Source organism: Nothobranchius furzeri, chromosome 13, assembly GCF_043380555.1.
Source record: "Nothobranchius furzeri strain GRZ-AD chromosome 13, NfurGRZ-RIMD1, whole genome shotgun sequence".
NCBI classification, from domain to species: domain Eukaryota; kingdom Metazoa; phylum Chordata; class Actinopteri; order Cyprinodontiformes; family Nothobranchiidae; genus Nothobranchius; species Nothobranchius furzeri.
In genome coordinates this window covers 46,407,579-46,472,002 of record NC_091753.1, presented here as the reverse complement: position 1 = coordinate 46,472,002, position 64,424 = coordinate 46,407,579, and the positions used below count along the sequence as shown (strand labels likewise).

At 42.0% G+C, this 64,424-nt stretch overlaps 4 protein-coding genes across 4 annotated transcripts in view; 3 read left to right on the top strand and 1 right to left on the bottom strand.

Annotated features, from left to right (window-relative positions):
- The first annotated feature begins 3,803 nt into the window (after positions 1 to 3,803).
- bcl9l (bcl9 like) lies at positions 3,804 to 32,860 on the top strand. Its single transcript, XM_015951274.3, has 9 exons — positions 3,804 to 4,032; positions 22,840 to 22,902; positions 22,989 to 23,349; positions 27,526 to 27,645; positions 27,963 to 28,107; positions 28,186 to 28,270; positions 28,458 to 30,846; positions 30,916 to 31,170; positions 31,264 to 32,860. Exons 3-9 carry the CDS (start codon positions 23,058 to 23,060, stop codon positions 32,412 to 32,414), a joined length of 4,437 nt encoding a protein of 1,478 aa, XP_015806760.1. The 5' UTR covers positions 3,804 to 4,032; positions 22,840 to 22,902; positions 22,989 to 23,057; the 3' UTR covers positions 32,415 to 32,860.
- Positions 32,861 to 33,343: 483 nt separating this feature from the next.
- On the bottom strand, positions 33,344 to 36,265 carry LOC107380169 (C-X-C chemokine receptor type 5). The gene is made up of 2 exons (XM_015951275.3): positions 36,150 to 36,265; positions 33,344 to 34,851 (listed from the first exon to the last, which is right to left on the bottom strand). The coding sequence occupies exons 1-2, from the start codon at positions 36,168 to 36,170 to the stop codon at positions 33,808 to 33,810; spliced, it is 1,065 nt and encodes a 354-aa protein (XP_015806761.1). The 5' UTR covers positions 36,171 to 36,265; the 3' UTR covers positions 33,344 to 33,807.
- A 5,343-nt stretch (positions 36,266 to 41,608) lies between these two features.
- Positions 41,609 to 54,304, top strand: ddx6 (DEAD (Asp-Glu-Ala-Asp) box helicase 6). Its single transcript, XM_054742609.2, has 14 exons — positions 41,609 to 41,748; positions 42,426 to 42,968; positions 43,055 to 43,118; positions 43,281 to 43,385; positions 44,665 to 44,794; positions 47,941 to 48,087; positions 48,167 to 48,261; positions 48,356 to 48,478; positions 48,562 to 48,690; positions 48,779 to 48,895; positions 49,037 to 49,100; positions 50,762 to 50,863; positions 50,947 to 51,126; positions 51,601 to 54,304. Exons 2-13 carry the CDS (start codon positions 42,775 to 42,777, stop codon positions 51,120 to 51,122), a joined length of 1,446 nt encoding a protein of 481 aa, XP_054598584.1. The 5' UTR covers positions 41,609 to 41,748; positions 42,426 to 42,774; the 3' UTR covers positions 51,123 to 51,126; positions 51,601 to 54,304.
- Positions 53,512 to 64,424, top strand: part of treh (trehalase (brush-border membrane glycoprotein)) — a 16,219-nt gene continuing 5,306 nt past the window's right edge. The window contains 15 exon segments of the mRNA XM_070543246.1: positions 53,512 to 53,527; positions 53,624 to 53,721; positions 53,883 to 54,008; positions 54,398 to 54,479; positions 55,736 to 55,823; positions 55,825 to 55,878; positions 55,952 to 56,039; positions 56,118 to 56,212; positions 56,277 to 56,369; positions 56,503 to 56,619; positions 58,182 to 58,304; positions 58,384 to 58,433; positions 59,853 to 60,053; positions 60,143 to 60,360; positions 63,988 to 64,099. Of these exon segments, the coding sequence (XP_070399347.1) occupies positions 53,512 to 53,527; positions 53,624 to 53,721; positions 53,883 to 54,008; positions 54,398 to 54,479; positions 55,736 to 55,823; positions 55,825 to 55,878; positions 55,952 to 56,039; positions 56,118 to 56,212; positions 56,277 to 56,369; positions 56,503 to 56,619; positions 58,182 to 58,304; positions 58,384 to 58,433; positions 59,853 to 60,053; positions 60,143 to 60,360; positions 63,988 to 64,099 (1,561 nt within the window).

Below are 64,424 nucleotides of genomic sequence, written 5' to 3'. Positions count from 1 at the left end.
ATTTAAATCCTCTTGTTTCACAAGCTCCTGTTATTTCTGAGCCACTTGTGTAGAATTCTGTCTTTATCTGTGCAAACATTTCTCCCTTTAAAGCCTAAACTGTAAAATGATTATAAAATCATCTAATTTTAGAACAATTTTGACTAATTAATATAACCAATCATGGCTTTTATTTTATATAGTTATGTTACAGTTAAATGAAATAAAATTGGCCCTTGCCACCTGTTGATCCAGCACTATAGGGCAGTATGTATTTAACTGAACATGGTAGTTTTTGATTGGTCAGAAATAGTTTAATAAGAATTAGTGCAAATCCTCCAGGAGTTACATTGTTAATGTGTCAGAAACAAGCTGCTTGATTAGTTTGTTTCACGCGAAATGAAGAATGACCCTTAACCCTCCCACTGTCCTAATGGGTGTGACCCCGCATCACCTAACCCCTGCCACGTGGACCTCAAGGGATAAACCATGCTCAATGGTCAACTTTCCTCACGGGGTCACCCACAAAGACAGTGGGAAGTTTAAAGGTGCATTATGTAGAAATAAAGTAAAAATGGCGCTCTGTGGTAAAAATTAGTTACTGCAACCACTTTAAACAACTCTGGAACTTTTTGCCGGCCGTCATCAAATTACAATTGTTGGCGCTGGATTATTAGGTCGCAGGAGACACGGCAACCCCACACTCACTGATGGTAAACAGTTGTTACGTCCCTCTTTCCTTTATTTTGAAAGGAGAAAAACTGACAATTCCCACAATCAGCTGGATATGAAATATGTTTCAGTATAACCTTCCTTCCAAAATGACTGACACATTAGACCCATTTGGGATTTTCCTCAGTGCAAAATTCTCACTATAGTCTTAGATACTCAAATCAAATCAAATCAAATCAACATTTATTTATAAAGCACCTTGCAGGCATGAAACATAATAGATACTGCACCTTTAAAATGACAATCTAGTTTTACCTTTAATCTGTGGAAATATCCATCAAAACTTTGTTGAAAATAAATAAAATGGTGTCCAGCTGGTGAAAAATATTGGCGGCTTTGTAACATACAACCACAAAAATCTGGTCTAAACTAGGGGCTGCATGACTTCATCTTTTTAAAGTCGACAGTCAAGTAATGAAAATCTAGTCGACTTTGATTAGTCGTTGATGACGTCATACACCTGAAGCAGGTTAGTTTGGTGGAGTTTTTGACAATTAAAATTGCACCCACATTTTCTAAGTTAAACACATCTCTTTAACAACGGTAGTTTCTGCATCTTTACTGTTCTCCTGCTTCAGCCCTCTCCCCCCTCCCCCTGCCGCAAACTCACTGATGCGCCTGCAGCCTCTCAGAGTTCCTGCTGCTCTAAACATTAAAATAATTATTTCATTTTCTGTTCCTCACTTCTGATTACCTTCAATGGTGTCTGTTTGTTGCAACCACCAGGTACAAAAACTAACTTGTTTTTATTTGACTATTTTTCTGTCCTGTCTCTATTTATTATCTTCCTGCATCTCCTCTCAATCCTAAAGAAAAACTGCTACCTGGGTTCATATATATTCATCTTATGAGTTACCTTTGAACTGCAGTTCTAAAAGATCTACCGACCACAAAAACAGCGGAGTGCGCGCTGCGCGCCAGCCGCACCAGTGAGGTGAAGTCACCGGAGGACAAAACAGGTGATGTGCTCCGCTCCACAGCAGCAAAACACATCAGGCACAAATAAAAGACAGAAAACATAAAAGGAAAAGAGCCGACATGAATGATCGCATGTTAAATTAGTTTTTGAGGTGGCGACACCTAATTTGATAATGTTACTGTGGCCGTGCTCAGGACGCAGATGTATGGAGCGCATCAACGATCAGAGCTTTGCATGCGCAAGCTGGTTAAGGTTAGGATGGGGGTGAGGGGAAGGTTAAATTGCAAGAGGGTAAAGGTCACAATTCGGTCAAATGTCCGTTTTACTGCGAGCGTCAGATACCAACGCTCTGGCACAGCGCCTCCCGACGCGCAGGGGCTCGTCACCTGCTGTCTTTTCAGAGGACTCCATCTTTTCGGTCATTTTTATGTGACAGCGACTAGTCTATGAAAGGCATAAAAAGTCAGTACAGAGCAGTGAAGTTGACTAGTTGATACAACCCCTAGTCTAAAGTACACAGGGCTAGCGTTTTTGGGGGATGCCTTATTAGATGGTATGTTTCCTTCTGGAAGGCTTGGGATTCTGCGCCTGTCAATGACGTCACTAGATGATTGGCTGTAAATAAGACTTTACAACGTTACCACATTCAAAAACATTTAGGTAGTAAGAAACATTAATTAAATAACAAAACTGCTAAATTATTTCCAAAACTTGCGTGAAAGAACGGAATCAAAAAAGAGATGCTAAATATTTTGGCCGAATGATGACGGGGTGACTTGCTCTTTAATAGACGACTCCTCCAACTTTGTGAAGATCTTGAAAGCCCTTTAGAAATCCTGAAGAACTATGGATCAAAACTACTTTGAAGGATTACAACAAGTTGCTTGGAAGTAAAACATAAAGACATTAGAGGCAACTTGAGAGTTTTTTTTAACTTAAGCTTAATACTGATATAACAGAAAAAGGTTTACAAATGTAACTGGTTCAGACAAGAAAACTGCCTAATATTTACAAATATAAGAAGTTACCACTTGAATCAACAAGAGACACGTCTTATCATAGACATACTGTGAGTGTTTTAACTTGTATAGACAATGCAAAAATGCATAATGCTGATGTGTTTTGTTTCCTGTTCAAAGAAAAGAAAATACTGTTTCCTTCTGCAAGCAATGCCTCGGAAGTTCCCTTGAGACGAATGTCCTGCCCCAACCACCAGAGGGAGCAGTCCTTTGAGAAAAGGAGCATGGTAATTAATAACTATGTAATTAAGCTGTAAAGTATCTAAAAGGTGTTTTGTGGATTGCCTAAATCAGTAATCATTGCAGCAACGTGATGGTAAGACAAAAACATCTAATATGAATGAAAAATTGTGAAAGAAAAACAATGAATAAAATTAAGTGAATCACCAAGATTAGAAAGAATGACAATAATCTAAAGCAATTTCGTCAGTTTGCTTATTTTTATCTGACTTATTTTTCTATAGTATTTATTTAACAAATAATATTTTAACTGTGTTTTAAATCTGAAATGTGTACTTGACAAACAAATGAATGCAAATATTCTATTACAGGGGAACCTTTTTATAATTTTATCATAATATTATTGTCACTTCACACAGTGAAGGGCTTTGTATGGAGTGAGCACTAGAAAAAATTAGGTTGCTGATGGGCAAGTATGCTATCAACAATCGAAGAGATTAATTTTTATTACGTAGTTATTTGATTATTTGTGAAATTTGGTTAGACAAATGTGTAATTCTTAAAACGTGTAGACTTATACTTCTTTAAAATCATTCAGGAATGCTATTTATCTTCATGTATCTCTAGATTTAAAATGTATCTCTAGGGTATCGGATGGCAGAGCTACTTCCGGGTTAGCAGTTAACTGGTGGAATTAAGATGTTTGAAAAAGAAAAATTTTTTGAAGTAAAGTTGCAAAATTAAATGAAAAATAGTTGAAAATTTGATTTCTAATCAAATCTAGGTTTTGGGTGTGTACTAACTTTAAAGATATTAGTTGAGAATATTATAATGATCCAGGACAGAAGTCCAGTGACATACGGGTGCCCGGTGAGGACACACTAATTATTGTGATATGGGCTCGCAGTGAAAAGCAACGTCCTGCCCTTCTTCATCTTTCATAGTGGGAGTCATGAACCGCTGCAAGGTGACGCGTCCTCTGATTTGAAGCGAAACTTCAACGCAGACATGCCGATGTTATTAATCACCATCTGAGCCTCCGTCAAACGGAACCGGATCATTTTCCTTATCAAACAACACGATCGGGACCATCTTGCGCAGTGAGACGGGAGCGGAGCGACAGTGGCGGCCACTCCAGGGAATGACTGGCCGTCAGTCCACAACACACTGGCCTCTTCTGACTCCAGACAGCCGCCGAAAGGGGTAGAGTACGCCGCATTTCCAAACACTGTCACCACCCAAGCCTGACATCGTTCCGCACATTTCACAACTGTATTTTTTTGACGTTTTGACCAGCGTAACTTTCCTCTTTATTCTGTGTAAAGGAAGCCAGCGCGTCACTAGCAAGCCAATAACAAAGTTGAAACCTCATTAGCTAGCTGTTGTTCGCCTGCAGATGTGTGCGAGTGTACAGCAACGTCAGCTTAAAGCGAGGAGCCTGCTGCTGGGGAACGTGAATTAGCATGCTAAGTTTAGTTAGCTTCTGCCTCGGAGCGCTGAACACCCTCGTGGGGGTGGGGGGGTTCACGTCAGGGCCATGTGTCCTCAAATTCTCCCTTACGAGGGAGGAAAATAAAACACCGTGTTTGCTCAACTTCGTGTGTCACCGTTCCCAATCTGTCTCAATCCAGATGTGTAAACGTCTAATGTTAGCTCGTCAGCTAGCTAATCTGGCAGACTCAAGCTAAACCGCGCTGAGTGGGTGACAGCCTGCAAACTGATACCTGTCAGTTAAAACAGACTCATACGAGCTGTTCACTACATTTCTAACTCTGTTTATTACAGTTATGTGTGACGTATTTGTTTTTTTTTTTGCAGATCTGAACCGTTCAGATGAGGTTAAACACAGCTAATGTGATCAATACACCAAATCTGCTACATGCCTACTTACTTCCTGTTTCTCTCAACATATTCACACATTATATCCGAGTGAACCTTTTAAAACCCATGATCAGCTTGTTGAATGTGTTGCACACTGAGCTTTTATTTTTCCTGGTGCACAACCTGTGTGCGCGCGCGCATGTGTGTGTCTACCGTATCCTGATGAACTATATATAGCGCCTAACAGAGTTTGCAACTTGATCCAAATTGTCTTTCAGGGCTACAGTGTGCTGTGTTTCTTTCTTTCTCCTGGAGGTGAAATGTCTCTGTTTCTAAGCTTTGCACGTCCTTTGATTTTGACTTTTAAAAAGTCTACTTAGCTGCCTACCTTTTGGCATATTAAAGAGTTTATTTTGATGCATTTGAATGATCTCTGTGCTCTAGTTGCCATGTAAATAAGACTTAAGTGGACCATGATGGAACATTTGCCCCAAGACAACAATCTAGTACATCAGGACTTTTGCACGTCCGCACAACTAATTTTCCTTCAGTATTAAAAATGGCTAAAGTGATGCAATGCTCCGTTGACACGCTCATCAATGAGAAGTCTTGTTTCTGCATCATTTTTTTTATTTTTTCTTTATGGTGATCTGAATGAATAAACATATGGCAGCCGCTGCAGAGCCACACAAACTTCTCCTTTGCAAGCTGACACAGATTTGGTGAGCTGCTGACAAAGTGTTTCTTATCTGCTTAGGTGATCTGAGAACTTTGGGGTGAGTTACAGGGAGTGCCGCTAAGGTTAGCTATGAAAGAATAATGTGATATTGAGAACGTTTCCTGACAGCAGAATATACCAACACACTCTGGTACCGGCTTAATGAAATAAAAAGTCAAGTATTGTGATAATCTCTTAACATAAAGCATATCCATGACACCTGTGTTTGGTTTTTGCCATGTCATCTCAGGGCTGTCGAGCTTATCTTTTGCATGTTTTTGCATAGAGAGCCATCAGCTGAAAGGAGGCTGTCAGCTGGTCCTTAAAATCAGTGGATCTTTTTCTTTATGGGGCAGCAGTAGCTCAACAGGTTGAGCGGGTTGTCCAGTAATCAGAAGGTTGCAGGTTGGATCTCGGCTCCGGACAGAGAATTCTGCTGTTGTGTCCTTGGGCAAGACATTTAACCCACCTTGTCTGCTGGTGGTGGTCGGAGGGACCGGTGGCGCCTGTGCTCTGCAGCCTCGCCTCTGTCAGTGCACCCCAGGGCAGCTGTAGCTACATTGTAGCTCATCACCATCAGTGTGTGTGAATGGATGAATGATGCACTGTAGTGTAAAGTGCTTTGGAGTCCTTACTCTGAGAGGTGCTATACAAGTGCGAGTCATTTATCATTTATTATTTTCACAACCAGGCGGAATGAAAATGCATAGATGGCTCTTTGACTTCATTTTGTTGGGTCAGGTGAGAACAATGCCATTTGACCTCCACACTAGAGAACCAGAATAATGACACAGGTCCATGAAAACTAAAAAAATGCAGCTAGCTAGAAATGGTGGTGTCATTTCTACCAGCTGCAGAAGCAGCTCTTTGATTCAGCAGATGTGAACATCAGGTGTTCACATCTGTTTGCTTTTAGCTGCAGTGCTCCTGCTCAGGAAGCATCTTGTAACAAATTAAGCCTCAGCTGATGTGTATATTAAGAGATTTCCTTGTGTGAGTATAGAAGGCCTACAGCATGGCTTTTTTCTGTTCATTAAATTCACAACTGAAGTTGTACCAGCTCATAGTTGGGAATTTTCCAAAAGTAGCATCAAACCTACAAACTTTAACTAACTGCAAAACATGCACATATAAGGTGAGCTAGATCAATCTGAAGTTATAAACTGGGAGCCCTTATCCTAGTTTACATTTACGTTAGAAAACCAAACTCTCAAATAAAATAAATTCCATTCCAGTAGAGTATGTGGCGACATGTGCCCTTTTGTGTTGGCTTTCTTTTGGTTAGCTTATAGAAACACGGATAGTTAACAAATGCTGGTGGGAGTGAAGCAGACAGAGTTAAAACAGGATATGGACAATGGCAGAAGGAATGGACAACAACACTGCAGCACAGCCTTTTTGGTATGTACTGCACTGTTTAACGGTGTTGCACCGCTTCCCCCGTCTTGTCAGTTCCGGAAGTTTCTGGTATTAGCTCGACTGAGCCGTTTACGTGCAAATGAAATAGGGTTCCTGCTGCATTATCTGGATGCTTCCTTCAGCGAGTGTAACGCGTTAACATGCATTTTACAAAAGCGTCAGTCTATTTAGGGCAATACTTCGGTTTTCTGTTGTGCATGTAAATGCACTGATTGATTCCAAATGATTGATGCATGTGCATGTTGAACATTTCTTTAACCATTATGACCTGCATTAGCCGCAGAAAGGATATGGACTGGAAAACCAGAGAGTCAGAAAAAGCCAGTCTTTTCTACATCACAACATCACAGGGAAAACTAGTATTCAAGGCCTCGCCCTTAGCTAGTAGAAGCTAACCATTAGCAACTCAACAGCATGGGAACATGTTCAGGCTTGTGTTATTAGTGGTGATAAAACATCAATGTTGTACTTTTATTCCCAAGAAAGAAGAGCGAATGGAGGCAGCGAGGAGTCATGTTGCTGGCCAATCAGAGTTGATACATTTGCATTTCATGAATATTAATGATTAGGACTCAAAATCCTGTTACATTCTCTTCCAGCCGCTCCTCCGATAATCTTTAACGTCGTAAAACAGGAGCACCAAAGCCTTTTTCCAACAAAATGACTCGCTAGACATTCATTCGTTCTGGAGACCACACCAACTTTATTGAAAAAATAGTGAGACCTTTAGGAACTTTATTGCATATTAGAGTTTAAATATTTATTCAACCCAAGCACACAGCAAATTTTTTGTTTAGTTTTCAGTTGAGTTCATATTCGTTCCCTTTTTTTGTCACCATTAAGGGAGCATGGGGCAGGATGAAGAAACGAAAGTCACAAGCGATGTACAGCATTGCGAGTAATTGCAGCCTGGCATGGGAGGGTGCGCAGGGGCTGCGGAGGTTCCAGTGGAGCGTTCCTAGACCAAACTTTGCAAAGCAAGATTTTGGTCTAGTTCACTAGGCTATGTGAGGGCCACATTTTGTAAAAACCCCAAGATTGAGAAAGTGTAAGATTTGAATTGATTTAAAAACGACAAGATCAAGCCCCAACAAACGCTTAAAGCCCATATGTCATTCCTGTTTCTGAGGCTGGTCGTTGTCCTCTAAACTAACAGGCAGATGTTTTCGTCTCGACTCCGAATGACTTCTGCCCATCAGTCTTGGTTTTCAGCTGCTTCTGTGCCATAATGCCTGCCTTCAGTCCATAATGAAGCTGCAGTTTAGCTGGTTTCCTCATTCCAGTTGGACCTCCTCCCAGACTGTGTTGGAAAGGATACAACCCTTGACCCTGTGTACAAAAATAAGATGGGTCTATCCTATTCCTGACCTGAACTGAGATAAAAACATGAATGCAAATATCATATGATTCCCAACCTACTGAGAAGGTTTCTGCCACACTTAAAAATGTAAAATGAATTTTGTAGAAACCTTTCCCTCACACCAACAGCCTTGACTCATTTTCCTTAACTCACCCCCATTTTGAATGTTTCACGCTTCTTCGCCCTGGTGGAAACAAAAAGTGCATCTCAGATTATGTTTGCTGCTGTTACTGTTCACTGAAGCCTGTTATGTCAAAAGACAGCAAGGCTGATAATTATATAAATGTCACGGTCAGGACTGTCCACCAGAACAGATTTAAATATTTTAAAAGGATCTCTAAACCCTTCTTCTTTTCTTAGTTTCATCTTTAAGCGTTTGAATAAAAGGATCTGTAAAGAGGTGTTTTTCTGAAAGTAGATGCACTTTTTCATTTTCTTCCCTCTGCTGCAGGTATTTCTTCCGTGTTAGTATTTACTCAACCCTCTTACGTGTTTTGTTGTCATAGCAACCTGCATTTTTTATTAAATATGTCAAAAGGCACTTGACTTGGAAATATGGAGTCATGGAATCACTGTCTTACAGAGGAACGAGACTTCTGATAGTTTCTTACTTTAAATCTTATTTCTTATAGTTCTTGTAGTTAGTTTTAATGGTTTATAATGGTTTTATAGTGATTTTAGTGGTGAACAGCACTACTGTCATTCTGTAAATGATTATATGTAAAGTGCTTTTGAAATAAAGATGATTGATTGATAGTTACTCCTTGGATTAACTGCTTACCTGGCCCTTGTTCATTGTCACTTGAAGCAGGTTTTTAAAATATGACCGTATTCAATAGAACACCCGTTCAAGAATCCGGTTGGACAGCTGTTGTCTCTGATTCTTTTATGTAAACAGACTTGTTTTTGTTCTAGTTCAAATCTCTCTCAAATGCTCTCTAATAGAGTTGGACGGTGTCCAGTGTTTTAATACCATCTTGCCCCAGGCCTAGAGAGGCGTGTGACGCCTCATTACTGCATGCAATTGAAGAATTTTTAATATTTTTCTTTACATAATGAAAAACAACCGATGAGTGTTATTTAGTCATTGCTGTACATTGTCCTGGCTTTAGTACTAAGGGAGATGGGAAAACTAAACCTTTGGCTTTTATGAAATTTAATTGAGATTGTTGTTGAGCAACATTTTCTGGCAAATGAGACTTTGCAGAAGTGGGGATGTTTGACCTGAAATAGTCAGAGAGCATTTACATGAGTCAGAGTTTATCAGTATGCATACAAGCACGTCAGTTTTGTCAGAACTGGGACGCTGTATTAGAGGGAGGTACATCCTGATCGGGGATGAGAAGACGATCATACATGTAGGTGCGGTGCATGGTGTCCTCAAATTTAATTTCTCAATAAAATCATCATTGAGCACGGTAAAATTCAAATCAAATGCAATGGTGGAGCAACTTGTGTCTTTCTATAGAGAAGTGGTTCTCAATAGGCGGCCCGCGGGCCATGTGCGGCCCACGAACCCCGTGCGCAAGTTTGAGTTAAGATGCCCTGTGCTAAATGCTGTGCCTTGTCTTAACAGTAGGTGTTGCAGTAGAGTAGTGTTGTCAAAAAAATCGATACCTAGATATAAATCGATACTAAACGTGGTATCTAAATTAGATATTCCATCCCTGTGGTATTGATATTATGGACTATTATACACAGCCTTCTTCAAGTACACCGACACGCACGACAGCCAGATGCCGTAAAGCAGCCTCCGCCTCCCAGACGAACAGAAGAAGAAGACGCCGCATGGCTGCATTGTAATTTCCCATGCGAGTTGTCTCCGATCCAAGTTTTGTCTGCCAAATAAATAAACAAAAACATAAACAGCGAATTTGGGAGGCGCTTCACAGCCCAACTTAATTAGCATACCAAGTCTGACACGTAGTTGTATATTCACGCTTATGTGCTTAAAGGAAACTCCCGTTTATTGCAAACCGGACTTAATTTCTAGCATGCAGTACGTTTGTTTACTCACACTGACAACTTTGGTGCTACTTGGATTACCCAGGGTATTTAGATCCATCGGCGAATCGCCATCAGTGTATATCCATATAACGGGTGCAGACGGGCACCCATGGTGCAGCCTCGAAATAAGACATTATCTACACCAAAACATCTCAATGTCGAAAGGTTTTGTTAGGAATCATTAACATGATTCCCCTGTTCGTTTGGAGCGGGTCTGGGATTTCTAGGCATGAACAGACTAGCTGCGGCTAATCTAACTGGAGCTTTTAATGACGTCACTGCCGTGCGCCAATCTGTTTTTATTAAGATTACCTTTGTCCTACTGTGGAGAAATTCGTTTTCTCCCTTTATTGACCGACAGAGTTGTTCAAAAGTACAGAACAAAACATACGGCATTACATCTTATGACAAAAATGCACCTTAAGCAGAGTTTAAGCGGCAAAACATCACTCTGTAAATAGTGTATATATAGTGAGACAATTCATGATTTAAAGTGTTAACTTTCGCCAGTTTTTGTACGCACGTTTTAAAAAATGCTGATACTTGAAAGGTTTAAGCGCTTTATACACTTAATTCTTAACATTTAATTTTTGCAATATAAATTGAGGAATGTTATTTTGTGAATAAATTTGTTCAATAAATTGGTGTTTTTAAATAGTATCGAAATCGAGTTTGAAATTTTAGTATCGTGACAACCCTAGTAAGAGCTGTGTTTCATCACTCTGTCAGTAAATAAATCCTCAGTATACCTTTTTATCAGTTGGAATTTTTTCCGGACATGACGTAAATTCAGTCACTCGGGAGAATAAGGCCTAGTCCACACTTAACCGTTTAAAAAAAAAAAAAAAAAGAATATCCGCCCCTCCAAAAACTTGCATCCACACCACCTCTTTAAAAAAAAAAACTCTGTCCACACGTACCCGGATTAATACGTTGTTAAGGAGTAGTGTTGTCCAAAAAATCGATACCTAGATATAAATCGATACTAAACGTGGTATCTAAATTAGATATTCCATCCCTGTGGTATCGATATTATGGACTATTATACACAGCCTTCTTCAAGTACACCGACACGCACGACAGCCAGATGCCGTAAAGCAGCCTCCGCCTCCCAGACGAACAGAAGAAGTCGCCGCATGGCTACATTGTAATTTCCCACGCGAGTTGTCTCTGATCCAAGTTTTGTTTGCCAAATAAATAAACAAAAACATAAACAGCGAATTTGGGAGGCGCTTCACAGCCCAACTTAATTAGCATACCAAGTCCGACACGTAGTTGTATATTCACGTTTATGTGCTTATCATTATCTGCACCAAAACATCTTCATGTCGAAAGGTTTTGAGGAATCATTAACATGATTCCCCTGTTCGTTTGGAGCGGGTCTGGTCTGGGATTTCTAGGCGTAAACAGACTAGCTGCGGCTAATCTAACCGGCGCTTTTAATGACGTCACTGCCGTGCGCCAGTCTGTTTTTATTAAGATTAGATGTACCTTTGTCCTACTGTGGAGAAATTCGTTTTCTCCCTTTATTGACCAACAGAGTTGTTCAAAAGTACAGAACAAAACATATGACATTACATCTTATGACAAAAATGCACCTTAAACAGAGGTTAAGCAGCAAAACATCACTCTGTAAATAGTGTATATATAGTGAGACAATTCATGATTTAAAGTGTTAACTTTCGCCAGTTTTTGTACGCACGTTTTAAAAAATGCTGATACTTGAAAGGTTTAAGCACTTTATACACTTAATTCTTAACATTTAATTTTTGCAATATAAATTGAGGAATGTTATTTTTTTAATAAACTTGTTCAATAAATTGGTGTTTTTAAATAGTATCGAAATCGAGCATCGAGTTTTTTTTCCAGTATCGAATCGAGTTTGAAATTTTAGTATCGTGACAACCCTATTAAGGACATGCCAGACCTGTAGGCGGCAGTACTTCCCCCGTTCTTAACCTCGTCCTTCGTCTGTGGTCTTCTGCAAGGAGCAGTAATTCTGCTTGCAAAAACAAACAAGCAAAAAGCGCTTGGACAATTGATAAAGCGAGCGCAGCTCTGAGGGCATCCATGCTGTCGGCTAGTGTAAACACAGGTCGCACACGTGATGTCAGCATTTTTTTGTCGCGGAAAGTGACGTTGCGGACCTTAAAACTCCGGTTTTGTCTGTCCACACGCAGACACCCAAAACGGAGAAAACGCAGATCTTCACTTTGGCTGGAGTTTTTAAAAAGATCCGTTTTCGTGTGGATGACAGGCCAAAACGTAGAAAAATATCTACGTTTTGGCAGATCCCCGGCTACGTGTGGACAGGGCCTAAGAGGCCTTTTTGATGAGGTGTGGAAACATGGTGATGTAGCGAATGGATGAGGGTTGGTCTGGCCAAACTGGAAACTCTCATGGTTAAATCTCAACAATATGTCAGGAAATAGTTTCTTAACCAAATCTAGAAGTAGATATTTTCCAAATGTTACCAGAGAGGGAAATGTAAACATTTTATCTAAAACAACCAAACCAAAATAAGCTTTTGTGTAGCCAGAGATTAATTATTAAACCGCTTCAAGGGTGACCTCATATCAGATAAATGGTTTTTCTTGGCCTTGATCAGAACTCTGAATTTTTCTTCTCTGAGGATAAAAAGAATACATTTAGATAAGGGGTCTCCAGCCCTAGTACTCAGGGGCTACCTGCTGGTTTTACAGGGTTCCTGCTTCAGCACACCTGAATCAGATTATTTAATCACCGCATTATTGTGCTGAGTCCTGCAGAAGCTTGTTAACTGCTCATTTGGTTAAATCCGGTGTGTTGGAGCAAGTTAACGTCAGCCCTTGAGGACTGGAGCTGGTGACCCCTGGTTTACAGAAATTTGGTAATTTTAGTCACATGTTCCATTTTAGCTACGGCCCTTTCTTTTTCTAAGTCATCTGTCACATTGGTGCGGTTTTCTATCTCTGAGGCGACTTTCTGACTGGTGCCATGTGCAAATGCAGTTTGGTAACGATCTGATGTCACGAGCGTCTCAGTTTTGTGTTCGTGAAACTAAATGAGCTCCTGCGTCACATTATTAATTATTCATTTATCAATGCTGTTAAACACTTTGGCCTCGGTGTTTTCTGGTGTTCATCCGTGTAGCAGCAGCACCGTGGCTTCTGGGTTTCAGACTCCTATTTAGTTTTATCCAGCAGCCCAGACTTTGACTCCTTGAGTCTATTAATAACGTGTGTGTGTGTGTGTGTGTGTGTGTGTGTGTGTGTGTGTGTGTGTGTGTGTGTGTGTGTGTGTGTGTGTGTGTGTGTGTGTGTGTGTGTGTGTGTGTGTGTGTGTGTGTGTGTGTGTCCTCATGGGTCTAAACACATCCACCCTCCTTACAGATTCACACCAATTACATCGTCTATAGGCGCTTTGTTGTTAAATCCTCGCAGCAGAACTTTATCTCTGCACAAGTCGCCAAAATAAAAGCATCACTATAACATCATCTTCTCCCTTCTTAAAATCATTTAATTTAGTGACTTAATTGGATTGTTTTTAATCGTATGTTTAGTTGTGTCTACCTGCTTTATGTGAACTTTCTCATCATAGCTGTCTCCATACACGAAGATCATGTGAGTGGAATCTTAAAACTAATTGAGTTATTTCCACTTATTTGGTTAGAGGAGTGACTCTGCCCATCAGGATGAGATCCCATTTTTAAATTAAGTTTGTTTTGTACAAATGTCAGGATGGAAATGAGGGGAATTGTTGTAAGAGCTCACCTTTTCAACCAAAGTCTGCTTCAAGAACTGCAATGAGTTCAGTTTTAATGAAAATAAACAAGTCGGCTTGTTTTATGTACATCTTTACATTGATTGATCCAAAGGACATATAAAATTTTCTTAACTGCAAATCATGTGAAATTTCTCATTATAAGTTGTTTTTTTTTTAAAGATAATTGACTGAAATGTGATTAGTCGAGTACGTGCGTATTGCTACTTCAAAACAGCGGCTCTGAAAGTCAACGTACTCCAAGATTTAAATGCTCAATTCTAAAAAGATAATCAAAAATATAAAGAATTGGAGTTCTAAATTTCAACCCAGGACCGACCCAAGTAAACCCGAAGGGTCAGGTTTGTTTGGACTGACTGAGCGGGGTCGAGTCAGACATGGACAACAGGGAGAGAAAGATGGACATTTAGCCTAGCTGGCTGCACATAGAGGGGAAGTCAGCTCATCAGACCACACACAGTGGTTATATTAATATTACTCCTTGGTGTGTTATAAAAAAGCTCTAAATTAGAAAAACTCTGCTTCCGTAGGCCTCGGATCGAGTGTTGTATGTGATTATGTCAGTTTAGTCGGTTTCAGACTTTGAATCAGTTTTGTCATTTTGTGATTAGCATAACACAAAACTGCTCAGGCCAATGGTGTACCTGCTGAGGCTCCCATGGAGCGTGACTAGACCAGCATGCAGAGCAAAACCATTTATCTTCAGCCACTGTCTGTCTGGATCTCAAGGCTAGGGCATGGTGCCACTGAGACCCAGACCTTGGGGCACATTTGTAGAGATTTTGTTCATGTTTATTTCACTGACTCAACAAGAAGATTAAATCTGAAATGTCCAATTAAAGAAGAAAATATGTGCACTGGTTCTGCAATCGACAAGATAGAGTTCTCATCAGATCACCTGCAAGACTTCAGATGGAGATCAGATGGTTTTAATCACACTACGGAACGTTAGAAAAAGGATGTCCCGATACAACTTTGTCACTTCTGATACGATAGCGACATTGCAACCTTCAGTACTGACCGATACCGATATGAATCCGATACAAAATCAGCACAAATCATACATACTTTTGCCCATTTCGTAGTGTGGAATGTATGAAAGGCTGACGAAGTTATTTTACTCAATCGGACAACAAGAGCCAATAACAGTAAGTATGAAAAAATGACAATTATTTTCTTAACCATTTGGTTGCAAAAATGTGAACCTTAATGGACTGCTTATATCGGAGATTTTTGATGCCGTCCGATATAATCCGATGGACTGTTTTTGGGCCGATACCGATATTAAAACGGGACATCCCTAGTAGGGATGTGAACCTTGGAGCTACTCACGATTTGATTCGATTCCAATTCTCGGGGTGCCGATTCGATTCAGAATCGATTCTGGTTTTAAATCGATTCACAATCAATATTAACAAAGAGTGTCAGTTCCAGGATTAACTACTTTGTTGTACAAGTTAGTTAAAACTATGGGACCTTTTTATTTTTACTTTAAACTGGTCATGCTCAAAGAAAGCTAATATACAAGGTAAAATATAGTGATTCTAAAACTGTAAACAGAAACAATCTTTTGACCAAAGGGCAACATTTATTTTTGCTTATCTTGTAAAATATAACAAATCTTTAGTTACCTAACAGTAGCATTGAAAGTAATACGGTCAAAAGTATGTGTAGAAACAAGTTTAACATTTGAGTCCTCAACCTGTTTAAAAAAGTCCCTCAGATTTGTTACAAAGGAAAATGTGTTCTCTTATTTATCAATAACTAAAAATAAATACATGAGTAATCCTGAGTACTCCCTTATCAACTTAGAAAATAAATATGAGAATATCTCAAATTTCTGAGTATGGAAAAAAATTACAGTCAAGTGCCCGTTTATCAGCAGCAGATTGAAAAATAAATCATCTCAACATGGGACCACAAAACCAAACAGAGTACTGACTCTCCTAACAAAGATCAAAAAACAAACAAAAGTGCATCTCAAACCTGTACCATGCCAAACATTTGAGTTCTTGGACCTTTGTGAATCGATTCTGAATCTTTATAAATAAGAATCCCGATTCAGACTTGAATCGATTTTTCTTTTTCTTCAGCACCTCTAATCCCTAGTTAGAAGTCATGTCATGTTTATTAGAATAAACAGTCTAGTCCAGAAGAATGTTACATGGAGTGTAGCAGCCTTGTTGCCTGAGGAAGGAAGCTGTTAAATGCTCTGGTTGTTTGTAATTTTGATGAAGTGGTATATTGTTGCATGGGTCAGCAGACACGAGAAGGTTTTCCTTAAAAAAAAAAAACGATCCACGGAGAAGGGTGATGCTCATTTGAATGGCAGCATTTGGATTATGCTCACTAAACATCTTGTTCACTCATTAACTTGATTTTGTGCTCATAGTGAGCTTGGAGGTAAACAACTGTGTGGTGCAAAGTCTCTGTTAATGACACACACACACACACACACACTGCTTTGTTTTATGCTAATTGTTGCATCCACAGATCTCTCCCCATGTGCGATGTTTGCATTCCTACAAACTGGAACTCCAGTTGGAGGTTTGTTTTAGATTTGCTGCAGCTTGATGCCTTTGACTGTAGAAAAAAAGTGTGTTACAGTTTTTTAACAAAGAATTAATTAGCAAAAACGGAAAACTCTTTTGTAGATTTTCAAAAATAAAATGCATAATTTTATACATTTACTTCAGAAGAAGTTGGTCCAAATAAAGTGCAGTGATTTAGATCAAAGACGGTTTTTATCTGTTTTTGTAAATGAAGCTCTCGAAATGTTGCAAAAACACTGACTATTTTAAAATATGCAGATTATGTGGAGTTTGTTTAAACAGACTATCCATACATCTCTGGAATGTTTGTGGCGTTCATCAGGGAATTTCCCAAAGACTCTTGAAGTTGTAGAGGTTCTTAATCGTGAGTCGCAGGGTCTTGCTCTCGTGTTGCTGTACTTTTGTCAGAACAGTCTCCGTTGATGCTAGATGAAAACTGGACACATTTAAAAGAGATTGGTGGCCAGAACACGTCTTCTTCTAACTTTCATTTAAATAAATGTAATTCTTAGTTTCTTAAAAATAAAAGAGATTGGTGGCCAAATAGACTTTAGTTTTGACTGATTGGAGAGAAAAATAAAAAATAAAATCAGATATTCAAAGCTAAATTAAAAAAGTGTGTATATGTGGCTTTAATATAGCAATTTATTTGCAATTTATGCAAATACAATTCTATTTAAATTCATATCGGTTTATTTAACACCAGTTCACAAGTCATCTCCAGGCACTTTAGAAAGCAAACATTCCAATTGAAACTACTTATCGGTGCATTGTGTTCAGTTCATTATGCCAATTGGTTCAAAGCTTTTTGTCAAAGTAAACCCAACAGACTGCATCAAGTCACTGACTAGTGTCAGTGTCAGTGACTGACAGCAATCCTCATACTAAGCAAGCATGTAGCGAAAGTGAAAATTCCCCTTTAACGGGTAGAAACCTCCAGCAGAACCCGGGTCAGTGTGAGCAGCCATCGGCCACGACGGACTGGGGCTTTGAGAAGATGCACAAATGCAGAAGTTTCGCCGTAGGAAGCCTCACCCCCAAATTCCACTACCTCCGCTCCGCTCCGACACGAACGCCGGAGCAAAATCGGTCCCGTTCTAGTCAATCAGAGCAATTCCACTACTGCGGCCGTGCTCCAGCAGTGCGGCGCCGTGCGCCGCCCTCTGTTCCGGCGTCCGGCAAAAATAGAATCGATCCTATTTTCGCCGGACGCCGGAGCACCTCCGCAGTAAATGGACAGAAATCACAACCGCCCAACAGGAAAAGTAGCAAGCACAATTTCCGTTTTTCACAATAAATCGATAAACAAAAGGCGTTTTTTGTTTCATATGCACAGGTTTAACAACTTTTAACAACTATCAATGGCGGCTGAAGTTTAAATGCACAAAGGTAAGCCATAAATACAGTTTCCACTATCAAAGTAGTCACACTTTGTTGATCCAAACACTGCTGATCTCTCTACACAAATGATGGGCAGATTAAACAGCTCATGCCGATGCTTCTCCCACACAACGGGTGTTTGGATCTAACTTCCGCGTTTATTGCTCGGACTGTATCGCAAGATCTCGAAAATCCCGCGCATGCTTGTTTGCGCACCTCAGGTCTCCGCACCGGAGCGGAGCCGTTGTAGAGCGGGTACCAGTAAAAATTGAGTTCGGAAGCGAGCGGCTGCGGAAGGCGGGGGCGGACCGGAGCAGAGCGGAGGTAGTGGAATTTAGGGGTAAGTCTCCTCCCTTTCCGGATGGCTCATGGGTCCCTGGAAGAACGAAAATATTAATGCAAGTCAACGGGGCAAAAAGAGTTAATTTCTAATCCGCTTTGCTTTATGCCCTGGATCTCACGTATGTTGTACTGCAATTTAAATGAAAAGTAATGATGGGTGTTTCGACCTCGCCAGTCGCATGCTTTTGAGATTTATCTACCTGTAAAGGTTTGTAATTGGCATGACTACAAATCAGACATCGGTACGTTGCATATATGACGTCACCACAGAATCTCCTCTCCCCTAGCGTAGCTGCTACTTACCACATGGCCAGATTTATGGTGGTTCTTTCCTCCTGAAGGAAGGATTTGACATTTGCTGAACTTCCAGCCCTTTTCCTTCTGTTTTTCTCCGTGTCTGGTTTGGTGACATCACTTTCATGATGCGCTTTTGTAGTCCAGAACTTATTTTCACACAAAACCTAAAATAACGTTTTCCACCATTTGAAAATAAGCACTTTCTTGGTATCAAAATGCATCTTTAAAATTCACGGATATCATATGTGAAATCCATGGCACATAATTAGTGGAATTAGAATTCTTCCGGGGACCCATGGTCCAGAAGTAAATGGCTCCCTATACTTTTAATGATTCCTAATAAAAATAATTTTTTTAAATGAATTTTATGTTTATAGCTAGATGCTAAAGTGAGATTAGTGCTCAATACTAATAAGGTTGATAAAATATTAAAGCCAGCTGAACTCCATAATTCACTGAAGTATTTTAAAATAAAGACATTTATTTAGAATGAGTGAATAATAAATGGCTCCCTATTAAAGCGATTTTCTTGTAAATGGCCAACTGACACTTTGTATGAGTGAGGCTGATTCAGAATGATTTTTTTTTACTTTCCAAATTTGTCTCCATGTTCTTTTGCATAGCTAGATTTGGATTTTAATAAACTTTTTGTTTTTTTTTTACTAACAAATGCTTGTTTTGGTGGAAAGTTATTTGAAAGCATCTTTTAAACAATGTTTGTACTTAAATTTGTAGTTTTTTCTAATTATCAAAGCTCTTAGATGGAAACGACCTTCTAAACATACAAGAATTACCACGAGGAAAGCTAGTTTCTTTTGCAAATACTTAAAAGTACCAGGAGGTAAAAATGACTGCAGTCTGTGATGGAGCATCATCAAAGAAAAACTAGAAGGAGAAGGTTCAAACCAGCTTTGGTAGGAGACTAGCTTATAAATAAAGCTTTGATTGATTGATTGAGACTAGATGAGAAGGAAAAGAGGAACGGATCCCCAGAAGGGACATTAGCTTTGATTTTACAGCCTTAATGTTGTAAATAATCTGGAGATGAGCCCAGCTAACTGGATTTATTGCATCGTGGAAATGCCAGTATAACTGGCTACTAATTAATTTTTGATCTTGGCTTTTAAATTCCATTTGTGTGTTTTAAGGTCAGAATGTAATGGGTGCCGATGGAACCAGTTAGATTTAATATCGGAGCTTCAGCTGTCTGATGTGTTTATGCATTTTAAGTAGGAAAATACATGCAAAACACCTTTATCATTAGTTGTTTGTGTTTTTGTTTTAGCATAATCAGACAGAAAAGAAACCTTATTTTGCAGTAGGTTAGAGCAGTGTTTCCCAACCCTGGTCCCCAGGGCACACTGACCTGCATGTTTTCATGTCTCTGCATCAGCACACCTGATTTACATTTCCTCCTCAGGAGGACAAGTGCTGCAGATGTCTGTTAATCACTCATTCATTTTAGTCAGATGTGTGGCAGCAGGGAAACACGGGGTTAGAGTCACTTCAACTTCCTCCACCAACGTCCATCCATTCATCCATTCTCTTCTGCTTATCTGGGGTTGGGTCATGGGGGCAGCAGCCCAAGCAAAGTTACCCAGACATCCCTCTCCCCAGCCACTTGGGCCAGCTCCTCCAGGGGAATCCCCAGGCGTTCCCTGGCCAATCAAGAGACAGTCCCTCCTATGTGTCCTGGGCCATACCCTTTAGGTCTCCTTCCAATTGGACTTCCTCGGAAAACCTCACCAGGGAGGCGTCCAGGAGGCATCCTAACCAGATGCCCGAGCCACCTCAACTGACTCCTCTCGATGTGGAGGAGCAGCAGATCTACTTGCCACTTGTATCCTCGATCTTGTTCTTTTGGTCACTACCCAAAGCTTGTGACCATAAGTAAGGGTTGGAACGTAGATCGACAGATAGATCGAGAGCTTCATCTTCCAGCTCAGCTCCGTCTTCACCACGACAGACCCTTACAACACCCACATCTCTGTGGACGCAGCACAAATCCGCCTATCGATCTCCCGCTCCATCTTTCCCTCAATCCTAGATGGGTGGGGAAGATACTGTATTTAACAGAAACCCAGCTGCATGTGCACACAGCCTTAAGCTCAAATTCTATCTCGAGTTTCATCCTTTTTCGTGTTTGCTTTTTTTTTTTTATTCACCTGTGCAGCAGCTCATCAAGCTCTCCAGAAGCATGTTAATCACCTGCTGACTTATATCAGGTGTGTTGAAGCAGGGAAACACTAACACAAGTGGGATAGCGGACCTTGGGGACCGGAGTTTGATACCTGTGGATTATGCCGTCCGCCATAAAACCAAAAAGAAGTAGAAGGAAATAACTTTTGATGTCATGTATAATGTTCCGCTCCACTGCCAGGATAAAAGACCTGAAGTTACACCACTGCACGTCTCGAAAGGTGCTGGGAGTAAATAAGCCATTAGGTCACATGTATTGATGTAATCTAAATAGATATGAAATCGCATCCCTGCAATAGTCTTATTTTGAAAATTACCACACGTTTTACACTGAAACCGTGCGTCATTTTGTGTTTAGCCCTATTTTAACTTGTCCCAGAAGCGGCGCAGCATGCTGCTTCTGGAACGCGCCTGAAAATGTCCGTGCCGTGGGCGGCTGGTTTGCATCGACCCACAGACCATAATGGATTCCGTTTGAAGCGGTGACGTTCCGCGCCCGTTCTGTGCCGCTGATGTCTCCAGTGTGAAGCGGGCTTTACGGTCTTTGCCCGACATCATCTTGGACACTTTTCTATTATAAAAACAAAGATCTTTTTTGGGTATTTGAAATCTTTAAAATTGCTCGAATTTTCTTGAAAAGCCTGATTCATTTAAACAGAAATGAGACTTTTCAGTGTCTGACTTGGCATTAATGTCCAAGCTGAAATCTTCTAGATGATGATCAAGAACCTAAAGTCCTTTTAAAAACTTGGATCACGTTTTAAAAGATTAGAGTTCATTATTATTGAGATCTTTAGTGAAGACCACTAAAGAATGCAGCACAGCGTGGGCTCAAGGCTAAAGTAAAACAATATGAACTCCAGTGACACCTCAGGTTGTTTTCATGCTTCAAGTAAATTCCCTCTGCTTTCTCCTTTTTCTTCTCCTTGGTTTATTTTTGTTATGGCGTCAGCTGACTGTGAACCTGCTTGATGTTTTCTAGACTGGCATTCGTGTTGGATACTCCTATCTGTTCATGGGCATCCACTCGAAGGTCAGCGTTAGACCGTCTGATTAGTCCGCCTCCCTCTTTGTCACAAAGCAAGTGAGTCACACTTTGTCAACAGGAGCAACATCTGATTGTCCCCCTTTGGAGTTAATGAGTGATGAAGTCCTCCTCTGAAGAGCAAGTCACCTCTCTGTGTTGGTTAATGACTAATTACAGCTTGATGTTTACCGATGCACATCAAGGTAGGGCAGCTGTACAGATGTTTGGTTGTTTTTATCTGAAGGGAGAACCGCTGACGAGGCAGGGCAGCGGTGGGATTGTGTCACCCATCAAAAATGGAAGCCGGTGGAAATGTTTACACCAGCTCTGGATTATGTCATCCCAGCGTCTTGAGCTGGATGTTTGATCGTCTTGTTGTTCATGAGAAACAGGCGTGGGGGGGTCCTGTTGAGACCTGCAGAGAGAGAGAGAGGAAGAGCTGATTCACGCTCCTGTTCTCAGGCAGCTACGGTTCTGTTGGATCATGGAGGCCCGCCTCAGTGGCAGAAGGTTAAAAGCAGAAGCTCTGAGGTTACAGACGCGGGCAGGTGGCTTGTGTCGCAGCAGAGCGGAGAAAGGTCTTCGGTTTTTCGTGTTCATCGTAAATTCTGTTCACTTTAGGCTGATGTAATTGCACCTTTTCCTGGAGTGATTGAGAGCTGGGGGGAGGGGGTCCTTGTGAGGGTTCTTAAGTCAGACGAAAATAGATTAAAAGCAAACAGATAAAGCTGCATATGTGTTTGGGTTCAGCCGGGAGGCGGCTGCAGCCAGAATGAAGGGGAAAGTTTTTGTTTTTGTAGAGAGAGAGAGAGAGAGAGAGAGAGAGAGAGAGCACGCATGTGTGCTGGAGTTTTTGTGGTTTTCAAAGTGTGTGTGTGGGGAACTGCTGAGATAGACTTGTGAGCTTCAGGTCACCCCCCCCCCCCACCCCCACCCCCCCCAGCCCAGACTCATGTCTGATTCCCTTAAAGGACCAGCTACCTCCCTCTTGCCCTCTTCTCTCGCCTCTGGATGCTTCGGCCTTTGTGTTTCTACGTTTAAACATAGATGTTGACACACTCAGCTGTCAGCTGTGGAGCTAACTGTCTGACTCCACTGACAACATCACTCTCCTTCTGTTCTCCAGGTGTTTGTGTGGTCAGTGAAGCATCCTGGAGAGCAACATGACTGAACACCTGGGCGATTTGAGGTGAGTGGCCTCTTCAGGTGGAAGTTTGAGTGCAAAACAGAATCTGATCATCATTTTGAGGTTTGTGCCTTTTCTAATTATTTTAGTGTTGCCTGAAAGTGATGCGAGCTCCGTCACAGCTCTCCATACCAGACCTCTAGTCACCAGCCGTTCAAATGCACACTGAAAATAAAGCGGCCAATCATGGCAAGCAGGTCAGCAGCGACTGCCGATCCGGTGGGAACCCGCAGGCTCCGCAGCAAGGCGCCGCGACGCACCTGGGTTCAAAGGGTCCTGGGAGCCATGGCGTCAAAACCAGCCTCAGCAGTCCAGGAATGAAGGCCGCCGGCCAGTCAGTGAGCAGCGTCGGAGGGATGCCGAGGACCAAATCCAAGCGGAGCGTCCCCGTCGACTCTGGAGAACCCAGAAACGCCGCTCCTCCGGCTCTGGAGGCGGACACCAAAGGCGGTGAGTTGTAGGAAGATCATTTGCATCAACATCTGAGAACACGCAGAAGCCATGTCTCTGTTCTAAATATTCACTTCCTTTCACTCCCTATCAGATACATCTTTACCAGAAACGGCATATTGCGTACACTCACTTCCTCCACAGCAGGAAGTGAGTGTAAAGATGGACAGCTTTGTTTTCTTTTTGTCTGAAAATCCCTGACCTTTCACTGAAGCACCAAATTTCCCCGTGACTTTTGATCCTTTTGTTGTTATGTCTGCACAGCAGTGATGCGTCTCAAGAAAAAAACTGCATCAAGGCTTTCCGACGGGTCACGGGGTTGTGTCAGAGTTAAAAATATGGACATGTTAATATTAGAACAGGAGCTGATGGCTTTCTGTTGGTGTTTATGCAAACGTTTATGTGACTGTGGTTCAGTAAAATGTGTTGGATTTGCATCTGCTTGCTGCTGTTTATTCTAGTGTTCATGTGAGCGTTTGACTTTAGGTGACATTACGGAGTTTTGTGTGTACATGACTGAGACGAACACTCCCACACCGTCATGTTTTTGACTCTTTAAGAGGACTTTAGCGTTATTTATTTGATTTGTTCGTGCAGGCCTGCTGTATAAAATTGTCATTATGTTAATTTCTGGTGAGTTGTTTTTGACAAGTCAGCACCAAGTGTGACTTTCAAAACAGATTTGAGTGCTCGATGCAAATTGACACGCTGAGAAAAACCCACACGGGGGGAGGCGTGTCTCCAAAGCAGAGCACAACAGAAGAACAAAGATGGAGTGAATCACTTGAAAACAAAGGTCCTCTGGCTGTGTGTAGGCTGTCGACACCTGTTTTATCCTCGAAGATAATCTGTGTTGGAGAAACAAAAGTGGGTTTCCCTTTAAATCTGCCTGGAAACTTGTTGATCGGCTCAATAGCCGACCTTCCTGGATCAAACTAGCTGCTGCTAGCAGGAACAAAAGGTCATTCTTTCACGCTGCCACCACGTGACGAGGTAGCTGCCCTCCTCCTGCTGTTGCGATTCTCTGTATTGTAATGACTTCCTTTTTCTGCAACGCAGCCATTGAAGTCTGTGGTTACCCAGAATTATCTGATTTTGTTTTTGGAACAAAGACTTTCCTCCACAAAAACGCACAATCTTGTGAAATATCACAAGTTCTTACGAGTTCAATTCAAACTCTGTCATAAATGACTATTAACTGGCATCTTTATTTATAGAGTGCTTGCCATAACTGTCAAGGTAGCCCAAAGTGCTGAACACTTCATAACCGATAAATTCACATTTAAAAACTATAGAAACAAAAATCTAAAACGTAAGTAAAACTCAGAACAATACTTCCTTGAGCTATTGCACTCGTACAGCTATGCTCAAGGGCTAGCGAGTAAAAAGTCGTCTTTTATCGACTCTTAAATGTCTGTGTATTATGTTATTTTAAAGCGGCAATAGCAAATCAGCAAAACAAGCTAGCTTAAAACATTATTTTCATGCCTCTTAACAACGGTTTAACATATTATAGGCATAGATAAGTCAGACCTGTTCCCGGTGAGGGTTGGACTCCGCCAGGGCTGCCCTTTGTCACCGGTTCTGTTCATTACCTTTATGGACAGAATTTCTAGACGCAGCCGTGGTGTGGAGTGTGTCGAGTTTGGTGGCAGGAGAATCTCGTCTCTGCATTTTGCAGATGATGTGGTCCTCCTAGCTTCATCCAGCTCTGACCTTCAGCTCTTGCAGGGTAGGTTCGCGGCCGAGTGTGAAGCGGCTGGGATGAGGATCCCAGCCGCTTGGGTGGCTTGCCAACTCCGGGTCGGGGGAGAGGTCCTACCTCAAGTGGAGAAGTTTAAGTATCTCGGGGTCTTGTTCACGAGTGAGGGTAGGAGGGATCGGGAGATCGACAGGAGGATTGGTTCGGCGTCTGCAGTGATGCGGACGCTGAGCCGATCTGTCGTGGTTAAGAGGGAGCTGAGCCTGAAAGCCAGGCTCTCGATTTAACGGTCGATCTACGTCCCAGTCCTCACCTATGGTCATGAGCTTTGGGTAATGACGGAAAGAACGTGATCGCGGATACAAGCGGCCGAAATGAGTTTCCTCCGTAGGGTGGCCGGGCTCAGCCTTAGAGATGGGGTAAGGAGCTCGGACATTCGGGAGGGACTCGGAGTAGAACCGCTGCTCCTCCGGATCGAAAGGAGTCAGTAGAGGTGGTTTGGGCATCTGGTCAGGATGCCTCCTGGACGGCTCCCCGGGGAGGTGTTTCGGGCATGTCCTGCCGGCAGGAGGCCCCCGGGTCGACCCAGGACACGTTGGAGAGGTTACATCTCCAATCTGGTCCGGGAACGCCTTGGGGTCCTGCCAGAGGAGCTGGTGGAGATGGCCGGGGAGAGGACGGCCTGGAGCTCCCTAGTTGGGATGCTGCCCCCGCGATACCCGGATAAGCGGAGGAAGACGAGAGACGAGGCATAGATATATTGTGCAGTAGGACTGGGCAATAAATCGCAAATTTATTGTTATCAACATTTTAGACTCTTATTGAGATAATTTTCCCCACGTCGATAAATTTGAAAATAAAAAATGAAAAGATGTGTGTAGGTTGTCAGCGTTCATGTCCCTTTAAGAAGCTGTACCGCCTTGAGTCACGTGAAAATGTGACTCAACATAATACATGTGACAGCCCCATCTAGTGGACGACCTTTGTTTAAGTGCACACCTGTAGTTATTGTCCGTTTATCATTATCGAGGTGAAATCCTCAATATATTGAAATATTGATTTAAGGCCAAATCGCCCAGCCCTATTGTGGAGATAAATAAACTAATAAAGGGGTACTGTTGCATATGTCTATAAACCTCTGCGAATAACACTTCTTGGACCTCCGCACTTCCGTGTGTCCTCCATTCATTACACACTTGACAGAACACAACTGGTGTGAGAGGTTTTCTGCTCAGTATTACCAGACAAGAGAAACAGCGGTCCGCCACCACTTCAACTTTAGGACAAACTTTCCTAAAAGAAAAACGCCATTTGAAGTAGGGTTGGGCAATAAACCGAAAATTGATCGTAATCGGAATTTTTGACTCTTATCAAGGTGATTTCCCCCATGTCAATAAATTTGATATGAAAAAATGAAAAGATATGTGTAGGTTGGCAACCTTCATGTCCCTTTAAGAAGCTGCACCACCTTGAGTCACGTAAAAATGTGACTCAACGTAATACACGTGACAGCCCCATCTAGTGGACGACTTTTGTTACTGCACATACCTGTAGTTATCGTCCATTTATCTTTATCAATGTGAAATCCTCAATATATAGTGATATTGACTTTAGGCCGTATGGACAACAACAGACGTTTGGACCTTGATAATGTCGGCTGGTGCTTAGCACTCTTTTGCTTCTGGCAATGCGGGTTTCCAGTTTTGGCAGACGTGGCCCAGCGATGATAGCCGATGCGTGGGGTGAGAGTTTCATGTTTGTGTTTAAAAGCTAGCTTGTTTTATAGATTTGCTATTGCAGCTTAATGATCATCAACTGTAGAGTTCCTCTATTATCCTGCGATCTCCTCCCAGTTCAATATCTATCTATATTTCTCTTTTGTGTTTTTTTTTGTTGCCGGTCTCAACCCTCTTCAGCTGACCCCAGTTTAGTGTTTTAATTTTTTAATCTAGATGTTTTTTTTAACTTCTGGTCAAAACAGCAGAATTATTCCTGTTGATGTTTGTTTATTTATTTAGCAGACGCTTTTATCCAAAGCGACTTACAATTTATAACCTATAGGGCATGTTGTGATCTGTGGGGGAAACTGGAGTACCCGGAGGAAACCCACGCATGCATGGGGAGAACACGCAACTCCACGCAGAAAGGCCGCAGCCGAGTTTCGAACCTGCAACCTTCGTGCTGCGAGGCAATAATGCTAACCACTGCGCCACCATGCAGCCCATGTTGATGCACTTGTCGCTTCCAATGTTAATCAAAAAGTATCTCGCAAATACATTTCTCTGCCTTCTTTTAAATGATTCATAATTACTCCTGATTATATAATAATAATTATATACCTTCATGATGAAACAAAACATGTTTTATTTAGGAAAGGGTGTCAGCTAAAGCTCTGGTTTGTGGTGTGATTTAGAAGACAATGGAATGGTGGGTGATATCTGAATGAGGATGTGTGTTTGTGTGTTGTCCTACAGAGGGTGTGATGCGCAGTAAACGGCGCTGTGTTCTGACAAAGAAGCAGCCTTACAGTGGAGATGAATGGTGTTCTGGACCGGATACGGACGATGAAGACAAGCTGCACGCTGGTCCTCAGCGTAAGTCGCACTTCTCATTAACATAATTAAGTGACCTTTAAATTCAGGATTTCTGTGCAGAGTGCCCTTGATGGGTTTGTTTTTGTATATTTTCAAAATGCTTCATCTGTCAGACTCGGATCTTGCATACATTGAAAGAAGACAGGAATACCTGCCCTTGCCTCTGGTTTTACTTTGCATGTTGTAGCTCCATCTAGTGTTGAGCTGTTGTATCACAACAGTTGCACTCAGGCTTCAGTTGGAGATCTAAGTCAGAATTCATGAGACATCAAGTGTTTTTCTTTTTCTTTAACTTTTTGTTTTGTTTTGTTTTCCAGGCTCCATCCAGGGGCTCTCTGATCGCTTGCCTGCCGGAAACAAGTCCGAACCCGGGGGAGCCGCGATGGGACCAGGGCTTAAAGCAGAGCAACCTCAGCCTCCACAGCAGCTGGTTTATGTTTTCACCACCAGCCTGGCCAACAGGTGAGAAGTGATAAATCATGTTGTATTAGTTATGCGTCTTTGTAGATGGTAACAGGTGATTTGTGTTTTGCTTGGCAGTGCTGCAGAGGCTGTGGTGAAAGGACAAACTGACTCAATCCTTCAGTTTCACCAGCAAAATATTTCACAGTCCAAGTTGGAGCAGGTCAGACATGTAATGTTTTCTCTCTTTGTTCCTGTTTCTTTGTCACTAGATCTGATCGTTTTTAGGAAAAGTTCAAAAGTGAAGTCTTTACTTTATCCCATCATATATATCAAATGAAGTTGTGAAGTTTACGTAGTCTGATATTTTAAGAGGTTAAAACGGTGTTGTTGTCTTATTCTTGCCCCAGGGTTACCCACCAGGAAAGCTTTCTAACCTGCCTGAGAAGGTAAACTCCACCAACTCTCCTCTCACAGGAACCCCAAAATCCCAAAGTGGAACTCCTCGGCCAGCTTCCGCAGGAGTCGGAGGTCCGATGCCTCCGATGGGAACGCCATCGTCAGTCGGACACTCTGATAATGAATCTTCTCAGTCTAGACCTGCTGGAACCAACAGCAGGTCAGAGGGAGGGAGCAAAACCTCTTCTGGAGGTGTAGACCCTGGGAATGGAGACGGTGTAGGAGGTATGGCACTTCCTGGTTCTGCTGTGTCCCCATCAGGAAGTCCCAGCATCCTATCTGCACATCTGCAGAGTGACGCACTCCAAAGGAGTGGTTTGGTGAACATAGACTGCCTTTCCAAAGAGCAGCTTGAACATAGGGAGCGCTCTTTACAGACTCTGAGAGACATAGAGAGGTTGTTTCTTCGCAGTGGAACACCTGGAGGTCCTGGAGATCCAGGAGCAGGAGTTGACAACAATGGTCCTAATAATTCAACCAACTTAAATAACAGTTCTGAGAGGAGTGGTGTTGATGATGCTGAGAATGGTACCAATAACTCTGGAAACTGTAGCAGTGGTAACATGTTGACCTCAGTGGTACCATCAGCTCCAGTGGGAGGCATGAAAAAATATGAGGAGCCCCTCGCGTCCATGATATCTCAAACGCAGTCCCTCGGTGGACCTGCTCTTGACAGCCCCCAAATGGATTCTCACCATAACCTACCACAGCACCCTCACCACCAGATGTCTCCCCCTGGAGACAATATGGGTCAGTTACTTGGACCAGAAGGGCTCTCAAGAGAACAAATGGCTTGGAGGAAACTTCAAGAAGAATACTATCTAGAAAAAAGGCGACAGCAGGAAATCCAGCCGCCTGGACACCCCCAGCACTTTAGAATGATCCCTGAAGTGGGAATGCATGGAGGTTCTATGATAATACGAGGACCTCCTCCTCCCTACCACAGCAAGCCTGGAGATCAGCAGTGGGGTCCTGCCAATATGATGAGAGGTGGAATGGGTGGAAATGGAAGAATGTTGGACCTACACCAAGAGGGACCACGTGGCCCGAGGTTTCTAGGGCCGATCCAAAGAGGGAAACCGGGGGGAGGAGGCTTTCTTGGCAGTCCAGGAGGAGGTCTTCCAATGGAGGCTCTAGGACCTCAGAGACCTGCTCGTCCAGGTATGATGTGGCTGGATGACGTGCCCAACAACATCAGCGGTGGAGGTGCCTTTCATGGCTGTTACCCCGGTGGGCCTTCACCACACTTTCAAGGGGAGGCTGATTTATTAACACGTGAGGAAATGTTTAGGCTCATGGAGAAACGGCACGTTCAAGGTGTTTCAAGGTTTGAACTGGAGAGATTAGCTAAACAGCAGCAGCAGCAAGGAAATATGGGTTCAAGAATTATGGAAAGTCTTGTGGGCCTAGATTTTCCTAATATGGGAATGGGTCGAGGTCCATCCCCATCCTCTGGGCGAGGGGAGCCTATGGATTTTCCTGGTTCACGAGAAATGATGGGTTCTCCTGGAGCTTGTCCTCAAATGAGAGACTTGGTGGATTCACCTTTAGGAGGCAACATCCCAATGAGCATGAACCCACCACTGAGTATTCAGCAGCAGCAGCAGATGATGCTACAACAGAGGCTCAGAGGAAGTCATGGAGCCAGAGGACCTTTAGGTGAGATGTTTGGGACAGGAGATATTTCACGAATCAGTGGTTCACAAAATGGAAGAGGAGGAAATAAGAGAATGATCCCAGGACCTGATGGCCCCTTTCAGTTTCCTGGTCAGAGTCCCTTCTCTGATGGACCAGTAGATGGACCCTATCTTCAACAATCGGGCCCAGAGATGTTTGGACCTGACCAGCCAGGTCCAAATCAAATCGGGGCCACGTCCCGGCTGAGCCATATCCATCTGGCTGAAGAGCTTAGAGGCGCAGACCTTGGTCCTAGGCACCCCTCAGACATGTCAGCCAGTGTTAACCCCCTAAATTCTCCATCAGTGCCTCCTCATCATCAACTTAAGTCGCCATCCCTCAGTCAAGAGCCATCTCCTCTTATGCCTTCACCCTCTGCTCATGGACTAAAGTCGCCAATTCCTTCTGCTGGGCATCACCCCACCTTTCCCCCTGCTTCTGGTGCAGGAACTCCTTGCTCTACTTCTTTGAAGTCTCCTCAATTAATGGTATCATCCAACCTTGGATTGCACTCTCCATCCGCTTCTCCCAGACATCTCAAATCTCCAGCCATGACTGTGTGCTCTCCTGGATGGACATCACCTAAAACAGCTCTTCCAAGTCCAGGAGGCCCAACCAATGGGAAGGTAGTTGGCAATGGAGGAAATGGCACCACTGAAACAGGTACTGTCCCAATCTTAAAAACAGGTTTTCTTCTGTTGCTGTGATACTAACATTTTGCATTCTTTGCAGGCCAATCACATCCCTCAAGGAGTTCCAACTCGACCCCCATTAGCCAGCCAGGTTCCATGAATCCCAGTATGCCGTTTACTTCCTCTCCTGATGCCCCGCCATCCCAGAATCCTTTATCTCTCATCATGTCGCAGATGTCCAAGTATGCGGTTCCCAGTTCTACTCCTCTCTACCACGACGCAATCAAAACGATTACCACTTCAGATGACGAGATGATGCCAGATCGACCTCTTCTGTCAGGTGTCAGTATTGGAGGTAGGAAAAAGATGTTGGAACGGACGAGAGACGTGGTTTGAGAAGAAAGACCTTTTTAACTTTAGTCTAATGTTTGTTCTGTTTTCTCACCAGGCAATATGGGAAACACCCAAACATCACAGATGCTTGTCTCCCAAGGCTCCATTGGTCCCCCAAATGATCCACAAAGCCCCATGGGTATTGTCAGCCAAGGTCCACAGCACCTGTCCCATGATGCCTCAGGGCCAGTGCTTTCTTCTCCAAACCAAATGGGCATGCCTACCATGAACTCTGTTGTTATGGGAGGAGGAGTACCTGATGGGATGGGGCCCAGTAATGTGTCACCATTATCTCAAAACCAAATGCCAGGTTTCCCCCGTATGCAGCCAGCGTCACTCGGGCCTATGCACTCACCCATTGGAGGAATGCCACAGAGTTTCTCTCAGTCTGGCGACGACATCCTGACTCATCAGCAGCTACAAATGCTGAGCAAAGGCCACCACCACCACCAACGCACTGCTCACCCATCAGACTCGTTCGCGCCTCTTCCCATGGGCGATGGTCCAGATTTAAGTGAAGTCATACGGCCCACTCACACAGGGATCCCGGAATTTGATCTGTCCCGTATCATTCCCGCTGATAAGCCCAGTAGCACCCTTCAGTACTTCCCAAAGAGTGAAGCTCATCAGAATCCACATCAAGGGCCTCCGTCACAGCAACATACCCCACAGCAACTCCTCAAACAGCTGTCTTCTTCTGGTCCCCAACATGGCGGCGGTCCTTCGTGCAACCCTCATTTAGCTAGCCTGCAGAGTATGGCTGAGCAGCAGCTGCCACCTCATCATTCACATGGAGGAATTCGCCAAAATATAGGCCTTCCTCAGGGGGGGGTGAGGGGTTTGGTTTCTGCTGGGGGCATGGGCCCCATGTGTCCCCCTGGACATATGATGGGAAGGACAGGCCTGATGTCCCAACAACAGCAGCAAGCCATGATGGCCAACAGCCTTCTCCACCATCCCTCTAATCCGTACTCGGGCATGATGCCCTCCCAGCAGCACATAACGCAGCAAAACATTCTGATGATGCAGGCTAAGCAGAGGAGCATGTCGATTCCAGGGGAACCTTTCGGACACCAGGGTCCCATGATGGCCCCTCCTCACCCTCAGTCTGGTATGATGGGCCAGCAGTCTCTCAGACAGCGGGGAATGTCTCTGGACAGTCCTATTGGCTGCAGCTCTGGAGGCATGGCCAACATGCCTTTCTGATCCAGCTCAACTGTTAAAAATGTACGTCTCATTGTCTTTTTTTTAATTATTGCTGTAGTTGTTTAAGAAAAAAATATGAAAAATCTGTAATAATCATGCTTTGGGTTACAGCTAATTATAATTTTGAAATTTTAAAAAACACTGTACAACTTCAGTAAGTTTGAAGCCATTTTCTAAAATACTGTAAATTGTGTAAATTAAAAAAAACAAATCTGTATTTGTTGTGGGAACAGAGCGGCCATTAGGAGAGGAGTGCCTCAAATTTGTATTTGTTTAAATATCATTGATTTATTTTCTCCAGCTACCAAACTGTTGTGCAAATAAATTATATAAATATATAATATATACCTGCTGTATATAAGATGCGAATTGTGATTGTTTGCAGTTGTTCTGTATAACTGTGTTTTAATAGGAGTCTAAAAATAGAATAATAATCTCTGAAATTGTTTGATTATTGTGTCGTTGATCACTTTATAAGACAGTGGGAAAAGGTTTTCTGTATAAAACCACAAGTCTTTATTAAATTCGGTTTGACATGTATACAGTACAAACAAATACATTTTGACAAACACTGTCGGCAAGGTACATGAAAATTCATCAAATCCAATTTCTCTTTAAGAAACGCAATTGTGTGTATATATGTATCCATACAAATAAAACTTTTCCAAACGAAAATGCATCAAAATAAAACTGAGCCAATGGGAATGTTGGAAAATACCTGGTTAGTGAACAAAAATAACAATAAAAAAGTATATATACATGTCTCCTTTTCAATAACACAAAACTGCAGCATACAAAGAAGCCCTTAATATAAAATAATTTGCATCAAGACCCAGTATAAAACATGCTTCTAAGTTGAGGCCAATGATCGCTTGAGAGGTTTAAACATTGTTTTTGCAGATATCAGAAATAGTTTCATCCAGACCTCAAATAGTAAAAAGATTTAGGTTGCAGGAAGAAACTGGCGCATATATGAGAGCCCACCCAAAATGGCTCTAATGACATTCATGTTAAGGACATTTAAAATGCAGAATCAACAAGCAGAATGTTTTCACGATGGCTTTTGTAAGTCTTTCCACTTGAGGTGTTGGAAAGTGATTTGACCTCATCGCTTAAACACAGCAACCACAAGATGCAGGACATGCAGGTACCAACATAGGCCAAAAATATCGTTGTGACATTGTGTGCACAATATCAAAAACTTTGATCGCGACAAATCAGTCTGTTCTAATCAAAGTGACCTGGATCTTCACGTGCACACACAAACACCCTCTCTTGCTAAAACACGTGAGCTACTCAGTCCGAGTCACAAATCGTTGGCGCTAGGCGTCCAGATTGAGTTTAAACTCCTAATTGTGACTCGGGTCCAAGTGGTGTGACTTGAGGGTCATCTTTAGAAGATGTTGGTGCTGTTGGTTGTTCCATCTGAAACGAAAGATCGCGTTCGCACTTGGATGAACGGTGAACAAACGCGGCCGCAGCCCAGCTGGCACAAAAGGTGAATCAACTCATTACGAAACTGCACGCCGACAAAAGCATACAGGAAGGGATTCAGGCAGCAGTGGGAGATTCCCAGGCTGTACGACACGTTGTAGACTTGTTTCAGGAGTTCCTCAGAGTCACACGTGTCTAAGATAATAAGTTTCAGTTCAGACAGAGACATTATCAGCGAGGCCATGCTGTAAGGCAGCCAGGAGCAGCAGAACACAAGCGTTACAAGTAAGGCCAGTCGAATTGCTGCTTTCTTGGATTGGCTTTTCTGGCTACTGCACAAAGTAACGACAAGTGCAGTGTAACAGTAGCACATAACCCCCAAAGAGAAGAAAAAGCACACATTGTGGATAACCCTGTTTGTAACAACCCAGTTGTGCGAGTGAATCTTAAAGCGATAAGCGTGGCAATCAAGAAACAAATCATTCTGGTCCATTTTCACAGATAGGAACACGGCATTGGGCAGCGACAGGAGAAGGCAGAACAACCACAGCGACATGCAGGTCAGGTGCACCACTCTTGGCCGTCGACTTTGCATGCTGGGGACCGCGTGGACAATCGCCAAGTACCGATCAAATCCAATGCAAGCGAGAAGGAAACTCACACACAAAAGGTTCAGATTCTCCAGCACGCCAGTCAGAATGCACAGGAACTCTCCGAAAACCCAACCGGTGATGCAGCCGACTGACTTAAAAGGCAAAGTGATTATGAGCATGAGGTCCGCCAGGGCCAGATGCAGCAGGTAGATCTCAGTGATGCGTAGACGATGTTGACGCCTCAGGAGGATGGTGATCATCAGGCCGTTTCCTGCCAGACCCAGGAAGAAGATGAAGCTGTAAAAAACTGACTGGAAGATGGCGTGGAAGTTCTGCAGGCCCGTTTCCTCAAAATCGCAGGTGTAGCTGTCATTGTAGTCATCAGTATACACAAAATTGCCATACTTCTCCTGTAAAAGGAAAACAAAATCACTGTTTACACTTTACCAAAGCAGCTGATTTATTATGTAACATCTAAATTACTGTAACACAAGGCCTCTGTAGTTTACTCAGACTAGTAGCAAGATATATTGAATGTGCCAGACCGTTTTCACTTCCTCTTCTGAGATATTTTTGGGCAAATCTGACAGAAAGTTTAACTTTGACTATAAATAAATTATTACTAAGGATCTTAATGCAGCTTTTACATGATCCTGAGCAAAATTGTCTCTAATTGAAGCTCTGAAAAAGAATTATATATTTTGTTGACTGATTTTAGGCATGTAATGATATTGCACAAATGTATTCATAATGTATTTAAAAGAGTGAAGGATACTTTAAATCTATCTGTTCCTAAATTAAACTGTTATTGATTTACAAAAATTTTTTACAAGTAAAATTTTATTTATTTTGTTCTCCTTGTTTCTCTGATGAAACTCAGGAAGTGCACACAAGATTTGACTAACTCCCTTCTGCTTCGGTGCATCTTTTCTGCTCAAAAAAATTAATGATGCATTTAGTTAATGAGATCTTTCAAATTTGTAGGATTTCAAATATGTTGATTTTTAACGATAACATGTCCTGCAGAGACAGGTATTTGTTTTCTGCAAGTTATTCAGTTTACTGGAAGACATCAAAAGTATTTATTGTACATACAATTCAATATTATGAAAAAAACATTTAGACACTTTTTACTCAGTTGAAACAGGAAAAATTGGAATATGGTGCAAAAACCTATTTATTTCAGTACTGAGAGACCATATAAGGGCTCAGAAAGCCTTTGCAGGTGTTTTAGATTCATTAGCTGATTAGAGTGACACTTTGAGTCTAGAACCTTTTCACAATATTCTAATTTTCTGAGATTTTGAATTTGGTGTGAACTGTAATCCATAATCATCTCAATTATAACAAATGAAAGCATGAAATGTCTGACTGCTTGTAATGAGTCTCGCGCGTATTAGTTTCACCTTTTCAGCTGAATTACTGACGTAGAGGAACTTTTCCACCATATTCAAATTTTTGGAATTTCACCTGAACTTAAACGCTTAGTTTAGGGTTTAAAATCCAACTGAATGCATCTGATGACTGGTTTTAAATCTTGTGTGAAGCCAAAATGTGAAACCTTTAAAGAAATAAAAAGTGAAAAATCTAGTTTTGAAAAGGTAACAATGATTTTTATTTTTGTTTAAATAACAAAATAGGTTATGACAGCTCCAAAAAACATTCAGCCTAACTTCTAAAGAAAACTCTGACTGTATTTGCTCCTTACCATGTCTTCTGTGTCGTTCATGAACAGATTGTCGGTAGATGTTCTCGACCGGATTTAACGTCTCTCACTACTGCAGTCGAGTATGCATATACTTCTTCCTGTGTTTCTTCTTCTGGATATAAATGGTGTGTGTATCTGGGGGCAGGGGTAAAGATGTGCACCTGGAAACAGAGAAGCATTGTGCAGTCATGCAAGAGTGGTCTGGCCTTCAGATGCTTCTCGAAATGTCACACAGTTGAAAAACAATGTCTGTAAACCAGTGGCGGTTCTACGTGGAATTACTCCCCGGGCGAGGCCCCCCTTTGAGCGCCAACTTGCTGTTTCCAATCCAGACACTGTGATGTGACAGATAGATAGAAAACCTCGGTGCGGCGCAGATTTCTTTCTTTTTTATTTTTTACTCAGCGCTTGTTCGCCCCTTTTGTGTCATGAAAAAATGCCGCCCTGGGCAACTGCCCTGTCTGCCCGTGCCTAAAACCGCCACTGCTGTAAACAAAATGACAAATTAATGACCAAAAAACAAACAAAAAAAAAAAAAGAATTTAGATTTTAGCAACTCACATTTATGGCCGAATATTGATATATGGTGGAGAAAAGTCATACTAATGTCAATAAACTTTCTTCAAATCTAAGGGACAAATAAAGCCTTAATGCTGTGTTTAGATAGAACAGATGATGGGTGTGTTTAGGGTGTGTTTCATTAAAAACCCTGGTTTGTTGTCATGACTTGATATTAACCAAAGCAATGTGGAAGACAGATATGTAGATTCAGATTAATGCTGAAAAACAGAGTTCTCCAAAAACATTTTGTTACGAAATTCTGGGTTAGAACAAGCAATAGAAAAAGAAAGCAGCTGTTGTGATTGAGGATGGAAAGACTTCAGTGGTTTGGCTCAAAACAGATGGCAGTAAGGTTCTTCACACAAGTGATCAAAGTCTGCATGTGTAATACACATATATGCGTTTTAAACACTATCAAGGGTTGTAATGTTGTAAAGTCAGATCCTACAGGTTGACTAAAACTCATAGAACATGGGGAGCCTCAGTCTCCTCCCTCTCCGGTCGGCCCAACATAGAAAACATAGAAACTGGAAGTGAACAGGGCTATAAAAGCTGTTTTCAATTCAATTCAAAAATACTTTACTTTATTAATCCCAAAGGGAAATTAGAGTTTCAGTACACCCGGTTCTGAGATCAGACATACATAGGCAAAGACACATGACAAGAATTGGTGACTGTGGTCATTCGCAACCCGAGTTGCGCTACCTTAATAGAGATCAGAGGGGTTTACATGAGGATTGGTTCAGGTGGAGGAAAAATAAAAGGCACTTCAAAGTTACCCTCCACAGGGAGGGCAGCTTTGCTATGTAAAAAAACACCTCAGACAGAAATGCAACAGACTTCAGACATAACACAACATAAGTGTCCACTAGGTGGGGTGGTAGGGTTTTGGGACTCTCCACACGTCAGCAGCAGCAGCCGCGACAAGAACGCTCTTCACCTCAGTCTGGAAAGGGGTGGGAGGTTGTTGGGTTTACAGAGCACAGTGACTCCTGGAACGATTCAGCGGCCTTCACAGCTCGCAGTCCCGCCCAGGCCGGGATAGGGAGACAAAGTTGCCATGGCGACGGCAGCATTCCACATTTCTTCGGGGGGGGGTTGGGTATTCGTTTCAGCCTCACAAGCTCAAGGGCACCAGATTCAGATAAGAAATTGTTTGGGGGCCAGACAGAGATAATTTCTTCTCCGTCTTAGAGTTCCGCTGGTCCTCAACCTCTCAAAATCCAATAATGGCGTAGATTAATCTATCCCAATCTGTGCTGATTCGTCCACTCGCTCCTTGATCGCATCCATCTTTTGTGCCAACGCGTGAACCTCAGCCAAAGTTCCAAGCTTACGTCTCATCTAGAAAATTATATGAGTCTGTGAATTCACAGTGTGGTGCAATCCATCTCTGAGCTCCGGGAGTGAGCCAATATTCCTTGACAGCTCGTTAATTTTCCACTAAGTCAGGTAACCTCTAAGGCCAAAGAGCAGGGAACCTGACACCAACACCATGAATATCCAGACGTCTTCAGAATCCTCTACAGACAGCTGAGAGAGGCAAATCAGGTTCCACTGGTTCCAGGAGTCCACGATGTGCCCAACTGGATCTGTCCCAGAGGGGCACCCGGGAGCCCCTTCATTGAGAAAAATTTGTCACTCGCATTGAATGACCAGCTGACCAGGTCCATTTTTAATAATGTCCAGTTTCCAGAAAAAAATGTAGAAACTCCATACACCCAAAGACAGACAAAGAGCCTTGGGGATAAGATAGGGAGGAGAGGAGGAAAAAAGCGTCTGTACTCTCCAAGAAATCCGCTTTCCCTTATGCCCTGAATCACACATGTTGTACTTTAATGTAAATAAAAGGTAATGATATGTGTGTTTCGACTATCTCTGTCACGTAATTTAAGATTTATTAGCTTTTAAAAATTCTTAATTAAAATGACTACAAATCAGACGTCGCATATATGAAGTCTTCTCCCCCAGCGCAGCTGCTACCACATAACCAGACTTATAGTGGTTTTCTCCACATTCAATGCTCCTTTTATTCTGGAAGAAGGATTAAAAGCTCACAAAACTAATCTTCTCCTCTTCTCCGTTGTGTGGTTTGATTATGTCACATTGGTGAGATCTCCACCATCCTTTGTGGCCACTTGCAACTTCAGAGTGCCAGTCCAGTCCCTGTTGGACTCAAGCCTGATTTATACCTCTCCGCAAGGGAGAGACGCACATGCATTGACAGAGTAACTGGAGAAGTCTGGTGACAGAGAAGTCTGAGAGAAAATTGTCTCTGTCAACCGATTCCTGTACTCAACTCCTCCAGACCTGCAGCTAATGGATCCCCCATCAAAACTTTTGGTGAAAGTTTGGTGACAGTATGCTTCCACGAACGTGACTTTGACTGGAATTTTATTGATGCTGCAAGTTCAGGTCCTATCTTAGGTGCTGATTTTGTCTGTGCACATGGACTTATAGTTGACTTAGCCAACAGGTGGTTGACTGATGCTGTGTCTTTTGTATCCATGCCTTTTATGACACAGGGGACTGGGCCCTAAATGCATGCTAATTTCCTTTTTACAGAAGATGCCTTCCAGTGTGTGTTATCTGAGTTCCCCACTCTCACAGTCCCTACCTTTTCTAAGTCTGTAGCTAAACATGACATTGACCATTTCATCCCCACTACTGGCCCACCAGTCATTGTGCGCCCATGCCACCTTGACACCGCTAAGCTGGTCATTGAACGTGCAGAGTTAGCCAACATGGAGTGTTTGGGCATTGTGTGCCCCTCTAACAGGTGGGCTTCCCCACTGCACATGGTACCCAAGGCTGATGGTGACCCTGTGGGGATTTTCGCCTTAATGGTGTCACTGAGAGTGACCAGTACCCAATCCCCCACATTCAGGATTTTTCAGTACACCTCGCTGGAACCTCCATCTTTTCGAAGTCAGACTTGGTGTGTGGCTACCATCAAGTTCCTGTAAATGTGGAGGACATTCCTAAAATCGCTGCTATACCACCTTTGGCCTCTTTGACTTTTTACGAATGCCCACTGGCCTTAAAGGTGCCACACAAATCTTCCAGCAATTGATGATTTGACCTTTGTTTTTTGTATTTGAATGGCATCTTGGTTGTCAGCCATTCTGCCGAACAGCATGTCAATCACCTGCGCTAGGTTTTTCAATGTTTGGTGGACCATGGTCTGATTGTCAATCTGGTTAAATGCCAATTCGGGTTGGGACACAGCATTTAAGCCAGTGGTGCAGTTCCTTTGCCCGCTAAAGTGCAAGCTGTTACAGCCTTCCCACAGCCGTAAACGGTAAAAGCTTTGCAAGAATTTTTGGGATGATTAACTTCTACAACTGCTTCCTCGCCAGAATCCATCTTGTACCGTTCCAGTTAAAACCGTCCGACCTCCAGCCCAAAATAGGCTGATCCAATCGCGTGTCAGCACAGTGATAGTGCGTTCAATGACCTCAGAATTCAGATCTTGGAGCTGAGAAATGCATCTAACCCAAGTTACCCACGTTCTGTTTACCGTATAGAGAAGTGAGTATTCCAATATGGCGACGCCCACTTCCCAAATAGCCATTGTTTGTAGATTCCTCTTAAAAACATTATTTTAAGCTGTATGTTATACATGCAAACAAAAGTCTTAGTATGCTTAAGTTAGAGTTGCAAGCATTACATGTAACATGGATTTTAAATGCACTATAAGTGTGTCTCAAACTTTCCAAATTTCCAAGGGCCAAATCAAACGCACCATTAGTTTTGACGATAGTATCAAGCGCCCGGCTAAGTGAAATGTGTAGACTCGACACGGGGCGGGGCTACACATAGAGATCTGGCTACTGCCAGGTTAGGATAACGAGTGGAAGTACAGCACATTTGACAGGGAGTTGCTAGCTCTCTACCTGGCCACACACCATTTTCCCTAAATATCTTTTTTACTTTAATGGGCCAACAGCGGTTCTGCTGATGAATTTAAAGAAAGCAGTGTCATAACCAATCACAAGCTTGCAGTCTCCGTCACTTTCAAAGGATGTTTAAAATTTTGGGCATGTCTCCGTCACTCTCTGTGGAGCCTGTCGGAGTTCCCTTGTGCCGACACATAATGGCATTGAGTGTCTCTGCACCAATGCAGACGGAGAAGTACAAATCAGGCTTTAGTAAAGTGGAACTTACATGCATGTCACTGCAGTCTTTTTCCAGCATGTTTCCAGCATGTTTAGATTGTGAAGACAACTGATTTGTTTGATTTAGTGATGAACCACTCCTGTAGACACTATGAAGACTAGGTAGACATTTCAGCAGGTAGATTTAAGTGTTAAAAAGACAAGAGCACAGCGAGGAGATAATTTCCCTTTTGGCTTTACTAACTGGACACTGGGTGCTAAGAGCAAGCCAAATCTGCAAAGTATCCCTTTAATAAGGATATTTGGATATAGTGTGGTAACATTGTTGGGGAGCAAAAAGTTTCAAAACAAGAGTTAAAGTTGAAAATATTCATGAAAAAATCATGAAATTATGTTTTAGCCAAATTTTCCATCCATGAATTGTAGCCAAAGTTTCCATCCATGAATTGTACTGATTATATGTTACAATGGCTGGCCACACATTCATGTCTTCTTTTGTCAAAAACGTCACATATTGGCTCTCTTTAAATTATATTTACATTTCTTAGAATACCAGAACCAAACAACAAACATTGTTCCCTATCTCTAACCAAATTACCTCTTGATGTCTTCATAAGATTATTTTGAATGTTTAATTCACGACATAAAAACAAGTCATTCGGCTAAAACAGTGATGGTAAGAAATGTTAATCAAAACTAACATTTTGTGTACTTTCATAGATGTAAGTATATGCATTTATTAGTAAACTGTTACGGTTTAGTCGTTGGTTTGAACTAGAGTCAGCTGATTTGTTGGCTGGGGGCGGGTTAAATACGACTGGGAGACATCTTGACTCCTTGTTTGATAAGACTCTTTCGTAGTCAGCTAGGTCTTTCGTACAATTACAGCAAACGAAACCGCATTATTTCTGTAAACTAAGGTAAATCTATTTATATCCTAACTTATACGGTTTATGGTTACATCTTTGTTTTGTGTTTAATATTTCTCGCGGCTACATTCACTTTTAGGTGCATTTTGACCGTTATTTCGCCTCCACTAGCCGGTTTGAATTAGCTTACAAGAAGACCCGTCACTGATCGCCCGAGCGGCGTTAGCGTATGACACGATGGACCAAACCTCGTTATTTGGGATAACAGGTCACGTTTTGAAAATACACACTTTTAATGTTAAACTACAGCAATTGGGTTGAGCATTAATTAACATAGGAAGAGTGTGGTTGTTGACTACCGATACAACGCTAGTTAGCACGAACGGTTAGCTTAATGCGCTAGCATAAAAAGTAGCTAGCTCAGTTAACCTAATGAAGCTTGCCACTGAGTGAGATTAAGTGACCAAGAAATAACTTTACTTTTTCATGGTCAAACCTATCTCTACAAGACCACAACCAAGCTTTGGTTGTCTGCTCATTTCTCCATTATGTGCGCTTTCTAATGCTGACGAATAGCAATCATGACCGCTGTTGGCTAACTTGACTTTAGGCCAGTTCAGACGGATTCTGATAAACAAACCGTTCAGCTATCGAGAGATTGTTGCGGTGTATTATTCAACGCTCTTATCACATTTTTTTCTAATTCATGCTTTTATTTCTCATTCCAGAGTTGGACAGACTTGGAAGGACTCAGGGGCTCTATGAAGCTAACAGGATGGCCAGCTGAACAGTTGGCCAACATTTGAAAGCTCTCTAAGCCTTCGTGTCGTGCTGTTTTCCTAAATAACTCTACGCCAAGCCCTAATTTAACTTAAATTTCATGCTCACAAGTCTTAAGAATTTCGCGAAAGTTGATGTCCTAATTTAGTTAAGATATTTTTTTAAAAATTATTATTAAAGACGCAAAGGCATTAAGATTTGAGTGATCCCAGCTGGGTGGACTCGCTTCATTTGGACACTACTAGAGATTTTCTAGTTATCAGAACAAAAGAATATATATATAAGTAATAAGCAGACATGAGCAGCAATAGGACAGAGAACCCAGTGATTCTGGGCTTGTCAAACCAGAACGGACAGCTAAGAGGTTCAGTAAAACCTGCTGGAGCTCCAGGTGGAGGTGGCGGAGGTCCTCAACAGCAGCAGTTGAACCAGATGAAGGGCACAATCAATGGAAACTCCCAGCCAGCCCCTCCAACAAACGCTATTATTAAGTAGGTTTTTTAGATAAGATCTGTTTTAAAATCAAAATGCCGTTTTGGTTGATTTCTAACCAGATTTTTTCCCTTTAAACACTCAGGCCTGGAGACGACTGGAAGAAAAATTTGAAATTGCCCCCAAAAGATACGAGGATTAAAACTTCGGTTGGTCTTTTATAATGTTGTTCTTTTTAAGATTATTGGGTAAAAATCTTCCTTGTTTTCAGCCAGGTTGTAATGTTAATCACATTTATGTGGTATGCAAGTTCAAAATGTCTAAACATCCTGTATCCCAAACACTGATTAGGCATTTTACAATGTTTACAGGATGTGACTGCAACTAAAGGCAATGAGTTTGAAGATTATTGTCTAAAGCGGGAGCTACTCATGGGAATCTTTGAGATGGGCTGGGAGAAGCCATCTCCAATTCAGGTACTGTCACAATTCTGGGTTTTTGACAAAAGAGCTCAATTTTTGGTAGCAAAGGATAATTGCTGTGATTACTCCAAACTTTTTTTTTTATACTCAACTATCCTCACATGCTCAGCTTTGAAATGTGCAGTGGCATAGTTCAGGGGTGCCCAATCCTGGTCCTGGAGGGCCGGTATCCTGCATGTTTTAGTTTGAACTCTGTTTCAACACACCTGATTTCAATCAGCAGCTAATTAACAGGCTTCTGCAGAGCCTGATGAGCTGCTGCACAGGTGTTTCAACCACTGAATCAAGTCTGTTGGAGCAGAAAAACCACAAAACCTGCTGGATACCGGCCCTCCAGGACCAGGATTGGGCACCCCTGGCATAGTTTGTGACACTGTTGCCTCGCAAGGTTCTAGGGTGTTTTTCATTGTCAAGGCGCCTGGCCTCACAAGGCGATGTCTTGCGAGGCCAGGCGCCTCACTTACGAGGACACGGTCCTTCCTTGCTCAAAGAAAACTGTTAAATGGAATGGACTTCCCTCACGTGACTGCGGATCCTGCGGTGGCTATGTCACGTGACAGGTGAGGTAAAGTTATATTTTATGTATAAATTTTGTATAACGAGCCTTTTACTTTCGTTTAAATTGGTGAAATTAAATATGTAAGCGAGTCAGTACCTGCTAGCCACCAAAGCTGCAACTACTAATCAACTAACAAACCATAGATAATTGCTTTGGATCTAAAAAACCATTTCAGATATCAGCCCTGTAGCTTGAATTAGTTGACTTACATTTAAACTGGAAATTTGCCCCAGAAGTAGCTGATGGCTCCTGATCCACCATCCTTTTGAAATTTCTGTGCTGTGTTCTGGGAAATTTGACAGAGAAGGCAACAAGTACCTCGCATATATCCTTGCTCATTTAGCTAAACGGCTAACAAACGGAGGACCGACACCTCAGTAGGGTGGGGCCAACACATCAAAACAAGGCTCCTTGACATTGAGAAACACCCCTAATCTTGCATACTGCCTTTCTGCGTGGAGTTGGCATGTTAGTCCGTAGCACGCGTGCCTTTTCTCTGGGTTCCATAACAGTTTATGAAGAATTCCACACCAAGCAGAGGCACTCATGATCTGTAAAGCACAAAGTTATTTTGGGTCATTTAAGATGTTGTATAAGAATTACCATCACATCGGTGTGAAGAGCTTTTTGAATTGCTTCCATTTGAAGAAATTGTTTCAAACAGGATTGATGAGCCAACGGCTAGTTACTGAGAACTGTGTTTGTTTTGTGCAGGAGGAAAGCATTCCCATCGCACTGTCAGGGAGGGATATTTTGGCCAGAGCCAAGAACGGCACAGGAAAGAGTGGAGCCTACCTCATTCCTTTACTGGAACGCATCGACCTGAAGAGGGACTGTTTACAAGGTAGGAGTTCCCATCAGATCTTCACTTTGATTTGAATTAGAGGAAATTCTGAGAGGAACACGAGATTGTGTTATAGCAGCGTAAACAAAGATCTGTGATTTAGCGCTGAGGCTGTGTGGTGTCTAATTAACGATCTAAACACTCGTATAGCAAAAATAGTTTTGACCTTAAGATAAAACTAAGGCAAATGTTTCTTAATGTTACAGAATGCAACATTTAACAATAAGACTTGGGATGAAACACTTAATGGAAAATCTCTAAATCAAGAACCAAGCTGCTGATTCAGACTCTGCATGTCTTAAAGTTCGTGTCAATTATTAATTTAGAAAAGACCTCATCTATCGATCGGATGGAAACAATATCCAGTGGAATTTAAAGTTTACTTCTGTCATTTAAGTGTGGTCAAATTGTATTTATTAGCCTTTACAAAGTTTAAATAATAAAGTTAAAATTTGGCTTTTTTAATCGCAATTTTTACTTTTCCCATCTTCTATTTTTCGGTTTTTAATCTTTTTTTTTTTGTTCATTTTCCATTCTGTGATTTTTATCTTGAGAGACGGTAAACGAAAGATTGTTTTTTTCTTTTTCACACTCGTTTGGTCAGTTGGCCTTTTCCTACAGGGGTGAAAAATTATGGAACTCAAAACGTATCTGAGTTTGTAAAACCCACTTCTAGGGATAATGGGCTCGACACACGGGAGGCGACATCGCCTCTCCTCCATTCATTTTCAATGAGACATGCGTGACAAAGCGATAATCGCGGGTCTCCCTCCTAAGCGAAACGCGAAAAACGTGCGTGTGAAATTTTGCGCTTGTGCACGTGTCGTGCACAGGCGACCCAGCGACGCGATCCCAGAAAGTTGAAACATTTTCAACTTTTCATCGCTGTCGCTCGGACGAGGACCAATCATCGGAGGTTTCATTCACTGACCAATGAGCGGACAGGATGCTTCGTACATCTCCGAGCAAACATGGAGGAGAAGTTGATTATTATTATGTTTTATGTAGTTAAATCAGAAGGAAGATTTCTCATAACTCTAGCAGCACCTTGTGAAACATCATATCTACCGCTTTATTAACTCTGAACCGCTTAAATAACCTTAATTCCCTCCAACCTGACACAGCCAAACAAAACAACGGAAGTTTCAATTTCGCCATGGAACAGAACGCGTAGACGGCTTTGCCGCTGCCGCGGGTCGCCTCCCATGTGTCAGGTAATAAAAGCGATAACGACAAATTTCGCTGATCGCATTCGTTTGTCGCCTCTCGTGTGTCGAGCCCATAAGTCGTAGCTTATAGAAAACCCCAACCGTACGTATGTGCGACTTTGTTTTCATTTTTGTGTATTTAACTCATTCAGTGCCATTGATGATTGAAAGTGTCATTTGCATTTTTTTGATTATGGGCGTCAGAACGAGCCCCCGCACCGTGAGAAACCTCTCCGCTCTAAAGCCAATCTTCATCCACATGCGTCACACGTCACGTGATCAGAAGCAGAAAATCCATGTGTTAGGAGATCGTTTTGGGCCGCTGCTGTAAAAAAGTAAGGTGCGAACTGGAAAAGCTTCTGCCGATCACAATTCGACAATGGATTATGAAAGAATGGATAACACTCGAAACGCGCAGATTCTTCCTGATGGAAGACGCAAGTCTCCTCTTTGTTTTGTTAGTTTTGGCGTTGCAATCATCCTAGCGCACAACCAGGGTCCGAAATTAAATTTTTTACTCACCGGCCAAGTTGGCTGGTAGATGATGAAAATCTACCGGCCAAGCATATCTTTTACCGGCCAAAATTCTAAATGATTTAGATCTACCTAAAGCATGTTATTCTATATTATGTTGATCCCAAACAGAGTGACAAAATAATTAAAAACATCAATTAATAAGAAAAATAACTCTTTTGTCATTTTTACTATTTATTTAATATGAACTCTTTCATTGAAATCTAGTCAGACTCCTTGTTTTCTCTGTCCATGAAGTCTGGCCTCCTGCTTCTGACACCGTCTTTGTGCCAAAGCATTACAGCCTCATTTGGGTCATAGTCCTCGATCTCTGGAGACACAGCTGCACCATGAGAATATCTGAAAAAGTGTTTCAGGGGCCGTCACGGTAACCGGTGTAGCGGTAAACTCCAGTAAAAAGGTCGACAATAATAAAAACCGCCTTGTTTTTAAAAAACAAATATTATCTCAGTGGATTACCGTGGCTGCGGTGTAGGCGCAGTGACCCTTACCAGCCACCGTATCATCTGCTGAAGTTGCCGGCGGCACATGCACACTTTGTTGTTTACGACCAAAACTTTCTTTAAGCTAAAGCTGAAATAATGGCCAGAGGAGACGGCAGCACTCGGGACATTTTTTATCCCTCAAAGAAGACAAAGTCGGAAGTACGGGCATTTTTTGGATATTTGAAGAATGCCGAGGGACAGTTGATGGAAGACTGCTATCCTGTTTGCAGCACGAGCAGAAAAAGTGTCGGTGAAAGGCAGCAACGCTACGTGGCCATCATAATGTAGCCATTGTCTCACGACTCCGCCATCTCCAGTTCGCCACTTTTCACAAAATCTTCTGGTTGCCACTGGTCCTGGTGGTTTTTCTTCCAGTTTGACGAGTTTTCTTTTGGAAGGCTGGCTGACTCCAGTTAAAAACCGCCACATTTCACCGCTAGTTTTAACACGAAGCTAACTGCTAACTTGATAAACTGATTGAATGGGATAGGTGGAAATGACGTTGGATGCGGCGCTCACGTTTCGCGTACGTTTGTGTACGTTGCGTGCAGGCGGGAGGAGTATCAGAAATCCATGGAAGATGGCTGAACATAACTAATTTGGTGCAAACATTTACTCGCCAGGTGGCAGATGGAGCTCGAAAATTTACTCGCCAAATGGAGCAATTTGCTCTCATTTGGCGAGTGTTAATTTTGGACCCTGCGCGCAACGTTCTGTGACTTAAAAAAACAGCGAAGGGCTTTTCTGATCAGGATACGGCTGGCAGTGAATGAGTTGATGCTGTCTAGAAAACCAGGGACGGGAGTAGAAAATTAGCACCAGCTGTATTTGCAAAAGCATCACAACAGCAGAAAGTAGTTTGTACCACGGTTGGATTGCAGGTAAATAAAACTTAACACGCATTCCCGTTTGATTCCAGCTTTGGTCATCGTGCCCACCAGAGAATTGGCACTGCAAGTAAGCCAAATATGTATCCAGGTCAGCAAACACATGGGGGGCGTGAAGGTGATGGCGACCACTGGTGGAACCAACCTCCGCGATGACATCATGAGGCTTGATGAAACGGGTAATCCTGCCGCCGATGTTAACTGTTTAGATGATTTGTCTGTTGGACTCTGTGAACATCATATCCATGCTGTTCCCAGTACACGTGGTTATCGCTACTCCTGGGAGAATCCTAGACCTCATCAAGAAAGGAGTTGCCAAAGTCGGTCAAGTGCAGATGATCGTTTTGGATGAAGTGAGTTATTTTTTTCCTCTGATTTGTGTTTAATTACTAAAATAGTGAAAGTGAAAATGAAAATGTCTTCTCTGATTTGTGTCGCTGCCTGCAGGCAGACAAGCTCCTGTCTCAGGACTTTGTGGTTATGATGGAGGAGATGCTGGGCTTCCTGCCCAGACAGAGGCAGATCTTACTTTATTCTGCCACCTTTCCTCTCAGTGTGCAGAAGTTTATGGTAGGTTTTTGCTTTAGCTGCTGAACCTGTTTGTTTGGCCTGCAGAAAAAACTTAACGGCTCTTTTGGTTTTTGATGTTAAAGAACGCACACCTGCAGAAACCTTATGAGATCAACCTAATGGAGGAGCTGACTTTGAAGGGTGTGACTCAGTATTATGCTTATGTGACTGAAAGGCAGAAGGTCCATTGCCTCAACACTTTGTTTTCCAGGGTACGTGCTGATCAACCTAAATCTTTTTGTTTTGTAGAGCCAAACTCTTCTCACCCTAATTCCTCTGGGCGTGTTTATTGTTTTGCAGCTCCAGATCAACCAGTCTATAATCTTCTGCAACTCCTCTCAGAGAGTGGAGCTTCTCGCCAAGAAGATCTCCCAGCTTGGTTATTCATGTTTCTACATCCATGCCAAGATGAGACAGGTCAGAACCGCATCGGCTGATGTTTAGTAAATGGAGCTCCTCACCTGCAGCATCCTACGTTACCATGGCAACCATGACGTGCTAAGAAGTTTTTCATGTTTGATTACTCAAGGGGGTCTAACTTGACTTTTTGCTCTTCAGGAACATCGTAATCGCGTGTTCCACGACTTTAGAAACGGCCTCTGCCGGAATCTCGTCTGCACTGGTAAGATGTGCTTTTGTGTTTCAGCTGCAGCTCAACTCTGGGGCTCAGATTATTGGTGTTCACTTCACAGGCCTTACTGCATCAGCTACACATACCTTTTAGTTTTATCTGACCTTACAGACCACTGGCGCTCGGTTTGGTAGCAAAACCTTTGGACCAGCATTTCTGATAATTATTCCATTTACTGACATGATTCGGTTGAGATGGTGAACCTTTGAAATTAAAGTATTTGTTGGATTGATTAGTTGTTTAAAGTAAATGCCTAGTTGGCAGCTTCAGCTTGAATTGGCCTCCAAACAATACCATTCATTTTCACACATGCTTTAAAAGCCGGTGTTAAAGTTCCACTCAGACATGTGCACCAACTCCGGTCAGGCATTTTTAAATTTCCAGAAACTTGCATGTCTGAATGAAGCAGGTTTCCATTGTGTGCTTGCCTGTGTTTTTCTTTCCACTTATCTTTAATCTGTAATGGGTGATTCTCGTAGTAAACGTAATATTTATAAACAGAAAGGTGCTCACCAGTGTGTAGGGATTTTAACCTACTATCTGGGTTTTACATTCCCGGGTATTTTGAAACCATAATCCCAAGTAGTATCAGAGTATAACAGGTATACAGTTGTGATATAAATGTATCCACCAATAAACATCTTGACACTACCGTCCAACCACGGCAGTGCATGAATGTCTTTAAGCTGCTTCACCTCTGGACAAACTCAAGACGCGGTTACTTAACTTATACGGACCGAATTTGGGTTAAAGGGGTCTGAGCAGAAAAACATTCTTAATAAAATATGTTGGGTGACCGTTAAGTCATATCTGTGTTAATGGCTCATTAACACCAATTCCCTTAAATACCGTTTGTTTTAGTGCATGATTAACACACAGGCTTCCAGATGTTTAGGATGTCTTTGAAAGCTGCTCCTCGCTCTTTTCGGTGCAGCCCGCGCTCACCGCGGTGGGTCAGCTGACCTGACCTTGGCTCGACGTGAGAAAGAAATTGGATAAACCTCCAACCTTATTTTATTTTAACCTTATTTTAATATTGACAAAAAAAAATGCATCATTTTACCTGCAGTTGTTCACTAGTGAAGCAACGCTTAACTTTGAGCAAAAGGACACAAAAAATGAATAAATCAGGAAAGCAGGAAGAAATGTTTAAATTTTTAGTTCAAACTATTTAGAATTTTGTGTTTTTATCACATTTAGCTTGTATCTTATTTAAAATATCCATGTTTATTTTGAGAATATTTGTGTTTTATTGTTTGAAACAAACAACAACAGCATAAAGATGTTTTGTATTGTAACTGGTGTTGATCATAAAATCTTTTAATGGGATTTTTAGAAGTATTTGTTCTGCAGCAACTCATCTGGTATGTGAGGATATGCAGAAACAGTCATGTTGACATAAATAAACAAAAATAAACAATACATTGCAATGTTTTGCATTACTGCACATGCCATTCCGACGGGGAGAAACCTTATGAGATCAACCTAATCGAGGAGCTGACTTTGAAGGGTGTGACTCAGTATTATGCTTTGGCCTGAAATCTATCGTGGTAGATTTCAGGCCACGTCGCCCTTTCCTAATCTCAGGTGACATTTTGTTTGTGGGAGCTGCTTTTACTTAGTTTCACAAACTGATATCTTTTCTGTTCTAGACCTCTTCACAAGAGGAATTGACATTCAAGCTGTGAATGTTGTGATCAATTTTGATTTTCCCAAGCTGGGAGAAACGTACCTTCATCGCATCGGTCGATCTGGTAAGGACGTGCGATCGTCTGTTTTTGGGAAATCTTTTTGGGACGGAAATGAACCAAATAAAAAAACAATGTTTTAATTTTAGGTCGTTTTGGACACCTGGGTCTCGCCATCAACCTCATCACGTACGACGATCGCTTCAACCTTAAAGGGATCGAGGAGCAGCTCGGAACGGAGATCAAGCCCATCCCTGGAATCATCGACAAGAGCTTGTATGTGGCGGAGTACCACAGCGAGGGTGGTGAAGAAGTCAAGCAGTGAGCCAGTAAGTTCATCACATTAATGTGTTCTAGATCCGTTAACGGACTCCTGAGTCAAACCAGTAAATGTTAAACTGGGCTTTGCTCACATTGGTGTCTGAATCCAGAAAGTCTAATGAAAACAAGCCTCAAATTTTTGAGTATAAACAATAGTTCTCTTGGATTTCTAAAGTTTTCTTTGAGCTTTGCTCAATTCTTTATATAGAATTTCTGTCGAGCCATTTCGAAGCCTATTGAGCAAAATTTTTTTCAAAATCCAGTGTTTTATCACCCAGCCCTGCAGTGAGGTGTGGACTCATAATAGACAGTCTATAAATAAATAGAAATTTTTGCAAAATCAAAAAGTTGGGAGTACAGAGCAAGAGTATTACTTCTGTGGATTTCTAAAAATAGTCTGGTTAAAATCTGCAGTTGGATCAGTGGAATGCTGGTGTGAATCCAGGAATGTTGTAACTTTAGATTTTCCTTTGTTTCCACAGATCAATCCCCCCCCCCCCCTCCCCCTCCCCCAAACCCTCTTCAACCCTCGCCACCTTGGATTATTTTTTTCCCCGTGTACAGTTTCTTTCTGTCTTCCTGTTTTTGGATGCCACCAGTAGGAATGTTGTGATGGACGCTTTCTGGAAGAACTCATTTGCCTTATTTAAAGGCTTCGTGCTGCATCACAAAGGACTGAAGGCACGAGCACCAGGAGGAGAGCATGGGACCAAGTCAAAGGAAATCCGTGCAAGACGTGAAACCAGCACCAACAGACCTGAGATGCCACGCCCTCACCCTCCACCTTTTATTTAGAAAGTTTTAACAAATTTATATCAAGTGCCTTAACAAGCAGTTCAACTAAAGTAATAACCCTCCATTATCCACCATTTTTTCTCACTCCATACCACGCAGTCATGTTCACCTCGTAGAGAATTCAGTAATTTAACCGGAAAGGTGAATTCATAACTTATTTTGGTCCATTTGGGAGGGAAAAGAGTAAATTTGAAGGGAGCTGGTCTGGTTCATCAGGACTCATCTGTTGAGTTGAGGACAAACTTGGATTTTCACTGGACAGAGACTGGGTTTTTTCTTTGTTCTCCAAGAGACAGCCAGACTGTCCAGATGCTTGTGAAGAAGCTCGTGCTTCTAGAGACCCTGCAGCTGTCCTCCGTCTTCAGCGTCAGAACACTAAAAGTCAAAGAGCAGCCTGCTAACACCATGAGGATTCCTGTTTCAGTGCAGATTATTTGAAGAGAGCATCTTTTTCTCTGGTTTTTGTCTTGAGTTTCACACTCTTATGGATGGCCATACTTAATTCAGCTAGATGTGGGGGTGCTGCCTAATGTAAATACCTTCATTTTAAGATTGTTTTAAAAGAAAAAGAGTAAAACGGCCGGCCAACGAACTGGAAAGCTGCCCGCCCCCTTCTCTCACTCTCGTTAGCACGGAGGATCTTCTCAACTGCCGGTTTGTGCAAATTTGGCCCGAGGATTTATTTATAATTTTAAAAGGATTATAAAAAATCGAGCATGACTTTGTTCATGAAGTTATCAGTCGTTTTTCTTTTTAAGACTCCAAATTTGACGACGAGTGCAATTCTTCAACAACACAATTGCTGTTTAGTTCTTCTCGTGCTAGCAGTGTTAACGAGCTTCGAGTCCAGACGGGCGGCGATCCGACCTTCTGATGAATGAACTTTGCTACCAGCTTTGACTCATGAAGCTGGTGTTTAAAAGAAGCTACTAATCTGTCTTACAGTAATCGCTGCAGTGCAGCTGAATTGGCTGTTAAATTGTTTTTCTTGGGGAGATGGGGGGGGGGGGGGGCATATTATCTGTTACTTAAATTTATGCTATGTTTAAGCTTCGCTATGAAAAACGTGTTTGCTGAAGCCAAGTTCTCCTTCCTTTTGGCAAGTCAGCCAAATGCTTCAAAACAGCATCAGACCTGAAATGTAGCAGGAAGTTAATCTGAGCTGCAGGTCAGCCGGCTGCCCTGAACCCGGTTGGCACAAGTCCCTAAAAAATGATACAAAAAAATCGCCTCAGCAGGTTTGGTTGCACTTAAAACCGGCTTCACGATGTCCAGAGAGGGAGGTCGTGGTGTAGTCCTGGGAAATGAAAATGGGCGAGGCAGACACAAACTCACTGCTTATTGAGCATCCCAGCCTCGTTCTGTCGTTACTTTGTGTTTTTGGGGTTTGGGTCATACTTTCTCCAACAGCCCATGTTTGCATGAAGGTTCTCTGAACATCAGCTAGAACCTTCCTGCCAGTTGGGTTCCCTCTTCATGGTGAGATGCTCTAATGTTCTAACCAATGAGGATAGTTAAATCAACCAAACGTTAAACGATCCCATCTCTCATTGGTGCGAGCTCAGATCCCTGTTCTCTCCCATCTGGTTGTCCCAGAAATGGTTCTGCATTTGGGTGATTTGGCTTTTGGGTGGGTGGGGTTCTCTAGAACAAAAACAAACTAAAAATGAACCAAAACCTAACGGAGTGAACAGGGGTCTCATTGTTCAGACACTTGGCAGCCGTCTGCTTCTTGTCGGCCGCTGGCAGAAATCTTCCTGATAAGTCGCGGCTTCAGTGTGGGTAGAGTTGCTGCCAGAGGCCGACAGGTGAACCGTAAAGACTGAGACAAGAGCATCTCGCCCGCTTCGGGTACTAATTGAGTAATTTATTAAACCAAATTGTCTCATTCTTTAAGGTCTTTTATTAAATTAGTCAGGTGGGTAATTTGGAACACTTGCTGCCCTGATGCACTGGTTCATCTAAACAGTTGGAACACAAAATCACAACCTTTGTTAATTCGGCCATCCTGTCACAACCCTGTCAGGATAACGAGTCCTTTTTAGGATTCCCTCAGGACTCAAGTGCATCAGTAAAGGAAAACTGGGATGGGCAGGTGGGCACTTTAAAACAAGAAAACCAATGTGAAGAAAAAAAAAGTCCAGTTTTGTTAATGGGTACAAAAATGTTCAAAAGAGTTGCCCTTAGATTTTTGTTTCTCAAATGTTCAAACAGGTACGTCTTCACCAAAAGAAACCCCCAAATTGAAGTGAATTTAACGCCTGTGTTCATTTAATTTGAGTTATAAATTGGCTAAAAGTTTTCAGTGATGCAAATTTTACAAGTGAGATCTGTCTTGGAAGTGATTGGGTTTAAAGTTTTGTTTGGAAAAATAAAGCTCACTGAAATTTACTGTCTGCAGTGTTTATTTGTGACAGCCAGGGGGCGCTGTGCTGCTGGACCTTTGAGCTTCTGTGTAAACTCTGACCTGAAGGTTTTTCTCAGATTGGTTTGACATCTCAACATGTTTTACTTGGTTTTCTGTGCAGTTTTGACTCTCCGCTTGTTCTTTGGTTACCTGTGAAAGGTAAAGTTTCTGTTTTCAATGTTAATTGGATCTTTTTTCCCTGAGCCTCAAACGTCGGTCCTGATCGTATACTTATGTCGATGGTCCTGATGTCTGAGTAGGAAATGGCTCCATGCTGAGCTGATCTCTAAAAGTAGCTGAACCTTATTTTTACTTAATATTTAACCTTAATTTTACTTACAATCAGAACATCTGTTCAGTTTGCTTAGTATTTTTATGCTTTTATTACCTGTTAATTATTTACAGCTGTTTTTAATGCTGTAAATTTCAGTCCAACCTGCATCAAAAAAAAAAAACTGATTAGAACTTAGTTTTCACTCGCATGGAAAATTCTTTATTGGTAAAAGGTCAATTAAAAAGAAAAACAAGTCATTAAAATGTTGAATTACAAAAAGTGCAGATTGGTCACCCGAAAGGTGTTTTTACACCTGGTTATTTCAGAACTTGTCTTTTCTCTTATTGCACATTTTTCCAACCAATTACCAAACAGATGAGAATATTTAGACATTTTCATAAATGGAGACTTGGAGGTGTTATGTCCATACATGAATATGTGATTCCTGTGTTCTTTACCAGTGGGCTCTACATTTTGATTGTCCAGCTGGAATGCTGATGGACAGCCGGAGGACGGAATGCCAGGTCGTCCTCCTGAGTCACTGCAGGGAGTAAATTGGCTAGATCCTCTTTGGCTGATTGGTTCAGGTTGTGGGTGGATGTGGTCCCTATAGATGGTGCTGTTGTTCAAAAATACGAAGGAAAAATATCCATGTAAGTTCAGAAGTATTAGCATTGACGGTTCTAGGGCGGGGCCACAGGTACCTTGGCTCCTGCTGAAGTGCCCGTGTCTCGTCACTCATCCGTTCTTTGTATGTAATCAGATTACAGGTTAGTGCAAATCCAAGTCCAGACACTACCAACGCTACTGAGCCAAATAGAAATGTGCAGCGTTAAGTCCTCCGTGTGAATGTTGGAATAATATATTGCAAAAGACCTGAAACCACTGAGTTTTTATTCCCTGAAGCCAGATGACCTTTGACCTGACCGCTCACCTCTGATGTGAGTTGGTCACTTCCCAGTAGGACCTAATATAAACACGATCTGTGTGACTATTCCCAGTCAGATCTGCTCTGGCTCCATCCTGCATCAGGTTCAAACAGCAAAACTCCCATACCCCCCCCCCCCGGTTGGTGAGAAGGCACTACAAACTCAAGACCTCGTTGTCCCGTTATACTGAGTCTTGTTTATTCTTCCCGCAGATGTTGTGTCTGCTTTTCCAAACCTTTCCCAAGCATTTCCAAATGCATCCATCCCACCTAGGGAGCTCCAGGAATTCCTCAACACACACTGAGAAAACAGGGACAGAGTTGGAGTCCTGGACGCCCGAGGACTGGCACGACAAGTGAGGTCCAGCCTTCCTACTCAGATCAGCGTTTTTTAAAATCATGTCTGTATTATGAGTGACTTCCAAACAGGCCCAAGTTCCTGAAGGGAATAGCAGATGATAAGCTGCAAAAATGGGGGGAGGAGATCCACAACCTGTGGAAGTCTCTCGGCAGGAAGGTGGAGATTTGAACTCAACTTGTCTAAAATGTTCCCGTTTCTGTTGCAGAGCTGAAAATGATGAGTTTTATTTTTCAGATTCGCAGCGACTTCAAAGATCACCCAGAGTTCTACTCTCAGATTTACACCCCGCATCCCATGGTGGTGCCACGAGGCCACTTCAGGGGAACCCGGTCGCTTCCATCTGATCCAGGCAGGGATCTCCTCTGAGACCTGGTTCCTGCTCTGTCCCAACAGGGACTCTTACTGGGTCATCAATGGCCTCCTGCTGTCTGAGATGACAAACACGGCCCACGGGATGATCCAGAACTTCCTCTACCTCGTCAACAGGTAAAGCCCGTTTTTCCTTTTACCACCAGAAGGCCCCTCACTGCAGGTGTTTCATTCAGCACCTGGAGCCGTCTGCCATGAAAATGGATCCCACAGGTGGGATTTGTAGAATAAAAGGTTTCCTCTCCCACAGATATGGCTTCGTTCCAAACGGTGGGCGGATTTACTATGAAAGGCGCAGCCAGTCTCCGTTCTTCACGCTGATGGTGCAGAGCTTCTATGAAGCAACCGAGGATAAAGAGTTCCTCAGGTGATGTTTAGGCCAAAGCCGATGTTCTGGCTGATGCCTTTGGGAATCTTCAGCTCCTCTTCAACTGAAAGGGGAACATTAAAGGTGTAAAGCTTGCGCCTCGCTGTAACCTCACACAATCTTCGGCAGAACCTGTAAAACAACAGAATCAGAATGCTGATTGTAAAAGAACCCATTCAAAACTAAATTACGTTTTTAGCTTTTTAAAGCAAAATTTGGTCTCATTGACTTCGTCTGTGTTACAGGTCCTTCTCAAAAATTTAGCATAATGTGTTAAAGTTCATTATTTTCTGTAATGTACTGATAAACATTAGACTTTCATATATATATTAGATTCATTACACTCAACTGAAGTAGTTCAAGCCTTTTATTGTTTCTAATATTGATGATTTTGGCATACAGCTTATGAAAACCCAAAATTCCTATATCAAAAAATTAGCATATCATGAAAAGGTTCTCTAAACGAGCTATTAACCTAATCATCTGAATCAACTAATTAACAATAAACACCTGCAAAAGATTCCTGAGGCTTTAAAAAAAAACCAGCCTGGCTCATTACTCAAAACCTCAATCATGGGTAAGACTCCATGCTGTCGTTCTTTCTTTAAAACACAGAAACCGTTTCGTTACCTGGTTTTCGACTACGTTTCGTCAGCGGCTGCAGACTTCCTCAGGCTGACGCTGATGGTGATGTCACTTCCTTCGTTTATCCGTGGGCAGCAGAGGACGTTGTCGCCCTCTGCTGCCCGCTCTCCCCTCTCCGACGATGCAGTCCCATGCGTGGTCCAACGTGTAAACTCCATCGTCTCTGTTCATGGTCCCACATCCACGTCTCCTTATCTCGATTGCTTCTTTCATCCATCTTTTGTATTTCTGTTGTTCGGTGTTTATGATCCTTGTGTTGTCCCAGTCCATTATATGGTTTTCTCTTGTGCAGTGATCTGTTACGGCTGACTTCTTTATTGTACTTTCTGCTGCTTGTTTTGCTGCTCTTGTGTGTCTTCGACTTGTTTCTCTCTCGCACTCCTTTCTGTGTTCTATTGTTCGTGTGTTGAGTTGGCGTCCGGTTTCTCCTATGTATGTATGTTGCTATAAAACATACAGTTGAACCTAATTACTTCAAATGAACTCCATATATATGACAGTTACATCTAAATATTAAGATTAAAATTTAAATACCAAAAATTAAATATTTAGAATTAGGTTCAAACATAAAATATAAAATCTAAATATTCAGATAAAAATCTGAAAAGGTCAAGTTAAGTCTAAATATTTAGAATTTAGCCGAAATACAAAAGTAAAGTTACATCTAAATGTGTGATCCAAATTTCTAAATGTGGTGGATTTGACATAACATTTACATTTAAGCTTCTTGGAAATTGAAGTAGCCACAATATTATTGTGCTTTTAAAATGATACATTTTTTTTACTTGATATATTTTTTCAAAATCCTTTTTTTAACATAGATTTTTGAGGTAAATGTGTTAAATTCTGTGTTAATTTTTTATCTCATTACTTTACTAACAAACAACTTCTGTTATTGTGTTTAAATGCCCACCCAGAGAGGCTTTGCCCTTTCTCGAGAAGGAATACCAATTCTGGATGCAGACTCGCTCCGTGGCGCTGAAAGTAAACGGATCGGAACACGTCCTGAACCAGTATTCCGTGCAGGTGGGCTTCCCCAGGTATGCCTGCAGTAAACATGAAAACAAATGAAAGATGTGAGTGTTTTCACCCACATTTCCCGAGTTCTTTTCCTTCCAGGCCTGAATCATATTCAGATGACGTGGAATTAGCTGAAGGACTCTCTGATGGTAATGCATTATTAAAGTTATTAATCTGCACGAATCCTCGGCAGCGAGTGTGAGATTCATGGTCGGAGATGCTCTGTGGTCTCATAATTACTTTCCTTTAGAAAACTGTAATACAAAGATTCAAGAATCATCTGTGGGAAACTAATTAGCTCTGAAAATACCTCAACACCGCCACCCAGTCATAAAGAATTTATGATGAGAAAACATTCATTCTGTGAGCTGGCTTGGAAAAAAATGCAGCTTGAAGAGAAAATATGTGAAAGCTCTTTGGCACCAGGAAGTTTTGTTGTTATAAGTCAACATTTGTTTTCTATTAATGTTTTAATGACTTTGATGATACTTCTGTTTTTAATGAAATGAACCCAACCAGTAGCTTTGAAGTCTGGACCAACCGTAGCCATAGCAAAAACATTTAGCTCTGCAGGTCTAGTCACGCTCCATTGGGGCCCCAGCTTCTCTTCCATTGGCCCAATCAGTTTTGTTTCTGGCCAATCACAGCGCTCTGTTTGTTGGGAGGGCTTAAAGCTGCGATGGAGAAAATCCACAAACATGGCGTCTGCTCGGGAACAAAGTTTGTTTGAAACGGCTTTGGCGTCAATTTTGAACGATTTAGACTTGAGCTTTACTTTGAGACTTGAGCAGGTAGAGTTAGAAGTAGAAACCTTTTATTTAGAAAAATAATGTATTTTCTTCATTATTGGTGTATGGCAGACTGCCCTGTTGACTGATTGCTGTAGCCATGATTACATCACATTGGTCATTGCACCTATTGGTCCTAGTGCTGTCCAACTGCATGTGGAGACAATTTGAAAAGATAACCGTAGAGACCCCACCACCACCACCACTGAGTTTTTTTCTGCAGGATGAGGTCAGACTTTGTGTTACATACATACTATGGCTTGCCAGTCTACTAAACCAGCAGATTGGGGACTCATTTCAGACTTTTAAAGAGTTGTTTTGTCCAATTTTAAGTATTTCTGTGTAAAAAAGTTAGAAAGTCACCCCTTACTGATCGATATGTCAACGGCTAGTCTAAAAATAGCCAAGATTACTATAAGTGTTGCTGATGTATTGTGTAAAACACCAGTCTGGTGCAAAATCAACAATAGTGTAAAGGTTTAAAACATTTATTGCAGGAAATGTGAAATTTTGCAGAATGATCTGGCTGCTCATGAAGCTCATGAGTTGAAGTGAACACAAAACTGGTATGCTAGTCCTAGTTCTGAGTAGGTGTTAGCACATCACTCCTGAAATAATCTATTTCCTGAAACTGAGGTTGTTCAGAAAATTACTTTTTACATTTCAGACTAAAAACACTTAAGATAAGCGTAAATATTCCTTTAGCAAATTGAACTAATTATGCACACATTTTCTGAATTTTAAAAGCAGTTTTTTCATGATGTTCACCTTTGACCTCAGAGCACAAAGCGCAGCTGTGGATGGATATGACAGCAGGTGCAGAGTCTGGTTGGGACTTTATTTCCCGCTGGTACATAGACGCTGATGGCCACAACAACAGCACTCTCAGGGAGACTCAAACCAGCCAGATCCTGCCCTCTGACCTCAATGCTCTGCTGTGCCGCTGCGAGAAAACGCTGGCGTCGTTCCATCGGCTGCTGGGTGAGAAGGCGAACAGCCTCTGACCTTGGAGATGAAATGCTTTTAGCTACTAATGTGTTACGTAACAGTGATGTGCTGCTTCCTGACAGGTGGTGGTGACTCAGCTGCTCGGTACCAGCAGATCGCGGCCCGAAGGATTAAGGCGATGGAGGATTTGTTGTGGGATGCTGAAAAGGGGGCGTGGTTTGACTACAGCCTGGTAACACACTCCAAGCACTTTGAGTTCTACCCGTCCAACCTGGCACCAGTTTGGGCTCAGTGCTATTCTCACCCTGAGATGGCTGAGAAGGCGGTTCGTTACCTGGAGGTTGGTTGATGCTAGAAGCTTCACATTGAATTTAGCTCTATATTAGAAAAAAAAAACACTCAAAATGTGTTAAATTAATAACAATTTACAGCTTAGTTTCACACTGAAGCAGCTGTATTGCTGTACTTTTTAACAACAGTTTCACTGGAACGGGATGTGAATATTTTTATGCAGGTTGGTCAAATGAAAGTTAGAATATGAAACATTTTAATGAAAAGCTATGTTAAAAAATACCTCCATGGATCGTTCAGAGATGTGCAGAATTAATGTACAGTTTCTCCTTTTAACGCTATATTTAAATTTTTTTATTCTGTTTGGGCACAACACTGTGTTTATGTTTACATCTACCTGCCACTAGAGGGCACCGTTGCGCTAAAAAGTCCACTCAGCAGGGCGCGGTTGGGACTGTGTAAAATGGCAGACTTGACAAGTCAAGAAGCTTTTTCGGATCCCAGAAGATGTTCTAATGGGAAATACAGTTGTAAAATAAACTTATTAGTAGTCCTTACGCTGTACGATTTGTCTCTGAACATGGTGCTGGAACGCGTCATCAGTCAACCAACATCCCAGCAGCTGGAAAATTAGTCCAGTTGTTGCAAAACCACCGGTGAACGCCAGAGTTTGCCCAATTGTTTGTGTTCCACAGTCAACCTTTAACTCACCTTGAAAAAAATATTTAGAATGGCAAATCAGATTTGTTTGTGGGAATCAAAAAGTAGAGAGAAAACCTTGTCTTCATGGGTGTGACCCCGCGAGGAAAGTTGACCATTGAGCAGGATTGATGGTTTATCCCTTGAGGTTCATGTGGCAGGGGTGAGGAGTGAGCACTACCTCACCCCTGCCACGTGGTCTCAAGGGATATACCATCAATCCTGCTCAATGCTCAACTTTCCTCGCGGGGTCACCCGTGAAGACAGTGGGAGGGTTAAAAATAGTTACATTTCATTGTAATGCAATTTTTAACATTAATTTTATGTTTAGATAGCAAAAAAACCATTAAAAACTCTTAAAATTAGTAAGTTTGTTTTACTTAGCCCCTTTCAAAGGCAAAGTCACAAAGCGCTGTGCAACACGGATTACATTTAATTTAATTGATCGGAACTATAAAATTAGCATTAAAAAGCATAATAAATATGAGTAGTGAAATAAAGTAGTCTGTAGAGTACACACAACAAGGTTGCTGTGAAAAAAAATTCTGTATAGGTAATCAACCACTTTTAAAAATGTTTTACACAATATAAATCTACTATTTTTATTTTAGTAAGTGAGGAGTAATTTGATTACATACATAGTAAAAAAATCTAAGAAATTGCAGTCCAAACAATACAAAAATCATATAAAATACACCATTAGATGAAATAAAACATAATAAAGCTGAACATCTTAACCTAAAAAGCCAATCTGTATTTATTTTTATTTATCAATTAAAGGCACAGTGTGTAATATTTTTATTTGTTTACTATCAAACAACAACAAACGTGTCCTTTTTTCTTAATATTTCTTATCAAAATATGTTCTAATTATTTCTATTGGCCTGGAATTTTATAATTTTACATACATAAACAGTGGTCGACGCTTCATAGTCATGCGCCATCTTGAAATACTGCAGCTTTTTAGGGACATATAAGATATAATGCTTTGCATTTTGCATTTGCGCTTTGAAATGAAAGTTCCCCTCCCTCTAAATGCTATGAGAAGGTGATGCCAGTTCTCTCTATGACAGCCTGGTTGGTTTTGGGAAATTCTGCTCCTTACCCTTGGGTTGCTTGCCCTGCTGTACATGTGATTGTTGGATTAAAAGCAGGGAGTCATTTATAACTGTGGCGATAGCGCACGGCCGCGGGGGTGAGGGAGATAAGTGACTCAGCAGATGCGTTAGATGCGACAGCACTGGAGCGATCAGTCACAGGACATGGACGGAGGGCTCTCTAATCTCTGAGAGAGGCGCTGGCTGAACGAAGCAGCAGAAACGGTGAATAAAAATGTCTGAAAGCTGGTGTGTGATGTTTTCACAATGCCTTCTTGAAGCGTGTGGGCTACAATAGCTGCAAAACCCACTCTGACCCAATCCCAATACTCGCACTGTGCCCTACGGTCGTCTGTGAAGTGCACTTGGAGGACGTGAGGAGTAGGGCTTTGGGTGCCTGGTACACAAGTGTGCAAATAATTGCCAAATTGTGACAGGGAGCATTGTGTCATCGACCGCAACACATTCTGGGATGCTGGTCGCTGTGTTAATTTTTAACAAAAAATCTTTATCAACTTTCACACAAACAACCAATTATTTGTCAAAATTGACATTCGTTGCTGTCAACATTAAATCTTTGTCTAAAACATTCAGAGTACAATTAATCACTTAATTTTCTCTCACAGCAGTGTATCGTGGGTAATAGCCTACGCAAAGTGTGGATCAACTGTGAAAAAGGGGTGTGGTCAACTTCCGCCCTACACACTTGCACCCCTGGACGGGACTGTGCAACTGAAGAGTGCAAGTGTGGAAGTGCGAGTATTGGGATTGGGCCTAAATCAAACTGGTCACCTGCAGTACTCACATTCTCCACCAGGGAGCAGAAGACAAATAAAGGTTCTAATAAAGCAGTTTTTTGGGGAATGCACTAATCCTGTTAAAGAGGTAGAGGTCTTAAACACTTAGAAATACTCATCATAAATATGAAACATTTGGCGATAGTTAACAGCACTTTTCAGCCATTTTTAAGCATGTTTCTTTGCAAAAGATTTAAATACTTACTAGCTAAGATGTTTATCATCATTTTTGATGTTATCTAACAAGGTGCTAATTATTTATTTCGTCTACACAGAAACATATTTCAGAATGATTTTGGGAACATTGAGTTGATTAATTTTGTTATAAGCTATTTAGAGGATGATGCATCCATGTTCAGCTGTTTCTAAGTAAAACCTGATTGCTTCACAATATGAAGTATCTTTGTCCAGACTGAAAATAGCCTTCAACTCAGTTTTCTTACACATTTAGGCAAGGCAGCTTCATTTATATAGCACATTTCATACACAGAAGCAATTCAGCAAGAAGCTAAACTATTAAACTCAACATGACAAAATGAAACAGCAGATTTAAATACACAAATCAAATTAAAGACATAGTTAAAGGGTGAGCAGTTACAGTGCAGAAGGTGCAGCATAAGAAACATTCATTCAAAGATGATTACATGAAAGTTTTCAGTTTTGATATAAAAGTTACCGGTTGGTGCACATTCGAGATCACAAGGAAGCTAATGCCATCTGTGTGCTGCATAGCCGCTAAAAGCAGCTTCTCCCTGTTTGGTTCTGACCCGGGTTCTACAAGCTGACCATTTCCTAAGGACCTGAGAGCCCTTCTGATGTATAAACTACAAGGAGGTCCAACATGTATTTTGGCCCCATTCCATTTACAAAATAAATACATTTCTTAGTCATCAACATTTGTTATAGCTAATAAAACCATAGCAGCTTCTCTCTGAGAGATGAAGGCGGAGAGGTGAAGTGGGAGCTGTGAACCTCCTCTTCCTGAAGACTGGTGCTGGTGTTGACCAGCAGATGGCACACACACACCACTGAGGTTTCAAGCTCCTGGTTGATGCTCTCGTTTCTGTTTCTGCTCCTGCTCAGGGCAGCGGTACTCTCGAGTTCCCCAACGGAGTCCCGCCGTCTCTGAGGGAGTCCGGGCAGCAGTGGGACTATCCCAACGCGTGGCCTCCTCTGCACCACATGCTGATAGAAGGTGGGCAACAAAATCCTCTGATGGTTTCCTTGGAGATGATTCAGCGTTTTTCCAGCACAATTTTATGAAAACTGATCAACAAGGTGAAATTAGTTGATGTATTTTCTCCAGGTGAGAACTTGAGAACTGTATTTGGCCTCTCCTACCATCTCAGTTTTAATTTGGGGGAGTTTCCTCCCTCATGAGACTCACAGCTGGAGGGACTGCTTCCTGTCAGCGCTTTCATTTTTCATCCGGCATCTTCCTCGGTGTGATGCTCTGATGGGCCTGTGCTGCATTGCTCTCTGTTTTTTTCCTTGCTTTAGGGCCTTTTTGCTTTCAGTTT

What these genes read in the sequence shown, in the direction of transcription:
- bcl9l (XM_015951274.3), top strand. Translation starts at nt 23,058, where the DNA reads ATGCACACTGAAAATAAAGCGGCCAATCATGGCAAGCAGGTCAGCAGC. An exon ending in GCTGCACGCTGGTCCTCAGC is followed by an intron (nt 27,646 to 27,962) that starts GTAAGTCGCACT and finishes TTTGTTTTCCAG; the next exon opens with GCTCCATCCAGGGGCTCTCT. An exon ending in AAATGGCACCACTGAAACAG is followed by an intron (nt 30,847 to 30,915) that starts GTACTGTCCCAA and finishes CATTCTTTGCAG; the next exon opens with GCCAATCACATCCCTCAAGG.
- LOC107380169 (XM_015951275.3), bottom strand. Translation starts at nt 36,170, where the DNA reads ATGAACGACACAGAAGACATG. An exon ending in TGAACGACACAGAAGACATG is followed by an intron (nt 34,852 to 36,149) that starts GTAAGGAGCAAA and finishes TTCCTTTTACAG; the next exon opens with GAGAAGTATGGCAATTTTGT.
- ddx6 (XM_054742609.2), top strand. Translation starts at nt 42,775, where the DNA reads ATGAGCAGCAATAGGACAGAGAACCCAGTGATTCTGGGCTTGTCAAAC. An exon ending in CATGAGGCTTGATGAAACGG is followed by an intron (nt 48,088 to 48,166) that starts GTAATCCTGCCG and finishes TGCTGTTCCCAG; the next exon opens with TACACGTGGTTATCGCTACT. An exon ending in TCAGTGTGCAGAAGTTTATG is followed by an intron (nt 48,479 to 48,561) that starts GTAGGTTTTTGC and finishes TTGATGTTAAAG; the next exon opens with AACGCACACCTGCAGAAACC.